The sequence below is a fragment of the Diceros bicornis genome, chromosome 9, assembly GCF_020826845.1.
Source record: "Diceros bicornis minor isolate mBicDic1 chromosome 9, mDicBic1.mat.cur, whole genome shotgun sequence".
Taxonomy (NCBI): domain Eukaryota; kingdom Metazoa; phylum Chordata; class Mammalia; order Perissodactyla; family Rhinocerotidae; genus Diceros; species Diceros bicornis.
Window position 1 is genome coordinate 52,707,884 of NC_080748.1, and position 72,089 is coordinate 52,779,972.

General features: G+C 36.4%; 1 long non-coding RNA gene across 1 annotated transcript; it reads right to left on the bottom strand.

Moving 5' to 3' along the window:
- Window positions 1-886: 886 nt before the first annotated feature.
- LOC131410264 (uncharacterized) lies at window positions 887-56,050 on the bottom strand. The gene is made up of 5 exons (XR_009221203.1): window positions 55,877-56,050; window positions 55,295-55,403; window positions 7,523-7,629; window positions 2,766-2,840; window positions 887-1,961 (listed from the first exon to the last, which is right to left on the bottom strand). It is a non-coding gene; the product is annotated as an uncharacterized LOC131410264 (long non-coding RNA).
- Between the last annotated feature and the right edge of the window lie 16,039 nt (window positions 56,051-72,089).

A 72,089-nucleotide genomic window follows, 5' to 3' on the forward strand; every position in this document is an offset into this window, starting at 1 on the left:
TCTTTTTCCTCTCTCTGTTCCCTTCTCTCCTCACTTTTCTCTCATTTTCCTTCTGTCACCTCTCTCAAGTACACACACAGATCCCTATGTTCTTAGCTTTCTTAATCTAGTCTATCTCTTTATCAAAAATTAAAATTTCCATGGTATCTTCCCTTCACCTAAAATAAATGATAATATGTAATGCTTTCTCATGTACTGAATTTTGTCAAATCATTGGGTAACATTTTGATTGTAAATACCCCTTACTTTGGGTCAGTGTGAGAACCCTGCATCCATCATCTTTCTTCCAAGAGAGTGAATTTGCTCTTTTAGTACACATCCCACCTTCATTTAATCATGTCTTAAAATCTGTATTTTGAAAACGGGAAACATAAGTGGTACCATCTCCGTAGTTGGGGAGAAAACGGAAAGATCCAAATTTCTCTCACACTTTAATGTGGGTGAGCCATGATCTACTTGTTAAAATTCTTGGATTGCTAATAAAAGTCATAATATACCAAATGGTGGTAATTTGGATGAAACAAGCATATCAATCATTGAGGAATGGGCTCATGGCTCTTTATCTGGGCAGAATCATTAAGTAGAATTTATGATATATAATGTATACTATTAAGCAGCTTCCATTAAACTTGCCTGCCAAACTCATTCGACATAGAGGGACATTTCTAAAAGCAAGATGTATGCAAGAGCGCCACCTATAGAAAAACTTCCACATTTATTTTACAATGCTAAAAAGCCAGATAATTACCAGATTTTGAAGCAGAAAATTTAAAGAAAAAAAATATATTGAGGAAATGAGATGTTTAGTTTAATTTTCCAAAAGGAAACTGTATAAAATTTATTTGAATAAAAAATATGAATATTCTAAGACACAAATTTTGCTTATTAAGGAAAAAGTACTCTGATTTTGCAGATAACAAACTCGAGAAACGGCTTTTCTTCTGATTTAAATAACAATTCAAACAAAACCACTACATTTTTTACTACACTTTAAACATTCTTCTATTTTGTTTTTTGTAACTGTACTTTCAGCAATCTGCTTTTTTGAAATCTGAAAACAATAGCCATTTAAAGTACAAATAAATAAACTTCTTTCTGGTGTTTAATTTTTTAGAAAACACATTGCCCAAATACTTTACTTCAGCAAAAATATAAGGTAGATGAAGAATGCTACGGAAATGGTGACTGGTGCTGTGGTCTGAAATGTCCTTTAGGAGTTGATATCCACAGAAATTTAGTCTTAAATACTTGTTACTTTGACCTAGAAGCTAATTATGAGGGAGTCGAGCCAAAAAGTGAGATGAATAAAAAGAAATTTCATTGGTATTACAGAGAGAGTTGCCAGAAACAGCTTACAAATCATGAATCTATACAGAGATGAAAAGTTGGGTCTAAATTATTATTCGACTGGGTCCTTAAATCAATGAAGAGCAAAAAATGATTACAGAGGACCTTTAATTTTCAACTATAAAAAGTCAACATGGTGGCTTGTTGAACAGTGTTTTACTGCAGGCCGTTAAGAAAGCCTTTGCTTTTTCATTTCCAAAAAGAGTATGTTTTTTTAAAAAACCTAAGTTACAATCAATCATTGCTGCGGATCCCACAGGAAGCTGCTCAGCTCTCTGACCAAGCGCGGTTCAGCAGGAAACAAACCAAGAGAGGATGAAGAGCTGAAGGTTCCCCTCATTATCTCACACTCCGGCCCTTTTGCGGTTCCTAGGCCCATTGTTCATTTTGGTGAGGCTGGATTTTAAGTAGATTCAGTGCTCATCAAGCAGGGTGCCAAATAGCACTACACACCGATGTCCTCTGTTTGCAGGGCACGAGGAGCTGGGACAGCAGCAGCTTTCCCACAATGCACTGCGGCGGTGCTTCATCTCGGCCCTGGGAGGCCCGCTTCTCAGGATGAGAGGATAATTCACTCGCTATAGCCCATTCAATCTTCAGCCTCTCGGCTGACGCTGCCAACAGAAGTGCCAATTAATGCCAATTACAATGGTGACTTTTCTGATATGGGCACCTACTCATATAGGCCATCAAACAGCCATCATATGTTAATGACTGTCAGTCATTACCAATATGGGCGAAGTTTGAACTAGTGACCTAGAGGAGAACTGCTCTTTATCCTACTTCCAACTCCCTGAACCGTCCAATTCCCCTCCCCCTTTCTTGGCCAATGTTCTTAATTATAGTTTTGTACCTGCATAATGAATGCGCTACATTTTGACAGTGACAATTGCTGAAACCATGACAGCAGAAGTGCAGCTACTGTCTGCCATTTAGCAGTCCCTGTCACAGCCTTCAGGCCAGCGAGGTCCAGCTCAAACCTTCAGGGGGCACTGCGATTTCCTTTGTCATTCAATCGAGTGTATTTTTTATTTGTCTTGACTACTCCTTAGAAATAAGGAGAGCATTTTTATGCACATAAATGTGTCACGGACTTCTATGCAGATATGCTACGATTTGGCTTTTCTTATCTGCTCATTATTTCATATAGCCTTATGAGACAGAAACTCCCCATACAGTTAAATATGCTGCAAATTAATCTGGAAATGCACTGCTCAGTCTCAAAAAGAGAAAGCAAGTTAAACACAGCAAACATTCTAAATGATAGAAAAGTGTCAAGTTCCTTTTGTGAAACACATATCTTAATCTTTCTTTTCTTGAGTATCATTTAAACCCCAATTTGGGGTGCAACCCCTAACTGGCCAGTTGCTGTCTGCTGTTTTTGACTGGGAGCTGTTTTTGGAGACTCTGAGACTCACCTCACTTAACTCCCAGAACGCACTTCAGCCTGCAGCAGTTTCAAGTTTGGATTATTCCTAGATTTTGGAAAAAAACTTTAGGAGAAAGAAATTGTTACTAAGCCCTTCACTTTACCTTACAAGGAGGCTGAATAAAAGCCCAGCAATTGGCCCACATTCCTCATACATCAAAAGAACAAAAGAAGTAACCAAATGGTAGAACGTGTCACACTTCCAACTCCTTACTCTTTCACTGAAAGTGGCACCAAAAGACAATTTTTGAAAAGATATTTCAGAATTTCACTTAAGTCCTCTACATCCATGATATATTTCAAAAAAATGATAATTCCTTTAACAATGTTTAATTTCAACACATCAATTTAGAAATCAAGGTTAAGCAACCTGTCCTATTCACCTAGTGAGAGGGTGGCAAAATTAGGATTAAAACTCAAGCCCAAGGTTCTTTTCACTCTTTTTTGAGACCATTTATGTTTGCAATCCCAACAACCTCCTCTAGGTTCTCCCCATGCACAATTCCATGCAATTGGCAACCTGCACAGGAAATATGATTGGCACCATTTTGCAGATAAGGAAAGGAAGCTCTAGGGGGATGAGGCAAACTACCCAAGACACCACAGTGTACAAGTGGCAGCACCAGGATTGGAACCCAGATACCACTGACTCCAAAGAACATGATTATTCAACTATATCACATGACCTTAGTCCTATGGAGATTTATTTGAGAAGTAGGTCAGCGTTCCTCAGGCCAATTCAGTTTGCTCTGCAAAATCCTCAAGCAGTCTATGGGCCTTTGAGATTTCAAGTCACTCCGAGTTACCATAGAGTAAAGCAGGACAGGCAGCATCCTATACTAAACAAAGGGGGCAGAAAACACCCTGGTTTCCATTCTTGCCCGGTGATGCTGATATCATAAGGAAAAGAGACTGAAAGGTAAGAAATGCAGGACATGGTTTTTCTTTAACTTTCCAAGAATGTGAACCCTGAAGGGCACCATCTAATAAGACTTTAAATACAACAGAGTGATTTTATTACTATTATTACTGACCATTCACTTAAGTCTTTTGAGAGTTTATATACATTATATACTAATTAATCCTCACAATGGGTATTATTATCCCCTTTAATGGATGAATAAACTGAGTCTCAACAAAGTTTAGCAAGTTGCCCAAATGTACCAAGTTCCAGCCGGGATCTGAACCAGGACTCTCAAACTCCAAAGCCAGAAGCTCTCTCTCACTGTACTGCTCCTCAATAAGATCTTTGGTCTCATAGCCATCTGCATTTATTTGTATTTGGAAGGGAAAAGAGTCCCAGGAAGGTATTTCTAAATAGACTAAGGAGGGTATTTCTAAATAGACTAAGACTGTCCTTGCTTCAAGGATTTAACAGGTAGAAGTGTGTGTAGAAAAACATTTTTTAAAGTATCAACCTCAGGAGAAAATATCAAAAACGTTAAGATGACCTTTATCTTGGTAGTGTGTTTTAAATGACAGAGACTTTTCCAACGTTGAGAGGAGATTAGGAAAAAAATAAGAGCAGTGTACAGAGTAAACAGACTATAGAAGTCTAGAAAAAAAATAACTAAATGCAATCTCTCTCTAGCTTCACACTGCCTTTCAAAATAGTAGCTATATGAGCTTGCCTGCAATACAGAGGAAACTCCCTCAAAGACACACCAGTCACTGGTTTTTGAAAAACACATGTTGAGCTGTCCCTCCTACCATGCTGGACAGGCTCAGACACAGTATTTCCTTTACATGAAACATATTAAGACTCAGGAATCCCTCCAAGTATTACATAAAAAATATATAAAATATTAGAAATAATCCTGGGGATGAATTTTTCCTTAAGACTAAAATTCTAACCACTGATGTGATGGATCTTCAAAGGGCACAGCACCATAGCACTATAGGCCATTCTGGACCAAACACAAGCAAATTAGCCTGGATGATAAGCAATTTTAAGGTCACAGTAAGAAAACATCTAGGATCCAGGGATAATAAATATTACAGGGGTTGAAATGCAAAGTCACGCAAGATTAAAGGAAATAATAAAATGTTTGTGACTTCAGGAAATCTGACTTTGAGGAAATGTGTCACACCCTGAGGAATTCACTAATAGAAAATCCCCTACTGAAAAGTAGGCATTGTTTGTTGGTACAGCTGAAAGGAGATAGCTTCTGATTCTGTGGAGGACTTACGTGGGCCACAGTGTCAAGCATTTCTGACAAGTGTTCTGCAGAAACAACTGAGGACATCTTTAAAAAGGACAAAAATTTCGATGTTCCACTCTTGAGGCCAGACAGGAAAATAAATATATACAACAAAGAAAAACTTAAGGATGGGAATTTTTTTTAAAAAAAGGAACATGAAAAGATGAGAACATCAAGAACAACAAAAAAAGATGAAATAAGGTATTAAACAAACTAGTCTAAATTTAGGACAAAGATTAAAAAGTAAAGATTGAGCTATGTTCCTGAGTCCTCTATAATCTCACTCGCGGAATCTAGTAATCACTCATCTTTTAAGACCTTGCAGTTCTTCCCAGGCTTCCAAATCTTAGCTGACAGCATTTTTCTCCTTTACCTACATTTTTCTTTCTAAATTTAACCGTAGTTTCCTTTCTCTGACTACATTTGGGATGCCACTATTTCAACTTTTAAACAGTTTGTATGCAAGATGTTGTTTTATGTAAAGAAGGAAAAAGATTGACAAATCTAAACCAAACAGGGAAGAATGATAAATATTTTGCTTCACTATCGCAGCTCTCTCCATATGCCTCAAATAAAACATTTCCAATCAAGCTCCACTTCTACAGAAAGCTTACCAACAAAATAGGTCTTTATTAGTATGTAACATGTGTAAATGTAATTAGCTTGTTTTAAAGAAACAATTGAAATATGATGTTTATGGAAAGGAACTAGAATTTTTTTTTTTTCCCAAATGAAATCTGAAACTGCACAAGCTATTGACAGACTGATGGCTGGGTCGGTTCCCAGAAGCTGGTTAGGGAAGTCAGTATGAAGGTCACTAATTTCATTCTGTTTTATTTCAACAGGACCTTGAAACAAAGAACACAGCCTTAAATAGACGGTGAGGAGGGATGGGTGATTAAATGTGCTTTACTATCAGTTCTCTGTGATTTTTAAAAATAGGGAGATAGTATTTTACCAGAATATATGTTCTAAATTTTATCATAAAAGTAAAATGACTGAGAACAGCGTAAGAAATAATATTTGTAGCAGCGATTGATTTTAATTTTTCCAATGTTCCTTGCATTTTCCTTTCTATATCCCAAAATTATTAAAATTTGAAGCAAATTAGCTAATGCTTTTTTTTAAGTGGATTGTCTGGGTTGTGTGGAGGGTATTCTTTGGGAGGTTTCTGGACTCTCTCCACTTATTTTAATAGTCTCCATGAAGAATTCAGATACAGTCTTTTGTTAACTTCATTTTTCTCATTAATTAACAATGGAATCACACTAAGGCAATCCATTTCCCTACAACGGGCACTCATAAATTATTCTTTTAATAAATTTAACTTGTTTAGAGAAGGGGAAGTATATTGTACTTGATGTAAGTAACAGCTAAAAATATTTGTTTTGCTTTTATCTTTTATTCAAGTAAACAACTCTGAGTAAACTCACACAAGGCCTGAACTGTGTGGTATGCATGAAATTACAGTAGCACAGTAGCATTATAGTTTGAAGATTCCCTTAAAAATCTAAATACAAAATCCTAGATAGTATAATTCTCCTAAAAAAATATTTGCTTCATTTGAACTGAGAATTTATTTTAAAATATACATTATGCTGTCTACACACACACACACACACACACACACACACACAGAAGGACTGAGGGGATAAATCTAGGAAATGCACAAAAGGAAATTAACTGAAAAAAAAGATTAGTTTTTAAAAAGCAAGAGAAATCCTAAAATTTTCTACTGAATAGACACAAATCCAACAAATAAATCAAGAATGAGGCAAAAATATCAAACGGCCCCCAAAGCCCCATTAGTCTCAAGTTGACGTGGGTTTTCTGTTACTTGAGTCAGCACCAGACATGGGCAGTGTCAGGACAACACCCACCCCCAGTGATATAATGATTAGGCCCAACCTTTCAAGACAATATGGCCAAGTTAGGCTCTAGAAATATGTTCCACTCAGAGGCCGGCCCAGTGGCACAAGTGGTTAAGTGCTCGCACTCCGCTGCAGCGGCTCGGGGTTCATGGGTTCGGATCCCGGACACGCACCGACGCACTGCTTTTCAAGCCATGCTGTGGCGGCGTCCCATATGAAGTAGAGGAAGATGGGCATGGATGTTAGCCCAGGGCCAGTCTTCCTCAGCAAAAAAAAAGAGGAGGATTAGCAGATGTTAGCTCAGGGCCGATCTTTCTCACACAAAAATAAATAAATAAATAAATAAATAAATAAATAAATAAATAAATAGAAATATGGTCCATTGAGAGTCTATCTGCCCCAGGATAGAAAAAAGAGTGTATACGTTTCCCCTTTGGCTACAGAAACTCTTCTCCATTAAACAACTCCTTCCAAAACTACTAGTCAGACAGAGGACAGCCTTACCTGGTGCTATGGACTGAATGTTTGTGTCCCCTCAAAATACATATGTTGAAACCCTAATCCCCAATGTGATGGCATTTGGAGATGGGGCCTTTGGGAGGTAATTTCCTCATGAGAGTGGAGCCCTCATGATGGGATTAATGCCCCTAGAAGAAGAGACAGAGAGAGCTTACTCTTTCTCTCTCTCTGCCATGTGAGGACACATGGCAAGCCAGGAAGACAGTCCTCACCAGAAGTTGATCACGTTGACACCCTGATCTCAGACTTCCAGCCTTCAGATCTGTAAGAAATGAATGTTGTTTAAGCCATTGAGTCCACGGTATTCTTGATACAGCAGCCTGAACTGACTAAGACACCTGGTTGACACATCAGTGATGGGCTAACTTCTTACATCTCTACAGAATCCCCTCTACCAATGCTTTTTCAAACACTGGCTGAAACCTCCCTCCTACGGCTGCCAGACCTGTGGTACTTCTGGTGTTCGTGGGACTGAAGGCTGAGAATCTTGATTTGCCCTTCCCCTCACTAGGTTCAAGGCTGGGCTTGTTCCAAGCTGTCCCAAGACTATAACTTTGCATGGTGGTATGTTGCAGCAATTCCTCTGAAACAACACTACCTTCCTGCTGTGTAGCCAGCAGACCTGAAGGGTTCCTGATATAACCCTTGCCATGTGAAAGGGGTAAATACATCTTTGTAGTGTTTGCTTTTTATGCTGATTCCAGTGAAATCTCACACTTTCTCAGCTCCCTCTTTGTTCCCTCTATCCTGATTCACCTCAAGAAGCCAGAATCCTTACCAGCCCAGCCTTCTTTTTGCCCAGCGGAGAGGGTCACTGCCTCAAAGGCAGTGACAGGGAAAACAGCTCAGCAGGACCTGCACGTGAAAACTCCACCCTCTTACTTCTTCTGGATCCTAAATTCTTCAAATATGATATTTCCCAACCCACTTTAAATAAGGATAAGCCCTTCTTTGTGCTATCAGTGAAGTGCCAGTTCCCATAGGCTTTCTCCTCCAGACCCCCAAACTTTCCTCACTCCTGAGATACATTTTCATACGATCCCCAGAGCACCCAGTCACCAGCTCCCCTGATCATCTGATACAAGAAGGTAGACACACACTGGAGAGTTCATAGACTTCATGTCTTTGGGGTACACAAAATAATTTCTCTTCTTGTTTCCCTCCAATACCAACTTAGTTATCAGATTGCACATTTTTACATAGAAATTTAATCAATTAATTATCCAAAATGTCCTTACTTACAAAAATGTCCCTGAATGGGGGAAAAAATTCTTTAAAAATTTTAAAGGATTCTAGTCCTAAACTGTTTATAACCTATTAGAAAACTTACACACACACAGAACAGTAACTACGCTAGTGACTAGATCTATAATCAGTGTTAATAATCTCTTAAACTTTTTATTTGTTGCACATTAACTTCACAAAAGAATAGTATAGCGGAACTGCATTTCATGAACTTCACATATGAGGCATTAGCTTATGTATCTTGCTTTTCAGAGTTTCTGATTAAATGTTTTAATTTAAATGGAAAATAATATTTAATGTAATATCTAGCCTAAAGTGTCCCTGAAGCTTCAATTGCAAACAATCATAATAAAGAATGTTCTTGTTTAATCTACAAAATAAGTACATTTGATTTTAATTACTTGGATAATGACTAAGCAAGTACATCAGGCACATCCCTTCCAAGAGATAATGAAAGACACAGAGGAGCAAACAATATTCCTGCGAACAGACCATCACATTCTGACTCTAAGGATGACTCCACTAATGAAAATCTGTCTTTGCAAATGACTCATCTTCTGAAGACAGCTCTGAAGATGTTGGAAATCAGAATGATGCATGTGAAAATGAAATTAATCAATACGAAGATGGGGAACAGCAGTCTATCACAGAACGGCTGTTTGATAATAATGAAATTGAGGAAAGTCAGTGGTAGAGAAACAAATGAAAGCACAGGAAATGTCAATGATAATAATGAATAAGTAACTAATTCTTGAAATTCAAGAGGAAGAGTTAGCAAACAAAGACAAATTATCATCCAGAAAAATGGCAAAGCTATGAAACTACGATTACTTTTAAGTTTACTTCAAATTTATAAAGATATGAAAACACTAATATGGTAGGAAATGTAAAGGAGAGGGAGGTCTGAAATTTTCAGAACTCCACGTCAATAGTAAAGCTACAAGTTTTACTGCCCAGTTTGACTGAAGCAATCAAGCATGAGAGGGTAGTAGCGGGAGGTAAGACTAGACAGTTCTACTGGACTTCCAGGAGGCATTTTGGAAATGTCTTGGAAATGAATCTTCTTCTTTAATTGACCTTGCCTGCTTTTTAATCACATTGTTCGAAGTCCACAGTCCTAGCCTAGTCAATTTTGTCTGTCACAACAATATGACAGCTTTCACTCTCTGTTCAACCACTCTAAGTTCAATTGTTAAAGTGTAGATTTTTTGTCTCAATTTCATGCTGTTTATCAACTCCATTTCCTTCATAAATGCTGTTATTTGTAGGACCAATGGTGAGGTCACACATCCATGGAATGGCACCTAGAGGAATTGTGGTTCCCCTGAGCATCTAAACGGCAAATGCCTTCTGCTCTGTTTTGAATGCTGTCTAGAAGATTCTTTGCTACCGTGCAAATAACTTGTTCTCTACACCATAAGGATTCCCTTTTTTCGCTCCCAAACTCCCCACTCCAAAAGAATCAATTGAAACCGAGGCTGATTTTAGCCTAGTAAGCTATTATTTGACGCAGTCAAGTCCTCTAAGTATTAAGTACACTTGCAAATAGTTCATATTTGCTAATCCTTTTCTGATTTCCCATAAACCTTAGGTTTCTCTTTGTTTATTTGTTCTGGATTTTTTTTTACAAACTCAACACATTACATTTGGACATTTCTTCTTGCCTTATAACTTGCCAGCAATGGGTTTTCTTCAGCCTAGACCTTAACCTAAATCCCAGCATTTAATAAGCATATCAAGTGTTAAAAAGTTAAGGAAATTACTTTGAATATCAATCCTGAAATTTACATACAATTTGTATGTATGGCTCAGAAAAAAGTTTTGTTCTATTTCTATGTAATTCAACAAATCAGCAAAACAAAAAGGATACTGGATTATTAGAAGAAAAAAATATTATTGCCTCATCTAAATCAGGATGCTTTCCTGACATGTAGTGGACACTTTATACATGAAGTAAATAAATAAATAAGTTAATAAATAAATTAATACGGCCCGGTGACATAGCGGCTAAGTGCGCATGCTCCACTTCGGCGGCCCAGGGTTTGCAGGTTCCAATCCCCAGCCAGCACCGGTGCACCGCTTATCAAGCCATGCTGTGGCGGCATCCCATATAAAGTAGAGGAAGATGGACACAGATGTTAGCCCAGGGCCAATCTTCCTCAGCAAAAAGAGGAGCATTGGCGACGGATGTTAGCTCAGGGCTGATCTTCCTCACAAAAAAATTAAAAAAATAATAATAATAAATGCAGGAATCATTATGTCATTTGCCTATGTCTATTATGTCATAGAAAAGACAAGAGATGATAGAATTTTAAGGATAAAATGCTAAACAATATTAAATGATATGAAGCGGTGAGAAATGATGAGAACAAAGAAAAAGCCATTGGATTTGGAGGTCATTAGTGATTGTTAGTGATCTTCGTGTAAGTAAAGATGGCTTACGTTTTTGATTTTGCCCCCCTAAATTTCAGGGAGAATTAAAGACTGATGGGTCTGTTAACCTGAAAAGCATTAGAGAAATATCAAATCTAACCCTTTGTGCTATAAAGGAGAAAATAGCAGCAGAACAAAGCACATACATTGAAAATTCTCAATTTTTGGATCAGAGTAAATCCAATTGAGGGATAAAGGGGATGAGGTTATGTTATGGACACATAGTCCTTAGTAACACAGTGTTCTGTGCATCTAGGGAGCTGACATTGCAATGAAATAAATTAACCAACAGTATTTCCTGTAAAACATGGCAGATTTAACACATATGTCAATTTCAACTCCTTCCCAAACCACTGCAAAAATGACAGTATAAGAATTTTTTAAGGTATAAAAATATAAGGTAAAAGAAAATGGGAAAGGAGAAAAACTAGACAAAGGATGCCTACAAATTTGGGAATAATAGAAAATTAATTGAGACAATGAGATTTTATTATATACTCATCATTTTGGCAAAAATTAAAAGTCTGATAATACTTAGTATTAGCAAGGATGTGAAGAAATGAGAATTCTCATATTCTGCTGATGAAGGTGAAAATGGTCCAACCACTGTGAAGAGCAATATCTACTAAAGTTGAGAGTATTCATACCAAAAAAACAACCTGGAAATGGTATATACATCCTTAAGAAATTCTCACACGCATGCAGAAGGAGACATACATGAAGATTTCCATTGCACAAAATATGACATAGCAAAACTAAAAGTATATATGTCAGGAATTGGCAAGTGGAAGGGAAACTAAGAGAATGTTAATATATTACAAAGTAGGATTAAGGAATAATTATGGTGGATGGAACAGTAAGTGAAAGCATAAGTATATTTCTTTTTTTTTGTGTGAGGAAGATCAGCCCTGAGCTAACACCCATGATGATCCTCCTCTTTTTGCTGAGGAAGATCAGCTCTGAGCTAACATCCATTGCCAATCCTCCTCCTTTTTTTTTTTTCCCCAAAGCCCCAGTAGATAGTTGTATGTCATAGTTGCACAACCTTCTAGTTGCTGTATGTGGGACGTGGCCTCAGCATGGCCGGAGAAGCGGTGCATCGGTGCGCGCCTGGGATCCGAACCCGGGCCGCCAGCAGCAGAGCGTGCGCACTTAACCGCTAAGCCAGGGGGCCAGCCCCATAAGTATATTTCTTTAAGTTACAAAAGTAACAATAAAAGAACCAAAAAATAACATAACCAAAAGTAAAAATATAACTACTTTGAGAGAAATATGAGAGGAATTGGAAAGTGGAGGAGCTACATATCCATATGTCATGGAGAAATTTAGTTGATGTATTTTTAAATTATGCAATAATAAATAGCAATTTACATATATTATTTTAGATGTAGAAGTTACCACTAGAAGTAATTTTTGAAAAATTTAAAATAAGTCCCATTTTGGAAAAAGGAATTGAGATGGAAAGGGGGGAATAGGGTAGAGAATTATTGTACCATGTACAAATATTACTGTAATTCAATTTTTAAAAATACATTGGACAGGTCATTTAAAATAAGAACTGAAACATTACAATTGGATTTGGCATTTAGATCATTTGTGAAATCTTCTAGATCATTTCTGGGAGGTTGTAAGATCATAAACCAGGTAACAGTGTATCAAAGAGTGAATGAGGAAGTAGGGACAGAGAGTAAGCGTGGGCCATTCTTTCAAAACTTTGGAGGTAAGGCAGAGGAGAGAGCTGAAACTGTGTCTAGTCAAGCGAGGACTTTTTTCGAACAGGCAAGCAGGGTGTATATAGGCTGATGGGAAGAGGTCAACAGAGAGAGAAGTGTCAATGATACAAGGGAGTGGTGGAACAATTGATGGAACACCAACCCCTGGGACAGGTACTTCGTAGTTAAGATGAATAAGACCCTCCTTGCCTTTGGGAAACCCATGGCCTGAGAGTGGAGACAGATAAGACAATTCTGTACAAAGTATTACAAGAGCATGGAGTGGGTTAGGACAGTCAAGAAGAGTTTTAATATCTTCACAAAGGAAGTTTAACCAGTCTAGAAAAAGTGAATGAAAATTCCAGACAAAGAAAATAGCAAGCTATACACTTAAAAATGGTTAAGATTGTAAATTTTATATTATGTGTATTTTATCACAATAAAAAAAGAAATAAAATAGCAAGTGAAGGGCCCAATGGTATGAAACAATAATACTTGGGAATGTATTTAATAGAAAATAATCTATGCGGGTAAATGCTGAAAAATGGGCCAGATAAAAGATCTTGTATACTGTTCTAAAGAGTTCAAAATTGATCTTTCATTCATTTATTCTTGAAACGTTTTGAGAAGGGATAATTTCACTTTCCATTTTATTTGGCTTTGTATTATTTTAATGCTTACATTGATCATGAAGTATTTATGTAATAAAATAGTAAAAAGAAAAAATAAATTAAATTAAATTAAAAGCATTTATTGAATACGTACCATTTGCCAGGCATTGGGTAAAAATATAAACAAAATAAAATCTGTACCTTCTGGAAATAAACAACACACAAGAAAGATAGGCAGGAGCAAATGATTTGCCTTGACCAATGAAATGTAAGTGGAAGCGACATATAACATGTGTCCACACAGAAACAGCTAATTGCTGGTGTTTTGTTGTCCAGCCTACTCTTTCCCTGCCATAGAAATCATGGGAGAATATTTAAATAGAGAAAAGTCATAACATCAAAGCATTCTGGAATGTTAGGCCAACTCTTGTAGGACAACACACTTTGTATAAGTGAGAAAGAAACTAGAATCATGCGCCACATAAGAACATGTCGGTCAACGATGGAGCACGTATATGACCGTGGTCCCAAAAGATTAGTACCGTATAGCCTAGATGTGTAGTAGGCTATACCATCTAGGTTTGTGTAAGTACACTCTTACATTTGCACAACAAAGAAATCACCTAACAACGCATTTCTCAGAATGTACCCCTGTTGTTAAGTGACACATGACTGTATGGTAGATCAAACCATGGAGATTTAGGGTTTGTTATTGCAGCATAACATAATTTATCCTGACTGATACAATGGGACAGCATCCAAGTCTCAGAAGGAATTGCCCAGTAATGTTGACATCAAGCTTGTTAAATGCTTCATTGGTTTTCACCAGTCAGATGGTACCCTGCATTTTTGGCAAACAAAAATTGGAAACCAGTATTTTTTTCCACACATAAGCCTTCACTCAATTCGTATAGAAACCTACATTTTTTCAGACATAGAAACGTACAGATATTGCCAGGGAACACTCACCTTAACGCCACCACAATCCTTAAACTTCCGTCTAACCTTATTCCTCCCCATCACAAACCCTGTGCTCCAGGAAACTAAACAAGCAGATTTTTCCTCATGCAATTTCCTGCCTCTCTTGTCTGGTGTGTCTCTTACCCACCATCTTCTAACATCCAAATCCAGTAAACCACTTTTTCAGAAAGTATTTTGTTGCTTCTTTACGTATATATACACACACATACAATCACACACCTATAATACACACAAAGTAATTCTTTCCACTAGTGAAAGGATGAGAAAGGAACTAAATTCTATTGAAGATCTTACTCTGCACCTGGCACTGTGTGCGATGCTTTGTCTGTGAACTCTAAAAGAGTATTTTATCTGCTTCTCTCTTGTGATATTTAAAATTCTATACCTTATTATGTTATATATATAAATATATATTACAAATATTTAAATATATATAAATATAAATACATATTTATGTATCTTTATTGCCTTTGAGAACAAAATCAATATCATTTACTGGGACCTGCCTGGGGTCTATCATTAGCAGACTTTTAATAAATACTTTTTTAATGAACGAACACTTCAAACCTCTTTTGAATGCCTTCAACATATATTTATATTTAAAATACTCATGAAGGGGAAAAAATGTGATTAGAAATTAACATTATCTTTTGCCTGTACTCTTATGCCTGATTTCCTGGCTTACAAACATTCCAATGCCAGGCTGCAAGGATGGATTTAAACCCTCGTTCTGCCGAAAGAGAGGTACAGGGAGCCGGGATCTGCTGAAGGGAACTTCTTTGTAAAGACATTTAAGGTTTTTATCTGTTACACATATCTAATGAACATGATTACTTAACTATCATAAAGTAAGACTCACTGTAACCACTGACCAATCAGAAGACATGGGTAAAATTGTGGGAGGAAGCCCAGAGAAACAGTAAAACAGCTTTAGGCTTCACAGGACACTAATTAATCATTTTGGCTAGAAAATCCCTCTCCCCATGGAGCTTAATGGCTTCCAAGGAAGGTTTGGATGAAACATTTCACCAGATGGATCCACTACCTACATTAAGACTCTGCCACCCACACCCTTATGTATTCATTTATTTCTCCATAAAATATTGATAGTGTGTTGAGGTAATAGAGTCTGTACTAACAATGGACTAAAGAAAGTGTTGTATGACAATTTACCTCCAATTTTTCATAGCTGAGCATAAACAAAATGGAGATGCATAATTTATATTATGTTATTCAAAACTTAGCATTTCAATTTTATTCTTTTTGACTAATGAACCAGGGTGGCAGGATGGCAGTGGCATACTAATCCTGCAAAAAAGTCAGAGCCTATTTTGCACTGAATTACCCACATTCAGAGAAATAAAATATCGATTGACCTCAAAAGCACATGACATTAAAAAAAACCTTTATAATACGCGTTCTCTTTAGCCGTTGCATTTAAATTGTAGGTTACATAACAAGTGTTGCCATTTTTTGAGAACCTACATAACAGATGTCATTATCCCATTGTACAGATGAGGAAAGTGAGCCTTAGAGAGGTTGAGTTACCCAAAGTTATTTGACTTGTAACAGGCAGAGCCAGTATTCAAACCTAAGTCTTCTATATCCAAAGCCCAGGCTCCTTCCAGAATTATACTTCATTATATATACAGTACTTCATCAGAGTTTTTATTAAAAAGTAACATACATATATAAATATGTAAGAAACAAGTTGGACTTGTTAAAAAGACACATAGGAAAAAAGGATTTCAAGAACTTAAACTTTTGCTAAGAACAGACTATGATAAAAGAACTCAGGCACAAAATATTAGTTTTGTTTTTACCTAAAAATTAATAATGATCAGCTTTATTTGCAAGCCATAATAGCAAAGGTTAAAATAAATGTTGATAAATTAAGACTATTAACACAGACTGGTAATAGTCTAAATAGCAATTTAGTGACATTGCCATCTTACACGTTAATGAAATGAAAATTTGAATTGATTGTATAAGGGAAGAATCTCTTGTTTATTCTAATCTTAATACTATGGTTGATAATTTCACCAGCAGTCCTGATGAAAATATACCTGATACAACAACGCCACAGGAAACTAATGATCATAATGAATCTACTTGTCGCTGAAGTACGAAGAGAGAGACTCATAAATCTCTTAAAAATTACTAAAAGCAAACAAGTGATCAGGCAAACAAATTATTATTTTATCATTGTTTCTGTGTTTTCTACTTTATAGTTATTGTCTTACTTCCTGGGGAAAATGGTCAAAATACATTTTAAATATTTGCATTTTTTTGTAACCTTTACTATCTTTACTCCACAGAAGCTTCTGAAGACTGAATTTCAGCAACCTTTATTTAATTATCATTATGAGATGGGTACTTAATCATTCCTTTTATTCTTCATCAAAAAGTAATCAGTAGTCAACTGACAAATAATATTAGTATTCACCTCTTAACACAACGTTTTGCCTATTTTTAGGACTTTACAACTTCATGGTAAATAATTAGTCAAACCCAAAGTATGCATAAATAGCCATGTTTTTAAAAATCTTTTGTTCCAAAATTGTGTCTAAAAATCACAACATATATTTTATGACTTATTTTATTACTATAAGTTGGTATTCCATACATGAAATGAAAAGTTCAATAAATTACCCAGAGAGTTTGAAGAATACAGACTAAAGAAAATAAAGCAAAAAAACTTTACTCAAAGATAGTTGCAGTCATTTAGATAACTGCCTCCATTGTAAACTTTTCACTTTTATTAATGGACAGTCCAAATATGACCAATTTGTCATGAGCAGAAACTAAGTCCATGCATGTTGCATTCAGATAAATAGGAGGAGGGGGTCATCCACCTACTTTTAAATGAAAATCAGAATATTTTCGATTATTTGATTACAATATTTACTTTTTTAATAGAATTTAACATTTCCGAAATCTTAGACACTATCATATTTATGATCACTACATGATAAAAGGCATTGCAATATGCACAAGTCTTCTCTAGTTAGTCTGACCTTGGTCTGGAATGAACTAGATTCTTAGGCAGTGTTGTAAAAGAATAATATGACAGCAGTCATAAGCACAGATTTGGGGTGGAAGATATATACCTTTACTAATAAAAAATAGCAGTTCAAAGTTTGAGTTCTGGTGTCAAATAACCCCAGCTTTGAATTCTAGCCATGCCAGGTATTAGCTACGTGATACTGATTAAGTCCCTTAACCTCTTTGTGCCACGGCTTCCTGGTCTGTACAATGGGAATAATAAGAGCACAGCCTCGGAGCTGTATTGTGAAGATTAAAGGAGTTAAGGCAGGTAAGTGGTTAGTGTGGGATCTGGTACACATGAGGCACCCAATACATAATAGTATTGTTGTTGTTCTTGTTCCTAAACACACAATCTTGTGTGTGCACGCACTGAGGGTTCCAAATGAATTAGAGCTCGTGCACATTTCCCTAGTCGTAGTCATCCCCACCTTAGTCCATTAACTGAACTATTTTAGTGTACTTCTAACTGGTTCTCCAGACTCCAGTCTTGTTCAGCTCTAGTCTATTCCACGTTGGCATTTAAGAGTTCATGATCTGGAGTCTCAGTTTCCTCCTCTCAAAAAACGGATTATAAATCTAGTCACTCACAAGATTATAGGAAAGATGTAATGGGTAGATTGTGAAAGAATCTTAAAAACATAAAACTCTCAAATATTACTTACCGTTAGGAGAAATTCTGATCTTAGCCAGGAGTGACTTATTTATTCAACATAAATGTATCAATGTTTATTAGGTATGTGCAAAATAGTACACAAAGTGCTAGTGACAAAAGTATCAATGAAACACGGTCCCGAGCCCTGAAAGAGCACAAAATCAAGGCAGTGGAAACCCTTCAACGTGACTGTCTCACCCAGGTACTGGCTTTCCCTGCCCTGAGAGCTGTTCTCATTCACAGGGTGGGCCTGTACAGACAGACACGGATTATGTGACTCTATTCCCCTGGACACAGAGATTGGGCAGGGATAGACAACCAAACAAGATCAAACCCCCAGATGCGCTTCTCCAGAGAATTTGAAACAGAGATTCAGAGACAGCCAGTTAGTCTCCATAGGTGATTAGAACTGCAACTCACGTAAATTTTGAGTTGCCACGTGTCTCAGTGGGGCCAGGGGGGCAGAGAAGCTGGTCTGTAGAATAAGAAGAATGAATCTGACAAGGAAAATGATGTCTGGATTTCTAATGACTTTTTATTACTTACTTCAAGTCCCTGCCTGAGCTTGGGTGCATTTCCAACCCCTGGGGTCCCTGATTCCCTTCCCTCTCCACCCCAGTAGACTTAAAATTGTACCTTTTCTCTTGACACTACCCTCTGGGGTTTCCATTACTTCCAACCAAAAGAACATTTTAAAAATATAATATTCATATATTTAATACCAGTATAATACGATGACTACTATAACAAAGGCACTTAGAACAAGCTTTGGAAGCTGAGAAGTGGCTGCAAATAACTGACTTTGAGATTGCTTTACAGAGGAGATGACATTTGGGTTTGTACCTATTGCTGTATCTTCTAGGTTACCTGGTCTTCCCAATGAAAGAGGATTTGTCCAGCACCCATGCTCCACTTATGCCCTACTCTAATGAAAAGGATTAGTTCCAAGCCAGCCCAGCGTGCCCTATCACACTCTATTCAACTGGACCGTACCAGCTTGAACTCCAACATGCAACACTGTCGTTTTAAGCAGGGGAACTATGCCACCAGTTCTGTGTTTCAGTTACTTGCCCAAGATCATACAGTCTTTAAGAGGTTTTGAACACAAGTATTTTGATTCAAAATACTATGCTTTTCCCACAGTTCTGGGGTGTGCAGAGCTCTTGAGAGGAAGTCAGGTGGCAATGGGGACACAGATTGAGAAATTTTGCAGAGCCCTATTGCCTACAGGTTCAAGTCTAAACTCCTTGGCATGGCATTCAAAACCCTCCACAATCTGGTTCCAATTGGTCATTCCTATCCACCTTCCCACATATCACCATATCAGACTTTGAACAACCCCTAAACACATCACGTATTTCCATACTTCTCCTCATTTACTCTGCTGGACATGGCCTTCAACCCATTTCTGTCATCCATCAAGCCTTCTCCATCTACACACAGGCAGATTTCATCGCCTCCTACTCTGCTTGACTTAGCACTTCCGTCATCATTCTAAACTAGTAGTGAAATAGCCAGAAATTCTCATTCCTCAAGAGATTGTGTGTGTTTGCCAAAATAGCATTTCTACAGAATCACAGTTAGACACACCTATTCAGAAACGGGTAAGAGCAGAGACAGGCCTAGAGAGAAAGTGGATATGATCTGAAGTGAGGCTAAAGACCATGCCAGCAGCAAAATATTTTTCCCACTCAAGTCCCACAGAGCCTGAAATCACCATTAGGTGATTAGGGATCTATTTCTTTGAGTCTAGCATTACTTGGTCTTTCATTAGAATGAAAATGTTTAAGTAACCTAGGTGTAAATTAATTTGGGATACATTTCCTCTGCGACAAGAGGAACTAAGCCATGAAAGAAGCAGGTGCATGAGAAATGAGGTATAGAAAAAAGAGGAAAGGTCAGAGGAAGGGGACATCCAGATAGCAAAATATCAACTTGGCAGGCCTTAAGAATCGTGCATTTAATTGATTAGAAAAGCAGCAAGTGACATCACTATCACCGATATCACAGGACTCCGTTTCATTCTCTCAAAGAATTCGCTGCCACTGAAGGTTAAAATGTTATTTCAATTGATTTTTAATACACGACAACTTACATTTCCTTTCGCCATCTTGCTGTTGCGATTGAGGAGGCACCGACTAAAGCATTAATAGATGAGAAAGTTCAATACACTCACTTGGTAAAAAATGATTTGATAATGTGGTAGAAGTCAATTCAGGTTGTGGTCAGTTGGTGCAAGAGATACTAAATACCCATAACTTAATTTCCATTGGTACAAACTGGCTAACGTTCTTTGTTGTAGCAGCAACATGAAAAGTAGTGAAGCTTGTGAGATTAAGGGGAGAAAGTAGCTCAATTCCATTTTTGCTTTGCCACTAAACCTGGAATGTAATATCAGCCACATTGTGTAACCTGCCTGTGGGTTTCTTCATCTGCAAAATTAGGATGATAATGCTGCTCTTCCTCAAATAACAGATATTGAGCCATAACTATTTCAGTGCATTCAAAATAGAAAGTGACCAATTTTATGATAAACAAAGTGAATAAAATACATGCTTGATCACAAAATGGTCTCATGATGAAAATTATTTTCTAAAAAAAATGTATAATCATCTTTAATTTCCTAAACATTTAAGAGAGCATATCAAAAACAATTTCAAAAGCAAACACACTTCATGACCTCAGATATAAAATAACGGTTTGTTTTCATTTTACCCTTTCATTCAGAATCCACGTTGCAGACTATGGTTGTAACAGTTGCAACTAATAGTCTACTGGTAGTAATTTTTTTTATGAATGTAAAATTCTGGTCTCATTACAGCAACAACAACAGTAGTAATGACATCAGGAAATAAAACAAGCACTTTCCTTGAATGATCTCATTTAATTCTCACAGTTAATTTTACAGGTAAGGAAACTGGGAGTCAGAGTTTAAATGACTTGGTTTAAACACAGCCAGTAGAATGGCAAAACTCCAAGTATGTTCTGCTTTACCACATTGTTTCTGGCATTGGTGGGCTTTCCTTTTGATCTAGGGTTATTAAGGAACACACATCTTGCTATGGTCTGAATGTTTGTGTCCCCCAAAATTCATATGTTGAAAACCTAATGCCCGATGTGATGGGATTAGTAGATGGGGCCTTTGGAAGGTGCTTAAGCCATAACGTGGAGCCCTCATCAATGGGATTAGTACCTTATAAAAGTCGCTCCAGAGAGATCACTAGCCCCTTCCACCATGTGAGGATACAGCAAGAAGGCGCCAGCTATAAACCAGAAAGGAGGCCTTCGCGATAACGTGATGCTGCTGGTGCCCTGATCTTGGACTTCCTAGCCTCCAGAACTGTAAGAAATAAATTAGTGTTGTTTATAACCTACTTTGTGTATTCTGTTACAGCAGCCCAAATGGACTAAGATACATCCCAACTAGACTTCTTGCAGAGAGTTCTAAGAAGCAGGCATCACATCGTATCCACATCAACCTGCATTGCAGGCCCAGTTTTGTTATGTTTAATTCCCGAGCTGACCAGTGACTCAGATTATGAGCATTGTAGTTCTTACTTTTCAGGCACTATTGTTTGGTATCTATTTCAGGCCTTTGTGTTATAAAAGGACACTGACTGCTGGCTGTGTGTAAACGGGACTCAGACACGATTACAGGTATAAATTTCAAACAGAATTCTATGCGAAACACACTTTTGAAAATATGCACGTATTAACCATCTGTACAGAATTACAGCCTTCTTCTCTTTTACTATGTTGTCTATTATAATTGACCAGCTATATTGCAACAGTGTGTAAATACTGGAACATTCTAAGAACAATTTCCTTTTCCTGTTAGGTCCTTCTAATTTTTTGTTTCTGCCAGCACACTCGGTGTCAGTTAACAGCTATACTCTACATAATTCTAAAATATTGAACTGTATGCTAAATAAGTAAAATATTTTAAGATAATGTCCTGAGGGAATAGTATTTCATATTATAACTCAATATGCCCTAAGGTAATTATTCAGATATCAATATGCAAAAGAGCAGTATGTTGTAGTACCCTATATTTCTTTTTATTTGGCTTCTTTGTAGCAAGCAATAAATTTTAAAGTGCAAAAAAAAAAATTAAAGGAAAAGTTTGCCGTTGATTTTCTTAACAAGATTGTTTGCCTAGCGAGAGAGAAATTTCACTTGGTCCTTTCCTAATTATTCATGTAAATTAAATTCTACAAGTGAAGAAAAATTCATAAAAGTCATACTTACTCATCTGAGAGGGAGATATGGCATATGAATGGGGCCCATAACCTCGGAAGGTGAAATGTAGAAAATATCACAAGCAACTCCCACATTAAGTGAAGTGAACCAAAAAAAAAGGGAGATTCTTCGTGTGAAGGAGACTTCAAGGATATCCTCCTTAATCGCCTCTTAATAGTCTCAAATCTCCGACACAGGAAACAAATCAAGAATTCAGAGAACATGGAATTATTAATCACTCATATTTGATACCAAATGTAAGCACTACTAGACACATTTTAAATTTTATATTTTATGTTAAATATAATATTTTAAATATAATATTTTTAAAGGCACAGAATGTAATTTACATTTTTAAGACATCAATGTGTGGCATGTCCGAGGAAAAGTTAATTGTACATATCTTTGTATTTTTCTGAAACCCACTCTTTTTTTTCCTCCTAAACCTAATATACGTCAGGATGAAATTTAACAATAAATGACTACAGACTTGTATGCTGACTAACATTGAATAGTCACAGTGAACTCAAATCATTCAGCAAATATTTATGGAATGCCTCTTGTGTGTAAGGCATCGTGCTAAACAATACAATAGCATTTCTCAGTTCAGATAGAAACAGTTTAATCCATCCTTTCACAAAAAACTTAATCATTAAATGGAAAGTATGTCCACGAATAATGGGAAAGTCTTAGTTTACATCTCCAGAACTTAAGAGCTCTAAAAGATTGTCTTAAAATATACAGTGAGAGGGCCGGCCCAGTGGTGTAGCAGGTAAGTTCCAGCGTTCTGCTTTGGTGGCCCGGGGTTTGCCAGTTGGGATCCTGGGCGCGGAGGTACACACCACTCATCAAGCCATGGTGAGGCACCGTCCCATATAGAAGAGCTACAACTCTACAACTGTGATACACAACTATGTGCTGGGGCTTTGGGGAGAAAAAAAAGGAAGATTGGCAACAGCTGTTAGCTCAGGGCCAATCTTCCTTAAAAAAAAAAGTGTTAAAAAAAAATATATGTATATATACAGTGAGAAAGGAAGTACCATGAGTAGAACAATCTGACCCTGAGTTTGGGTCAGGCACATCTAGTAAAGATTAAAAAGAAAAGACACAAGCAAACAAGGACAAAAAGTAATTGCTAAGGAGGCTATGGAAACCTGTAGGGTCAAAACACTGAGAGATGAGACTGAGTGAAGGGAAAAGTCGTGATGCACAAATAAATAACAAGAGACATCAAGAAAGCCAGCAGCTAAGGGAGGCCCACTGAATCTGACTAGGATAGTGCTAGTGCTTTAAGAATAGATCGTCCAGGAAGATATTCAAATGTCCAATACGCATGTGAAAAGACACTCAACATGACTAATCATTAGGGAAATGCAAATCAAAACCATAATGAGATACCACTTCCCATCCATGAGGATGGCTATTATCTAAATAAATAAATAAATAAATAGTAAGTCTTGGAGAGGATGTAGAGAAACTGAACCCCTGTGCATTGCTGATAGGAATGTAAAATGGTGCAGCCACTGTGGAAAAGAGTTTGGCAGTTGGCAGTTCCTCAAAAAGTTAAACATACAATTACCATATGATTCAGCAATTCCACTACAGAGTATATACCCAAAAGAATTGAAAGCAGAGATTTGGACAAGTGTTTGTACACCAATGTTCACAGCAACGCTATTCACAATAGTCAAAAGGTGGAAACAACACAAATATCCATCTACAGATGAATCGATAAAATCTTATATATACATACAATGGGATATTACTCAGTCTTAGAAAGGAATAAAATTCTGAAACATGCTACAGCGTGGATGAACACTGAAGGCATTATGCTACGTGAAATAAGCCAGACACAAAAGGACAAATACTATTGTATGACTCCACTTACATGAGGTACCTAGAATAGGCAAATGCACAGAGACAGAAAATAGAATAGAAGTTGCGAGCGGTTGGGGGGATGGGAGGAAGGCAGAATAGGGAGCTACTGTTTAATAGGTACAGAGTTCTGTTTGGGATGATAAAAAAGTCCTGGAGATAGATGGTGTTAATGGTTGCACAACATAGTGAATATATTTAATGTCAATAAGTAGATTGAATTGTATACTTTTAAATGGTTAAAATGGTAAATTTTGTTATACATATTCTACTACATTAAAAAAGTGGGCAAGAGGGGCTGGTCTGGTGGCATAGTGGTTAAGTTCACGTGCTCTGCTTTGGCAGCTCTGGGTTCACGGGTTCGGATCCCGGGCTTGGACCTATGCACCACTCATTAAGCCATGCTGTGGCAGCGTCCCATATATAAACTAGGGGAAGATGGGCACGGATGTTGGCTCAGGGCCAATCTTCCTCAGCAAAAAGAGGAAGATTGGCAATGGATGTTAGCTCATGGCCAATCTCCCTCAACCAAAAAAACAAAAAAATGTGGGCAAGAGAACAAATCAGCAGAACTGTGAGAGAAGAAACCAGACTACATGGATTATGGAGGAAGTGTCTGGAGATGAAATGGGGCTCACACATGACCTTCACTGGGGAGGTTGGTATACCCGCCAAACATGATGGTGAAAGTACAAACGTCCTCAAACAGAGCAAACAATAAATAGTATTCTTTGTAAATAGGAAGTGAGCCTATCAGCTGAGTCACTCTGTTTCAATCCTTTCAAAGCATGGACTCTGCTAGGACCTGGAGACACAGACAATAACTTGTGGTCTCTGCATTTATTTTATTATTTTTTTTTTCTGTTTCATTGTGGTCACATTGGTTTATAACATTGTATAAATTTCAGGTGTACATCATTATACTTCTGTTTATTCATAGATTTCATTATGTTCACCACTCAAATACTGATTACAATCCATCACCACACACACGTGCTTAATCATCCCTTTTGCCCTCCTCCCTCCCCGCTTCCCCTCTGGTAACCACCAATCCAATCTCTGACTATGTGCATTTGTTTGTTGTTGTTTTTATCTTCTACTTATGAGTGAGATCATACGGTATTTGAACTTCTCCCCCTGACTTATTTCACTTTGCATAATACCCTCAAGGTCCATCCATGTTGTCACAAATGGCTGGATTTCATCATTTCTTATGGCTGAGTAGTATTCCATTGTGTATATATAGCACATCTTCTTTATCCATTCATCCCTTGATGGGCACTTAGGTTGCTTCCAAGTCTTGGCTATTGTGAATAACGCTGCAATGAACACAGGTGCATGTATCTTTACGCATTGGTGTTTTCATGTTCTTTGGAGAAATATCCAGCAGTGGAATAGCTGGATTGTAAGGTAGTTCTATCCTTAATTTTTTGAGGAATTTCCATACTGTTTTCCATAGTGGCTGCACCAGTTTGCACTCCGACCAGCAATATGAGAGTTCCCTTCTCACCACATCCTCTTCAACACTTGTTGTTCCCTGTGTTGTTAATTATAGCCATTCTGATGGGCGTGAGATGATATCTCCTTGTAGTTTTGATTTGCATTTCCCTGATAGTTAATGATGTTGAACATCTTTTCATGTGCCTGTTGGCCATCTGTGTATCTTATTTGGAGAATTGTCTGTTCAGGTCTTTTGTGTGGTCTCTGCATTTAAAGGTTCACAGTCTGTTTGAGAATCCTGAATCTGGGGCCAATTTTAGTTATTCCTCAATTCAATTAGCATTTAATGAGCACCTACTATACACCAAGCCCAGAGCTAGTCACTAGAGTTGCTGGAGGTTACATATAGAGCAGGCAGCCATCAACAAGACGAGACTTCTGGAGGATAGTAAGACCCCCATCTCCTTACCCAACTCTCACCAAAAGATACTCGACACAGCTCCAAGGCCATTAAGCCTTTTTCCCACACTCACAATAAAATTCAAAAATCACATTTGACTCAGAGAAGCAGTACACTCACTCAAATTCCTCCTGAGTTACAAAAGTCAGATATCAGGCTTCCCGAAAAAAAGTTCATGAAGATTCTACTTTTCACTTTTACATAAGCCTGGTAAAATGATTCAGCAATGCTTAAAGAATCCAAAATCCAAATTGCTGTGAAATTAATTGTGCTAAATATTTTCTACATAATACCTCCTTTCATCCCCACAACGATCCTATAAGGTGGATTATGTCAAATTTTCAAAATATCAAATTCAGCCCAATAATAAATAGCAACAGATACTAAAACATGTCTGTTTTTCTTTGAAGAGGCTTCAGCAATTTCATAGGTCAGAAGGGAACCATAATCTCAGTTCTATAGTTTTAATGTCTCAACAGTTCCTTTTGTACTCTACTATCTACTCATTTTCAAAAATCAATCGATTTTTTTAAAAAACCTTTTTTCGGGTAAAAATATGTGAGAATTATAACTTTTTTTACTTTTTTGTTTTGCACCTCATGTTTGTATTATTCCTTATGATTCTAGTGGTAGACACTGCCTCTTAAAATTCCTTTATTCATTGACTAATTTGTTTCTGAACAATTATTACTTACACACAGAGGTATCATTTCTTGAGCATCTCCTATATGCCAAGCACCGTACTTGATGCTTGGTAAGAAGAAATCGGGGCAGAGGGAGGAGAGAGAAACAAATGGAAACAAAAAGAAAAGAAAAAGTCTCCATCTTTTTTTTTCCCCCTCAAGGAACACACAACCTAGTAGGAGAGAGAGGTGTATACAACTATTTATAATACCACATGAGATGAGCTGTGATACCAATGTGTAAGGGACTGTGGGAGCCCAGAGAAAAAAAATAATCATCTCTATGGGTGAGGCATTGTGCTAGATATTGGGGGCTTCCAGGATATAAAAGGATATGTCCCTGCCTTCCAAAAGCTTATAATTCTGTAATCAAATTAAATATATACACAAATAACTATACACCAAGGTGGTAGTTATAAGTGCCATTAGATCGATACAAAAATATAAGTTCCTAAGATTGCTCTCACATCTGGCTAGGAAAGATAATAGCGCTGCCCTTTACGAAATATTTTCCAAGAGTCAAGCACCTTGAGGAAGTCTTCATATACAGAATTTTCAAACTTGCAGGTTGAGAATTGTAGCAGACAGATTCTAATGTGACCCCCAATTGTCCCCACCTCCTGGTATTCACATTCTTATGTGATTCTCCTCCCCTCAGGTGTGGACATGGTGTAAAGAAGAGAACACTATGAATAGTGTGTGTCCATATATATACATATGCATACACACACATGGTAAAGAAACAGAGAACCCTGGGAAGATGTAAGATCAAGATAGCTTTATTGGACATTGTGGTTGACTCCTCAACATCCTTTCTAACCCAGGTGATTAGTCTAGACCATCTAGATTAATGAATTCCCTCTGGAAACTGATATTAGTCCAGGGCGTACACATTTCCCATCTTGGACCAATCATATTGAAAGGAAGAATTTGTATTCCTGAATAGAGTGAGGTTTTCTAGATATGCCCAAAGCAACATATAGCAACAATTACCATTAGCAGCCAACTTGCAATCATGAGTGAAGCCGGTATGAAAACAAAGCCCACTCAAGCAGGAGGGAGAAGATAAGAGTTCACCAAAAAAAGCAAAGTCACAGTTCTGACATGCTCTATCAAGACTTCATCTTCTTTTGGGCTTCGTATTATATAAAATAATAAAATAATGTATTTTCTTGTTGTTTAAACCATTTTCCTGAAGACAAAATCTTTCTGACCAATACAATCTTTCTCATAACACAATTAAGAGAATTCAAATATTGCAGGCAAGGCAAAGGTGAGAAAATAAAATAGGCTTTGACCAGTTGGGTAGACTATATTCTAGTTCATAATTATTCACCACACCCCTTATTACCTGAAAGAGGATTATATATTCCTGCCCCTTGGCATGTGACTTGCCCATGCCTCCTGTAACAGGAGTATATATCCTCCCTTGGATATGAGTGAACAATGGAATGTGAGTATATAGGACCTATGCTACATCTGAGCAGATACTTTAAGAGGTATCACAAATTTCCATGCGTTTCCTTATCTTTTCCATCTGCCATATTTCAAATTGGGGCTGCCCCTTCACCTGGGTTATGACAAGTAGAGAGAGCTCAAGAGATCTGAGAAGAGAGAGCCATAAGAGCAGCAGTCAACCCACAGCTAACATTATGTTATATGAGTGAAAAATAAATAGTTGTTATTTTAACTGACTGACACTTTGGGGTTATTTGTTACTGCAGCAAGGCTGCCTGATGCACCAATAGAAGACCTATGAAAATCTTCAAGAAAGCAGTTTGTCTAGATTGGTTATGCCAAAAGGCAAATTCCAAGGGATTAAGAAATGAAGGAAGGAAGGGCAGTTCCTCTTCCACTTAGGATGTAGAAAGCCTTAGAGCATGTCACTACCCGAACAATGAGAAAATTCGGGCTAATAGACATAAGTCATAATTATGGGGGGTTCCATCAGGAGTCACGGGGCAACCAAGTAAACTAAATTTCTAAGGTTGACAAGCCCCTCCAGTAAGAGACGTGACACACAAAGATTTTCGCATTTGGCAGAGCGTGGAAGGAAGGGATGTGGCCATAGAAGTGGGTGAGAACTGGGTAGGAGAGAGTAGGAAAGGTGGAGTACTGAGCTTACCCAATTAACGATAGTGAGGCAGAAGCAAAGCCTAAGATTGGGAAAGCAATCGAAGAGAGCACCTCACTGCTCTACCAAGTTCAGGTTCCTGGTCTAAACAACTTATAGTCAAGGTTATTGAGAGAACTAAAAAAAGGGATTTCCCAGCCATTGACAGTGAACTTTGAATAGTCAGAGAGAATGAAAAAGAGAATGTTCAAAGAAAAGAGACTGGGGGTAAGTCGGGATGAGTTACAGTTACCAAAAATCAGAGGTAAATTCTGCAAATTCCAGGCCAAAAAACTTGACAACAAATCTAGGCAAGAATCCATAGTAAGTGACTAACGGGACATTTGAGAGCCCCTAGAGACAATGTGAGACAATAAGACATTTCATTTCTTTCCTGAGTAAGATATATTTAGTAGGTCCACAATCCATTGGCATGGTATATTTGAACTTTAACATGGTATGTGACAAAGTCCTTCGTTATTCATGTATACATGATGGAGATATATAAGCTAGAATAAGTAGAGAATAAGAACTTCAAGAAACAGTGACTCCAGAAATTTGAGAGAAAGAGTAATCCCTATTATAAGAGATTCTAGGTAAATTACTTTATATGAGAAAAGGCTACTCAGGGTGGGAAATTAGTGCAATCTAATTTTAATCTAATAATAACATTCTAATCTTAATCTAAGCTTATTGAAATAAGCTTAATAATAATAGTAATGATTTACTCAGCACTTACTACATGCCAAGTATGGTGCTAAGCACTTTTCTTAAATTAACTTTTTTAGTCTTTATCACAAATCTTTTTAGGTAGCTATTATTTTCCCCTTTTACAAACAAGGTAACTGAGACTCAGAGAGGTTAAGTAACTTGGCCAAAGTAAAACAGCTAGCAGGTGAAAGAATGGAGATTAGAAGTTGGGTCTGAGTCTAAGGGTTGTGGTCTTAAATACTATGCTGTACTTGGGATAATGCTGAGCATTTATTCAAAATAAGACAGGGTAGCACCAGGCAATGTGAAGAGACAGAAGTAGACCTGATCTGAATAGGAAGAAGCTTGGAGAAGAAGGCAGCAGTAGAAAGCCAGTTGTGTAGCAGACAGAAGGGATGATGGGAAGAATGAAAGGAGCAAGAGAGCCAGAGACAAGTTGGAGGGACTTGTTGGTTGTGGAGACGGAGAGAGAACAGGCTGGCTTGAATTGTGGTTAATAAAACAGACTAGAGTGGCAGTGGGACTTCATTGCCTTCCAAATAAGACAGAAACTGCACCTCCATGCACCGTGCTCAGTCCAGTTGGCACCTTTAATATTGCTGATGGGAAATAAACAAACTGGCTGATAGAGACTCTTACAGTGCTGATATAATAGATATTTCTGCAGCCCTCTCCTTTAATTACTCTTAAGAACTTTATTACTCTTAATGACTTCCTAATTAAAATGTTTTTTCTTCCTCACATATCTCAAATTTTCTTCATTGATCAAACAAGGCAAAACGTCATATCAAGTTGAATATTTTTTGAATGTGTACTTCATTAATCTTATTTCTTTCATCTATACCAATACCAAATTTAAATAATGGCAGCTGACTTATATAAACTTTTAAACAGTAAAAGATGCTGCTATTGTATGTTGTTGTCAAATATCCAAGTGAACTAAGCATAGTAATTGTTCCCAACTTAATGTATAGCAATATCTGCTATTTAACCTGGAATTTGGGGAAGCAATTAAAAGTTTATGAGAGTAAATAAGAAAAGGTTCAAAAGCAACAGAAATTTTTAAGTTCCTGTGGAAAATACACACAGATATTAATACAGCCAAATAATCCAAAGGTGGCACTATAAACGGGGAGCTAATATTATAATGCTTGTACCCATTATAATGCGTGTGCCCTTGACAAATTTGGGCTTCAAACAGTGCAAAGGAAATGCTGTTTTTATCTAAACCTATGAAAACAGTTGGTCACCTGCTGTGTGCAAGGAGAGGCTAAAGTTTCCTGTCATTTATAAGCAGTCTCCCGCCTTAAATATAAAATCCTTGGCTTACACAGTGAATCATTATAAATCTCTCACAAGCTTTTAAACCAATCAGTCAAGCTTAGAATGCAGTGATTTGGAGAATCATAGCTCTGAGGCTTTGGGGCCTCACTGTGCAAGGGTAATAAATGTAAATGATTTTGTAACTTGTAGAAACATAGGTTAGTTCGCTCTTCACCTCCCAAGGAGCAACTGGGTTTGACTAAGAAGGTTTACCGTGATCCTAGGGAAAAAAAACATCTATGATGTCATTTTCTTTCCTGAATCCTGGGCGAAAGAATAACACAAAAAGCAGTTAATCTGTTAAGCACACAAAACCTACTATATAGAAAACTGCAGCTCAGAAATCTGAGATTCCTTATGTGATTCATACCATACTCAGTGAGAAAAGAGACTTTCGAAAGGGAAGTTCTCTAAGTGATGTCACTTACCCAGTTTTCCCCATTCTGGGCAAGAGAATTTTAATTACAACAATCAGAAAATATTCATTGGGTATTATTGCCATTCTCAAAACAAAAAAACTTTTTGCAGTTTTCATGAAGTAAAGTCCAAAATTTGAAAATAAATTCTATGCAGTTTGAATGACTTTGTTTTTCAATCTAACACAATTTCATGAAGATAGCAAAAGGATTTACTAAGAATACTAACCTTTTAAAATGAGACGTATACATTATCATACAGTTAATTAAAGTTTAATTACATACAACAAAATTACAGATGATGTAAAGTGAGGTTCTAATTGTACTTATAATTTCTCCTTACTAGAGACCTGGTAAAATCTCTTAACCCAAAATGGATAATAAAATACACCTGCTTTAGGTCTGATCTGGATTTGTCATCTTGCGCTATTTCAGTTCTATTGATGGTCTTTGTGTCGGTGCTGTATTTGTCACGATAGTGTCATCTGTAAGGTCATGTCGTCACAGTGTGAGAATATTTACTGTTTAATCTTTGTTTCCTTGCTCAATGTTCAGGTTTTAAATAAGCAAATTCCTCAAACAGGCTTTGCCAAATTCCTTCTACTTATCACCTTGGTTTTCTCGAGCCTATCTGAGCCCTGGTGTCCCCATCGATGCTTTCTGCATTCTTCACCTTAATGCAAAGATGAAGCAAAAAAGGTAGTTTTCATATCCTTTTAGCAGGATTCCTGAAGAAAGGTGAAATTGCAAAAGGAAAAAAAAAAAGTCTAGATACCCCACAATGGGGAGAAATTCAGATTGTGTGAAACATTCTAATATGAAATATCTTCCCACCACCCCACACTCCCTCCTCAGCCCCTGCTCCCTCTGAGGGATGCTTCTATTTAGCCATTTTGTGCCCAATATTACATAAGTGAAATTTACAAATGCCAAAGGATAAAAATTGTATATTTCTTTATTTAAGCACTGATTTATATTTTAATCACGGGAGGCCAGATTTCCCTTTTTACAAACATATCCTCTTATAATTTTAGATTATGATATTAAACAGAAATCATATCATTCATGCACATCTATGAACCAAAGATAATTTTGACGCTTTAATTATTGAAGACTCTTTCTGCACCCCTGCTTTTACCCTTATTAATCCCCTTGTCTATATTGCATTTTCCACTCTCTGCTACATCTATTTAAATCTTTTAATATCCAGCTAACATTTCAGTTCCTTCACGTAATCATTCATAATTATTCCAGTTGTTATTTATATACCTCTTCTCTTTTATTCAAAAATACTATACTAAACCACACAATTGACACATAGAAAAACATTGCTTATTTGCTAATTTTGTACATATGTTAATATTAACACTCCAATTAGACTGTATCTCTCTTATACTTGTTTATTCACCACCAGATTGTGACACCTATGAGAGTGATCAACAAATAAAGACAGATTGGTTGATTGATGGATTAAAACACAAAAAATAGGTTGAACACAAAGAAGGAAGAGGAAATGCATTATGAAATGCTGATAAAAAATTAAAATATTTTAGATAAATACACGAGTGGAATTATGATCCAAATTTATTTTAAAAATCAACTTTATTAGAATGCTAAAATGAGGGAGCTCAAAACTTGGAGAGGTACATTTACTACAAACAGAAATAAGTTCTCCTCTCAGCAAGCACTGAACTGTGAAATCCTAAACCAAGAGGGGAAAAGAAAATGAAAACAAATGAGGTTCATCAGGAGTTTGGATAATTTAATTCATGCAGGAACTATAAATAGTTAATATTTACGCAATTCTTATCACATGCCAGACACTGGGTCAAGCAGATTATTATTTCATTTGATGCTCGTGAAAAGGTAGATCTATTATCACCCCTATTTTATAGAAGATGAAGTTGACATAGAAAAGAGGTTTCGGAATTTGTTCAAGGTAGCCAAAAATGTATTGAATTCCTATTTTTACAACGGCACTAGGCTGCAGACACAGAAAAATACAATAGTGTGAGCAGCGCAATGTGAGTAGTGACCTGGGAGCAGCCAGGAAGCTCAAGTACAAGGATCTCATGATGATGTACACATGCATGTATGTTTGTATACAAAGGAGTGTTTCATCATGAAGGCAAGGCCTTTGAAAAGTTTTTGTTCAGCGATGTTTATACGGGTTTGGAAGCTAAGATAAATGAAACAATGAGAAAATAAAAACTGGATAATCATATATCCCAAATTATTGAGAGAAAAAATTCAAGAGAGTTGTAAGAGTGGAATATGATCAGTCTGGGAGGAGAATTTTTGGAGAAGATAAGTTCTGAATCAGCTGAAAAGGGCCTTTTAGGACAGCATACGAACGAAATTTAAAGATAGACGTGTGTGGTTGGGGTGTGTGAACATACACCCTTCTCTCCAAAAATTTTTTCTGATTTGCTTTTAAAACCATATTGAAACTTAACATGTTCAAGGCACAGAACTTAGGTTGTCACCGAAGTAAATCTTCATTTCCGTAGAAAAATCAGTACCACCTATATCAAAACAGATTTTTTTTCTTTTAAAATTTATAATAATGGTTGCTTGAAAGTGATTACTAATAGAATACAATTAATCAAAAATGAACAGAAATCAACTGAAAATTGCTTCAAAAACAACTTAGTAGAAGCAAAGAAATTTAAGAATAAGCTAGACTATTTTGAATAGTTTTACTAGTTCGATCTCATTTCCCTTTTTTTCTCCAACATGAAATACAAAATACGGTATTGTATATTGGTAGAAAAGTATTTATTGGTGTGTGAATTGTCGTGAATTTCATTGTTTATTGGAACCTTTAAACTTTGAAAGATGTTTTCTTAAATTATATAAATTTATATAAAATATTGTGATAATAGTAAAATTAATAACATCAGGTACTAAAAAGTCTATCAACTCTGCTTTCCAAATATATATCAAGAAAAAATGAGCTCACATAAGATCTTGTGAAAGGTTCTTGTTGAATATAAGCAAAAAAAATGTTGACACTATGGTAAAATAATAGAATGAGCTTGTAAGAGTTTATGAAATGACTTTTCTTGGAAATCTTCCCCTAAAATCATTTATTTTTCAATTTTTTAAAAATTGAATAATTACTTTTCTGAAAGTAAAAGGTCTGACCAAATGATTGTTCCAAGATCCCTCAGAAGCGATTCTAGCATTGTCTTCTTTCATTGTCTTCTTTTTTGTTTTTACTTGTGCGTGTATACGTGTGTGTGCGTAAAGATACGGACCAAATGAATCCTAGTATTTTTCAATGCTTATATTATTACTAAAAGTTATATATGTTCTAAATTTCCCACTAAAGTTTTATTTCTATGAATTGAGCTTTAAATCTCTTGGTCAAGTTTCCAACTGTGATTATGTACAATGATCCAATTACATAGTTTATGAGTTAATTTATTAATATTAATTATTGTTCATGTAAAGCTAGAAAACAGGATCTTGAAAAAACTAAGTTTAAATATAATATCACAGAGCCAATATTTCAACAGTAACATGAATCAGGTAATAAATAGCTCCCTTTGATCAGTGTTTTTAAAGTCTCTTGAACCATGCTTTGATTAGTTCTATTTAATATTTAACATCTGGTTAGTCAATTTCAATCTGCAGGAAACACTGCTGGAAAAATTCTATGCTGACTAAATACATTTATAATACTACAAAGCTGACATGTAATTGATTTTAGTTCCCATAAAAGGATTATGTTAACTTTCCTTAATCTATATATTTGTATTTTGTACAGTCTAGTGAATTCACACCAGAGATGCTAAATTTTTATTTCTTATCAATATTTTATGTCAAGTTGATAGGATTATATTTTAGTCTAAGTACCACTGTCCAATTTTTCCCTTGTAAAGAAAATAACATACTAAAAACTATGACTGCACGGTTGTAGCACTAACACACTAGAGCCTGACGGGCTGGCTGCAGCACTTCTAGTCATTGAAAGGCATACAGCAGCGACGCATTTGCTGTAGGCTAAAAGGCCTCAGCGAGAGTTTTAGATTTAAAAAAAAAATGTAAAAGTTTTTATTTCCCACTGATCTGGCCTTGCCTTTTTTTTTTTAAGTCTTGTCTAATTTAGGAAATTGCAGATTTTCTCATCATTAAATAAATTGTGGCAATGTTTGCAAAATATTCTGGTTATTAGTCATTTAATGTTATTTCATATTACTGCATATTAAATACGTAAGTATGCCAAATTTATAATAACCATTTCCAAGTAGGTTATGAATTTTACAAGAAGTAAATTTTTGTTTTATTTTTATAACACTGTCTCCACTGACAGAAAAGTTAATTTTTTTGGATAAATAAAACTTACTTTTTCTATTAGGTTTCAAATACTTAATATGTTGAAATTGGTGACTTTTCTTTCAATTTCAGGATTCAGATTCTTCTTTGTGTGTGTTGGGGTGGTGGTATAATCACAAAGCGATATAAAAATTACGAAAACAAGGTCCAAATTTCGACTCTTACTAATCTTCTCTATAGATCCTCTACCATTATAATTCTAACAAGTTAGAAAGGCACTACATTATGGAAAGAAGAAATATTTAAAGCAATACTAAAAGACTAATAAAACTTTTCTTTTTAAAGAAAAAGTCACCAAAGACTGTAATCTCTGGCAGTAAATACTCTAAAGGAAATAAAGATCTTTCTGCAATTACAGTGGTTGGCTATCCCAAATCTACCCAAGTTTTCCATAATCTCCAATAAACCATGCCTTCCACAGACTCTTAGATACTCATAGTGCTTGGACAAGTACTGAGCACATACTTGATAAATAAATACTAATAAATTAATATTGCACTTGATAGATAATTATTAATGCATAGAGTGCAATGAAAACTTATATATAGCCAGTAATTCTTTTTTAAAATGCACATAGTAAGAGCTAATATAAGAGAATTAACAAGTATTGGTTGTCTAAGTTCAGCACTTGCTTTCTTCTAATATAATTATATTATGTTGATAAAATAAAACTGGTTATGTTGCTGAAATAAAACTAGTTTTTGTTGTAAGGACTTTGGCTTTTGCTCTGAGTGAAATGGGAAGCATTGGAGAGTTTTGAGCCAAGTAATGAGATAATCTGATAAGTAAATGTTTCTCACTGTGGCTACTGTGTTGAGACTAGACTGAAGGAGGCAAAAAGTGGAAGTACAGAGACCAGTTAGGAGGCTAACGCAAGAATCTGGGCAAAAGATAAGGATGACTTGGATCAGGGATGGAGTGAAGGGAACTAAAAAGTGGTTGGATTCTGCACATGTATTTTGAAGGTACCACTAAAACACTTGCTCACAGAGAAGATGTAGTCTAAAAGAGAGAAAGGAGTTGAGAATGACTCTGAGGACCTTGATCTGAGCACTTGAGAAGGTTGAGTTTGAAACACTTGTTAGATACCAAGTAGAGACTGAGAAGGCAGTTGGACATATGGCTCTGGAGTCCAGAGAGCCACTAACAACTGTGAGGATTATTGGACATGAAAGGTCTGTGAAGTCTCACTCTTCTCACATTTTTTTTTGCCTGGGGCAAAGGTCATTTAATACAGCCAGAAAGCTTACAATTGGTTAAAATTTGGAGATTTGAAAGCATACTATATTTGCCTTAAACTATAATGACTTTGTCAATTCAAGTCATAGTTCAACTGTCACCTACTGTGTTGGGGCTCAGATTGGAACCTCAAGAGAGGAGAGCAAAAGAGAGCAGGCATTTTTATACAGTTATATTCTTTCTAATATCTTGTGGGATTTTCTGAAAGTGTATAAAATGGCAAATACATTTGTCATAATTCTATTCCATTTTAACAATATTTATTGAGCATTTGTGATGGGATGGTTGCCAAGGGACTTACAAATTAAATAGAAATCCCATAAATTTTGCAAAAATATAAAATATTATGGCTCTCAAGATACCTATAGTCTAAAGGGGAAATACACACAAAATAGGAGATATGCTCCAAAGGCAGTGGTTCTTAAATTTTAATGTGCATAAGAATCTCTGCACTCAACCCCAGGGATTCTTTTGGTAAACCTGGAGAGGGGCCTAGTATTTTAACAAAATTCCATGTTGTTCTATCGAAGATAGTCTGTGGCTCTAAATAATGATACTAACTTTCAAATGCACTTGATGAAAATTATCCTTATTTATGTATTTATAACATTGTATGTCTAACCCAGATATAAGGTAGGGCCAATCTGTCCCTTGAGACCTAGATAAGATTGGCTAAAATTCCAAAACCTGGCCCTACGGAAGTGTGAAACCCTCTTAAAGATTTCTGCATATTCTGGGAAGTAACTTTTCAGTCTCATGCACAATTCTGCCCCTAAGATACCTTGTTCTATACATACTGTTTCTGTTCTGCACAGTTTTGTTTTGTTTTGGTTTGTTTTTTTTGTTGAGGACGATTTTCCCTGAGCTAACATCTGTTGTCAATCTTCCTCTTCTTTTGCTTGAGGAAGATTCACCCTGAGCTAACATCTGTGCCGATCTTCCTCTATTTTGTATGTGGGTCACCACCACAGCATGGCTGCCAACAGGTGGTGTAGGTCTGCACCCAGGAACCGAACCTGGGCTGCAAAGCAGAGCACATTGAACTTAACTACTAGGCCATGGGGCCGGTCCCTTTTCTGCACAGTTTTTACAAAGATGTGAACCTTTCTCCACCACCATCCTGTTCTATACACACACACACACACATGCACACACACACATAGCATTAATAAATAGAAGACATTTTACTAAAGTTTTGAGAGGAACAGTTGAGACAAAGAAGAGGAGCCATTGTAAAATAGTATTAACTTCAAATTCAGCATTAGGCATCACACGCCCCACTCTCATTCACAGGTGGGAAATTTTACTGACTCTAAGCTTTGCTAGAATTATGTGATGCAATATATTTAAAGCAGAAATGAGTGGTATTTAAAAGTAGTGTTGGAGACATTGAAATATCAGATCATTCTCTAGAATTATCTCTTATTAAGTTAATAGAAACAGGAGCTACTGTGATTTCTTGGTCTTGAAAAATAAATGACATTTTAGGACCATTCTATTCCTGAGCTTCTATGATTCTATGGGTAGTTATTACTGTTTGCTTAGCACTTTTCTCTAAGGCTCCCTAAAACAATGTATTTACATATGATATCCGCTCAGCTCAAAACTTGCAGGAGTAAGCAGTTCATTTAAAATTTTGGGACCTAAGAGACTAAACAGGAAGTCAGAGGAGCCGTATGCTATGGAACTGCTAAATCAACAAAGGATAATTTCAGAAGCTTGTTGGAGAACTCCGTACATACAATACCCATTTCAGCCTAATTTACAGCACCCAGGGCAAGGGAGAAAAGGCCTCCAGACTCCTCTCTTTGGTATAGATAATGCCTCACCCTGATTCAGAAAGCAATATAAAGTTATACCGTACATAAAAATATAAACACACCAACTACATAATCAAATTCAGTTATACATTAGTGATCTATCTACACAATGTGCTGATGTGTTATTATTCGTGAAGTGATTAGACAGATCAGAAGAAAGAGGGAATCATTGAAAAGGGCTCCACAGACAAGCAGAGACTTGAAGCAGAGAAAGGATGGGCATATGCTTTTAAAGAGAAATGAAGGAGCTAAGAGTAGAAGCTGATGATACATTGGTGAAGAATGACAGGGATATTTACCTGATTGAAGCAGCATGCCCACCTGTGTGTTACTGACAATTAGGTTAGAAAGTTTGGGTGGATGCGAGGGCTCATGAGCGATGTTAGAGGTTTAATTTCAAGCTCATGATTAGGAACTAGAAGATGATCATTTAGGGGCTTGGGGGGATTCTATTTGAACTGAGAAAGGAATAACTTAATTTAAAAAGAAAGTTAAACTGTGCTGTAAAGGCAGACTATTGACAGATGCAAGTGCCTCAATAAGTTTGATGAATAAAAAATAAATACAAGAGTATTGCAATTGTCCATATAATAATAATAGCTAAAGTTTGTCAAGAGCTTACTATGTGCCTGGCACAGTTAGAAGCAGCTTTACATGTGTTAACTTACTTATTTCCCTCTACAACCTGTTTGGATAGGTGTCATTATTATACCCATTTTACAGATGAGGAAATGGAGGCACAAGGTGGTTCCATAATATGCCCAAGTTTGCATAGTATATAAAGGAACTGGAGTTTGAACTCGAGCACTCTGGCTCCTGAATCTGATCTCTTAGCCACTGTAAGAGGTACCTAGGGATATAATGAGAAAGAAAAGAGAGCTAATACATTACCAAGAAAGAGCTGTAAGGATTTAGGAGTCAAAAGAGGGAAAAGAACTGAAGATGACTCTAGAGTTTCCAATGCAAGGAGCAGGAAGTATTGATAGTGTGTTTGATAACTATTTAAGTTTTAAAAGTGTATTAGTGACACAATAAGAGAAAGAAGTGATGATGCATTTGCCAATCAACAAATGAACATCATTTCTTTTAATGTTAGGAATTTTCCACATAGAGAAAAAAATAGATTAGAAGTTGATTGTGGCTCTCAGTAGCTATATTTAAAGTATGGCAGCTATTTTTCATGTGAGATAATACTCTGTATTTATGTAGCACCTCTCTTCTAAGGAGCTCAAAGCATTTTACCACAATGCATTACCTTATTCATCCTCATAACATCCCCTTTTAAGAAAGGAAGTGTCAAATATAATGACCACAGTTTTACAGATGAGAACACTAAGACAAATGGAGCTAGTGTCTTGCCAAGATCATAGAAAAACCCTGTAGCAAACCTAGGGGTAGAACTTGTGCTTTTTAAATTCAAAATCCTTTCCAATCTCTTCTCAATGATATGTCTCAAATTTGTCTTATCTTTTGGCATTACCTTACCTATAAATTAGCATGTTTAGAATCACGTTATAATCTAGTTACTATCTGGGAAGTGTGCATCATGAATTTGATAATTTCTAATTGAATAAATCTATAAAACGGTAAAAATCAATGCTTCATTCTTTTAAATAACCAAAACTCTCCTCCTCAGTTAGGCTTTACTATGCCTTGTTTTTAACCCTAAAGAAGTTTTGATATGTGTATAAACCTTGAGAGTTATGAGTAAATGCTGTCTTTTACTTGGAGAAACTTTAGTATATGGAAACCCAAATTGTCAATAAATGATAGAGAAAAATAAGATAATACACATGTGCAGGCACACACACAGGTGGTGGTAATATAGCAAGAAATCAAGTGGTCTCTTTAAAGAAAATTAAGTATTTCCTCCTGATAATAAGAGGACAAACAATAACACCCTTAAATCTTGAGAAATATTTTAAAACTCAAAAAGTATGTTATTACTCACTTCTATATTAATTAGGATTTCTATCTCATTTTTATTTCACTTCATTACAAATACAATGCAAAATTAGTTGATAATCATATACTTAGATGTTCAGGTCTTAAAAAGAGGGAGAGAAGATAACAAAAGCATTGACAAATTTTTTAAAAAGAGCTAGTATAATATATTCACTTTCAGAGTCCTTAACAAAATCCGTATGTACACTAGTGGGTGGTGAACACAGTCTGTGGTACAAGTTGCACCATATTCACCAAGCCAATCTAAGATCAAAGGCTTAATCACGGGCTGACACAATTTAAGGCAGGTATGCATTTTACTTTTCCTTCTTAAATTGCACGTGGTCTGCTCTTAAAACGTGTAAGGCCTTCTAGAAATTCTACTACAGGTTGGCAGGATAATCTAGTTCAAAAAGGAACTAGAACAGCTTTTTCAATGACAATCCATGAAAAGAACCAAGATGACGAAAAACAAATGATATACAACAATGTGCCAAAAAGTGTATCAAGTCGGATTTATCATTATCCCCAAAGTCAAGGAATTATTTGGGAGCTAAGTTGTATTTCATGTTTATACCATTTTCTATAACAGGTATAAGGCCTTATAAGGAAATATCTAATATTTTTCTGTGCTGTGCGATTGCCATTAATAACTACTATTAACATTCATGGACAATGGTCAACCATTTCCTAAATAAAAATTAAAATTCTGAGTAATCAATGTGAGTTTTCTGAATGACTTGAATTATTATTACACGTTTTATGTTTTATAAAATGCCAAATCTAATAGTCTCAAAATTGGCCCTAACAAAAGAGTGGTTCTTTGAATAACACAACGGACACAATGTAAGTTCACTTATTGATTCAACAAATATTTCTTGAACATTTGCTGTGTGTCAAACATAGTTGAGAGCAACGGGGATAAAGCAATAAGCAGAAACAAAGCACTACTTTCTTGGTGCTCACGCTCCAAAGTGAGAAGATAGAAAATAATTCATAATTAACTAAATAAATGTAATATGCAATGTGTCTGGTGGTGATAATGGCTGAAAAGAAAAGCAAACTAATAAGCAGTCAGAGTGTAGCAGAGGACGAAATGTATACTAGAATATTATATCTTTGTGTTGCTTGACTTAAGCCAAATCTGGAAACTGCCTAAGGAAACCTAGAAAAAAAATGTGTATTATATCTTGCCCTATCAGAAAGTTCAGAAAAATCCAATATAGTTGGAAAAAAACACATCTGTTTTGCCATGTTGTTAGTTTCTGGGATTTATTCCACATGAAGATGATGAGCATTCTGTCTTTTCATTCATTCCATAAAAATTTATTAAGAACCTACTATATATAAGGCCATATGTTCAGGAGTGTGGGTGGTGAATAAGATCCAGATTTTGTCCTCAAAGAAATGTACTGTCATGGGAAAATGAGACACAAAACTAATCTGAGCCATAGAGGTGACATAAATGCCAGCAAAAATGCAAAAAGTAGAATAATTAATCACATATAAATCTTCAAGAGAAGCTTCATAGAGAAAGTGGCATCTGAGTGGAGCTACAGAAGAAAAGGATTTAGGCAAAAAGAACTGCATGAGCAGACGCAAGTGTGAGAAGGGCCGTGTAGTCTCTGTGGGATCTGAAGCACAGAAAGTAGCTGGAGATGGGGCTGCAAAAGTAAATTGAGGACAGATCCTGGAAGGACTTGAATGAATAGGTTTAAACTTTATCCTGTAGGTAATTGTGATTCACCAAATATTTTTGAGCCAATGAAAGACACTATCAGATTTGGTTGGAAAGATGTCTCTGGCAGCAAGGAAGAGGAAAAATAGAAAATGGAAAAGAATGAAGTTAGAGAGTGTTATCTCTTACATTAGTCTCTTAGGAAGGGAAAGGGTGTAAACTAAGTCAGCAGAAATAGGAATTAAAGGATAGAATGGCTGAGAGAGAACTTTTTATTTGGCAACCAATTGGTGGAGCACGGAGCGATGGAAAAGTCTTTTTATATACATAAACAAATCTTCCAAATCAGAAGTAGGATAAGTATCTCAAATTTTTTCTGGAATCAATTCAAATGTAAACACCCTGCTTACAAAGTAAATATAGATTTCTACTTAATAAAGTATATGTTGAGGTCATAATGGGTGTTCAACACTGCTAGGGTCTGTTTGGAATGAAAATAGAAAACGTTAAGACAACTATTATGCCCCAAATAAAAGATAATAAACTGCTGAAGTCAGTATATAATACAGAGTTTAATTACGTGGTACTATCTAAAAATGTTATTGGGGCCTTAGCAATTAACATGAGCTCTTGAGTAATTGGTAGACACTATGTTAACCAATCTTAGAATTGGTATCTTTGACGTGTTTGTTCATGGAAAAGAATAGAGAGTCAAATGACTTGATCAGTTTTTCCACTTGCCAGAATACAACTATGCACAATCAAGAATCATTTCCTGTCTAGTTTCAAATCTTCAGAAAGAATAGGTACTTTTAACTTCCTATTAGAAGAGTTTTCCAAAAACTAATGATTTTCAATGTCAAAGAGTTATTCTACTTAAATTACTCCTGGTTAACTTACTCTTTTATATCATTTTAAATAATTCTACTCCCACCTTTTTAACTTTCAAATATTTGTAGAATCTTATAACATACCCTGTAGTTATTACTTGCCTAGCTATATATTTGTCTACTTAAATCTTTTCTTATAAATTAATCCTTTCCTTCTCTTAATCATTGCAATTGCTTTCTTCTGGCCTAGCTCCAATTTTTCTTCAAATTATTATCTAACAGAATTCCAGGCTTAAATTTTATGTGGATATTACCTTTTTATTTATTTATCATACTGCCTGTGTGTGATTTGTTGTAAACCATCACCCCATAGACACCTGGCTAGGCACAAATATACTTAACGCCTGAAAGATAATCACAAGTCTCCCAAATTTGATAAAGAAAAAGTGTCCATTTTCATACATCATTTGTCTACTATTACAATAACATAAAGTAATCCACATCAGCACTAGTAAAGTAAGTAAGTTAGTTGAATTTGGTTTTGGGATTTTTTTTACTTCAATTTTTATTTTAGCATCATATGTTGCTTGCTGAGTCTTGGTAAAAATTGGTTAAATTGGAATATTTTATTTCCCAACGTATGTACCACCTAGTGCAAATGCATATATTCTCAAAATTATTTTGTATTTTTCTCCTTTTATATTATACTCTGTCTAAATTAATATGCGGGCTAAGGAAATTTAATTAGAAGAAATGATTATCTTAGTTTAAACAACAAAAGGAAGCTGTAAATTTTATCTTAAAATTTGCCTTATATTTTTGTTATGCTGCTTATTGTGATTTTTTAAATAATATTTATCCAAATTTCAAAAAAATCTAAATCTACTGATTCAGATAAGCACAGAATTCCCGATGATAAATAAAGAGATAGAAAGTGATCTAACATTCTATTTCTGGATTTATACACTTTAAAAATATGTGTTCCCTATGCCAGGAAAACAACCCATCCTTCACTCATGTCCCAACCACATCTCAACAACACAACTCATGAAACTATATTCTCCTTTTGCATCTAAAATCATGTGATAGAGAGATCTCTTTTTGCCTTTTCTTCTGTCCCCTTCATAATCTCTTGAATCAATTATTTATCAATACTGAAAATAGTGTCTTCCTAATTAGAGTCTGAGCTCCTTTCAGGCAAAAATCATATTTTAGTTTCCCTAACACTTAGCAGAGTATCTGGTATATACTAGTTATTCAATAAACATTCAATAAATTCATGAAGCATGAATTAGTGAATAAATCAGGATTGCTTCTCCAGCGCTGGCAATCTATGCAAAGAAGGTGACAGTATTTTCAGAAGGAACGTTTAAAAAAAAAGTGGGTTTTTATTCAGAGAGTAAAATTATCATGTTGTTTTCTTCATTATTTTGCCTTTCCATTTTCTCTGATTCCTAGGAATTGGATATGTTCCAATGTACATTTCTAAAATTGTTGGCCATTTGATAGTAGTAAATCTCAGACATTAGAAAGCAATTGGTGAAATTTAAATAAACTCTGTAAATTGGATAATAGTACTGTGTTAACTGTTAATTTCCTTATTGTGTACTGTGATTATGAAAGATAATGTTCCTGTTTTTAGGAGGCACATACTGAACTATTTAGAGAAAAGAGACATTATGCCTGCAACTTATTCTCAAATGGTTGAGGAAAAAATCTATATATAGACAGAGAGAGACAGAGAGACACAGAAAGAGAGAGCCAGAGAAGAGAGAGAATGATTAAGCAAATGTAGCAAAATGTTAACATTTGGAGAATCAGAGTGAAAGGTATATGAGAATTCTTTGTACCAATTTATGCAACTTTTCTGTAAATCTGAAATTATTTATTATTATTTCAAAGTAAAGAATTTTTTTAAATAGCAGTGTTAAAAAAATGATTAAAGAAGAACTCAGGTGATACAAACAAACTTTAACATTTGATGAAGCAGTCTCCATTCAGAGAAATGCAAGATGGGGCGGGAAGCAGGAAGCTTTTATAGGATAAAGAATAAAGAACAACGAAGGGAAAAATAGAAAATATCTGATTGGGTGGGGCCACCAATTCACCCTTGATTGGAGTAAGAAGGAACAAGGAGATAAGTAGAGAGCCCAGAGTTGGCTTGGTTCTTGGGGATTAGCTGCCTGGATATGCTGCGTCTCTGGTCAAGCAGAGCATTTACAGGAACACGAAAGTTATCTAAGTTTCGGTTTGCTGACGTGGCACCCCAGGCATGAGTGGCTCCCTCTTTGGCCTAGATATTTATTTCAACAGTAGTCTTTATTTGATTGGTAATGTATCATTTATAAAGTTTTTTCACATACTACAATATCTCACTGAATCATTCTCATGGTTTTTTCTTCTTTTACCTCTAAAAAAGGAAACTCAGAGAGTGTCTACATAAAAGCGTCAGAAATGGGATTCAAAGGTTTCCAACTTGAAGCAAAGAGTTATTTCTTCTACAGACCATTCTGCTTCTCTATAATTAAAAAATTACTCCAATCAATTGCCTTGAGTCATTTTAAGTGTTTTGTGTCATTAAGGAACATTTTTGTTAATTGTTCAAATAAATAAATTTAGCTTTGTTTCTCCACATCCAAAAGCATCAGACCCATCAAAAGCCTATTGATCCTACCAGTGCTGCATTGGGCCCATCTGATCTCCCCTCACACTCATCCACAGCCCCTCATGGACTGGGATAACAAGTATGTGACGATAGCAAAAATACTCAGATTTTCCATGAAATCTGATCAAAAAGGGATTGGAGCAGTGAGGGAGGGGGAGTGAAATATATTAAATTGAAGATATAGAACACTTCTGGTTTCTGAAGTGGCCCTGAACACATCTACCTAAGTGCCTTGGAAGAATTGGGGCTGTCTCAGGGGTGATGTCTTCCAGGCCGCTCGATACCCTTTAACTATGAACTCTAGTGGCCTGAAAAAGTAACCACAGCTCCACACATGTCTCCCTCGGATTCATTTACATGCTGGAAGATTCATTACACACATATGAATACTTTTACTTAGACTTATTGATTTCCATATGCCATGCTTTAGTTTCAAGAATTATTTTCATCTCCTTGATTCAAAATTCTTTCTTGAATGTTTTAAACACTTCCCAGTCATCCCAAATATTTTTTTACCTTTTGTTCAATACACACTGATTTCAATAATCTCAACTATTTCAGGATTGTACACACTTCAAAGGCAGAATAGGTGGTCTAAATGTGTAACCACGGGCTCTCCAGGATGAGTTCAATTGACAGCATCTTATCCACAGAGTAATTAAGAGTATTTTTTCAGGAACTGAGACCCCTTGTCCAGGTAAGGCCGGTTGAAACCACCAACCCCTCAACTGGGCCTGCACAAATGCTCGATAAGTGACTTTTTTGACATCAAGAGGCTAAAAACTCCACCCTCAGATCATGGTAATGCTGCTATTGTGTGAACATGCGTCCTATGAAGAGGCACGAAGCTTGACTACACTTGCGCAGATCATCAATTAACTCACTTCTCCTTACCTTCAATCATATATCATCACACTTCAGACCGCCCTGCCCTTCATCCCATAAATTGTGCCCCAAGCCCTGGATCAGGGAGACAGATCAGAGAGTGTATGCCCCTGTCTCCTTACAGATCAATCTCGCAAAATAAAACCACATTTCTTCTGCCAAAAACTGATGCCGTAATAATTGGCTTTTTTTGTGTGCATCAGGTAGGAGAACACCATTTGTGAGATAACAAATGAAGTAAATTATATTATGAAGAAAACTATTTTTCCTCCATTTTGGGACTACTCACCTAAATAGTTAAAGCTCTTTCCTTTTCTCCTTGGAAAGAGTGACCCTGACCTGACAACAAAACCCTAGGTGGGATATTTAAATCTTAAGTGAGTGGTCAGTTAAGTGCCTGCAGAGGTAAAAGGACAGATAGCATATTTGGTATGCTAATGGAACCTATTTACTTCAAGGAAAGTGACAAAAACATCAATCAAATCAGAAGAGGCTATTAAGGATTGTTAACTCCCTTTCAGATGAGCAATGATTTCCACTGGGATTTAAATAAATATTCATGAAAAGCACCGATGACAGAAATTTCACCAAAAAATCACACCACGGTAAGGTTTCTACATAGCTTATGACAAAACTTACTTGGATCCCAATTTCACAGGAGCTTTGACTATTTGGGGTACACTCCCACTTTTAAAATATCAACAATAATTGGCATTCTTTTTCCATTTAAAACCCAAAGCACATTTATTTAAAATTAAGCCCTTGAGGTATCTCTAATTCTCAAAAGATTATATATCTTCCCCAACCATAAAAACTACACCATTGCTAATGCATTAGTATTACTCAGAATGTACTTCAATTAAAAAAATTGGAGAAGTTAAAAAAATATTTAAGGAAGCAGAATAAAATCATAATTTAAAATTATATGGAAATTATGTAAAGAGCATTTTTTTTTTTATTGAACAAATCAGGCATCAGGCAGCTTTTCCATGTTTGCCGCCACCTGGTGACAGCTCTGTGCAAGTTTACTATAAACACCCCAAAATAAAACCCCCCTAGTAAAATCTAGGTCAATTCAATTCAATTCATTAAATATTTGTTGACCTACTATTATATTTTTAGGACTGGTTTAGATTATGTTAGGAACACAGATTACAGCACGAGGACTCTATCTTAAATATGCTTACAATTGAGATGGAAAAGCAAACAAGTAAAAGAAGCAATTCTTATGGCTCTTATCAAAAAGACAAAAGGTGGGTGTTGATAGGATGTAGAGAAAAAGGAACCTCTGTACACTGTTGGTAGGAACGTAAATTTTATAGCCATTATGGAAAACAATACAGAAGTTCCTCAAAAAATTAACAATAGAACTACCTTATGGTCTAGCAATCTCACTTCTAGGTATATGTCCAAAGGAAATAAAATCAGTATCTCAAAAAGATATCTTCACTCCCCTGTTAATTAGCCAAGACACTGAAACAACCTAAATGTCCAACAACAGATAAATGGATAAAGAATATGTGGTGTGTGTATATAGATATAGATATATATAGAACATTAGATAGAATATTATTCAGCCTTAAAAAAAAGAAGAAAATCTTGCCATTTGTGACAACGTGGATGAACTTGGAGGACATTACGCTAAGTGAAACAAGCCAGACACAGAAAGACAACTACCGTATGATCTCATGTACATGTGAAATCTAAAATAGTCAAACTCATAGAAGCAGAGAGTAGAATGGTGGTTGCCAGAGGCTGAGGGGAGGGGGAACAAGGAGATGTTGGTCAAAAAGTACAAACTTTCAGTTATGAAAGATGAACAAGTTCTGGAGATTAATGTGACTATAATTAACAATATTGTATTGTATACTTGAAATTTACAAGAGTAGATCTTAAGCATTCTCACCACAAAAAGAAAAGTAAAAGGTAATTATGTGAGGCGATGGAAACGTTAATTACCTTGATTGGGGCGATTATATCTCAATGTATGTGAATATCAAAACATCAAGTCATATACCTTAACTATACACAATCTTTATTTGTCAATAATACCTCAATACAACCAGGGGAAAAAAGAAGCAATTCTTAAACAATATAGAACAGCATTAAGTAAATACTAAACATAAAAGAAAAAAAAAGAAACCAAATGTAGGCCTGGATTTTCAAACTCCTAGATAAAGTGAGACTTGAGATAGAATTTAGAAAAATTGGAAGAGGCTAGATTATAAAGGTAATTGAAAATCAAGAGGACATTAGACTTGGTGCATGAGATATTGGGAAGCCTGGAAATGTCTTAATCACAGTATTAACATAATAAAAGTGGGATTTTAGTAAGACTAGTCCAAGAAAGGTCTACATGTGGACAAGGTCACAGAGATGACCATTTCAGAGGTAGTAATCTATCTACAAGTTGATGAAAACCTAGGTGGGTCAATAGTAGTAGAATGGAGAGGAAATTACCAAAATAGAATATTTCAAAGGAAAATTTGAAAGAATTTGGTGACTGGTATTTGAAAGGAAGAGAGGAGTCATGACTTTGAGCCTGGTTGACACCATTAGCAAAAGGAAGGAATGAAAGAAATCAATTATATGGAAGGAACAGAAATTACATCTTGGAGACGCTGATTTTGAGATGACAGTGAGGCATGCAGCTAGAAATTCCAAATTGAAATCCTGAGGTTTACCTTTCAGAAGTTAGTTATTAACTAATAACAGCATTAAATAGTACTTCTCCATTTTTAGTTCTCTACCAAAAAGTTTTACCTCGTAGAAATCCTCATGAAAATTAGTATTGATAACATTCATATTCAACTAATTGAGTCCCTTCTAACTGCCACTCACTAGGTAGACACTTTCACATACATTATCACATTTAATTCTCACAGCAACTGCGTGAAGTTGTTTATCTAGAAATTCTAATTAATTATATTGTAATGAAAATGCAACTGCCAAATATTAATCAAGTATTCATTGAATTAATTAGACATATATTGTTTGATTTCTAATCCTATACTGCTCCACTGCCCAGATTCTAATTTTCCTTTTAATAGACATTAATAGCACAAAGTAACAAAAAGAGTAGTTCAATGTCAAATAATGCACATGAATAAAATGCCTTAGTGAAAACAGAAACATATTGGGAAATGGAAGATCCAAGTTACAATCTAAGCTCAACCTTAGGCAAATCACTAAATTTTCTTGAGGCTTAGTTACTTCATCTGTCACATGAAATTAATGATTTTCATTCGGTCGGTGTTTTGGGGTTGTTGTATGGGTCAAACAAGGTATTGGTGAGAAAGCTGTTTACTAAACAAAAGTTTAGGAGAGGGGGAAAGAGGATATTTTTCTTTGGGTCCCTCTTCTTTCATTTTCAAAGTCTTTCCTTGAAAAGGCTTTGTGGATAAAGAGAGGTGGCAAGAGAAGGAACTCTCAGTTTCCATCACCTCTGTTCCTCATCCATGTCCAACATCCATCCCCTTTCCTCCTGTGTGCCTAAGTCTATTCCCTGATACACCCGTGCAACTTGTTATTAGTGATTGTTTATGTGGCTTCACTCAATCATTGTTATAACTCTTGGTTTTCACCTCTGATCGCTGACACTCATCAATGAATTGAGAAGAGACAGGCGAATGTAGATTAAGGGACACCTGGATATTAACTGCAAATGTGGGTTGAGTTTATCTGGAGGGTACACTTCTTTCAAAACAGAACCTTAAGAGAAAAGCTATTAAGTCTTTTAGAACAAAAACCCACAAAGAGCTTACCTAACAATTAATTTTAAATATATGTAATTATAAGCTAACCCAAGCATCCCTGCAATGTGAGTTTGATGCTAATGACCAGCCCTTCATTCCTGGGGAACAAGTGAAGCACTAACCAGTAGACGCTCACGTTGCATCTCTGTCCTTGGCCCTGGTCCTGTTTTTTCAAGTCCTGTCCTTACTTCTTTATCTGACACAATTCCCTTCTTCTCACGCTGGACAGCTCACTTCCATGTTGATGCTGACATGCTAACATAGGAGAGGTCTCAGTCTTTCTTTCTGCATATGCTCAACATTTAAGCATAATTTTTCCCTCTGAACCACACAGAGTTACTAATTATATGTCATTTGTTACTTCTGTTTTATTTCAATCTAATGAATCTGTGCAGTGCAAGAACTATGAAAGTTTCACCACCCCTTATGACTCCATTAGTATAAATGCACATAAATGCTCCCTAAAATACCTCTGACCCTGCTATTGCTGGGATGAGGAAGTTTTAGAGAATTCTATGGTGTTAGGCATGATGAGGAGTATCTCTTCAGAGGCTCTCATCTACCACTCAAGGTTTTCATCTAAGACTGCATGGATCTTCTCTATCTACAAGGGCCCGCCTACCCCCTCCAACTTTCTAAGAGCTTCTTACCACTGAATGTTGCCTCAGTCTGGCCTAGAGCCAGGGTGAGCTATCCTATTTAATTTGGATTGAACTATACAGAGGCTCTGTGTATTGGAACTGCAAAATAGACCTCTTATTTTCCTAAACTTTTGTGACTCCTTCCACTATCACTATAACAAATACCATTTATGGAGCCACCACCAATGGCACTGTGCTTAGACTTTACAAATATTAGATTGAGCCATAGAAAATTACCATTTTTATAGGTGAAATATAGGCAATTTCCTATGATCAATCTAATATTTTTCATTCAATACTCTCAACCACCATAAAAATTAGACATAATCATTCCCATTTTAGAACTGAGAAAACTGAAACTCAGATTGATAAGTAACTAGGCCACAGTCAGACACCTGGAGAAGTGGCAGAGCCTGGTTTTAAAATAACTACTAAAGTGCCATTGTCATATCTATGCTCATAGAGATAGATTTTGAGGGTAGAGGAGGGTATAGAGGAATTCGTGAGAGTAATTATAGGTAAAGAATACAGACTAAGATTCAATATGACGATGATAATATAGAGACAAAAATAATAAACTTTAAGAATTTTTTTTTGAATGACAATAATACAGTCTTCTTTCCCTCTAGCAAAGAGAGAATAGAAAGAAAAAGGCATAGATTACATTACAAAATTAGCTTGAAAACAAAGAAAAATATCCTGGTGATTCAATTTTTAAATATTGGAATGGCTTACTCATAAGAACAGTTAACTTGTCCTCTTTTTTCCTTAAAATGGGTAATATCAGAAACCCTAAATAAAAATAAATAGCCAAATGATCAAAAAATAATAATAGGCAGGGTTTTGAGTAGAACTCTTAGGTTAGGATAGCAGAACGGAAAAATGTAGAAAGCTCAGGAACCTGGTGGCATTGCTGGGGTGCCATCCAGACCCTGAGTTACCTATCCTCGACTGCCCCTAACACAGGACTCATAACTGAGTGATGCAACCTTGAAGCAAGGGTAGAGTGAAGGGATTGGATTATTTAATTCTATGTTATGGGAGAAAATAGAAATCAAACTGAAGGATATCAAGGTTAGAAAACGTGAAGGATTAATATCTAGTAAGATTGAATAAAAGTGTAATATCTTGGTAACGTATAAAATCAGTGAAATGCAGGGCCAGTCTTCGGTAAGACAAAAAGTGGAACATTTGACCCAGGCACTATGCTTGAAGGACACAGGAATCTCTCTCGAAGCTACTACTAATATGCTGAAGGCAGTTGTCATGATGTCAAGATAAACTGCACATGCACACATTCCTATCTAATGAGGTCAACTTTCATTCATTCACTGCACTTTCTCTTTTCTTCTTTTGAAAAGCATGTAGATAAATTAAAGATATTTTTTAAAGGGAAAAGTATCCATAAACATTCTAATCTGAACTGAGATAACTATTTTCCTATTTTAAACTGCCCTTCCAGAGTTTGTCTATGTAATTGTGACCACTGTAAACATAAAATTTGTATTCTACGTTTTCCTACTTACCATTATACCATAAGCATGTCTCCACATTTATAGTAATCACTTTAAATGCTGGCATCTGCAAAGGCATTCAACCTAGAGACTAGGATTTATTCTAAATACTCAACTGAACAATTGAAAGCATTTTTTTTTCTTTTTTTAAGCTCCAAATTCCAGTAAAAAGATCTGTGATGAGCATCTGTTGTTTTTGCCTGTCCATCATTCATTCCCTTCAGCAGAAGACTGTGGTACAAGAATCCTATTTCCTTTTGGAATACCAGCCTGTCCTTACCTTAGCCCATTTGGTTCAAGTAGGGCTGACCCCAAACTAGGAGTGGGGCAGTGACTAGATTGAATAATCAATATATTCCATCCTCTTGGACAAACTGATTGGGTGGAAAAAAGTCGTGTGACCCTACTCAGTACAGTGAGACACAATTATGAAAGAGAAGTTGTCTATCTGCTAGATTTGAAGCTGGTAGAGTGAAGGACTGGATTTACCCAGGGCCACCACAAGGCAAGAGCTTGTCAATGACTTTAATCAATAGAGAAGAGAGAAGTTCAGACAAGGGGTGCAGCAGAGAACAAGAGAAAAAGATCAAGCCCTAATTGACTTTTTTTGAGTCCCTGAATGCAGCTAGGTCGGACTTTTTAAATATTTGAGCTAATTAATCCTCTTTGATGTTTCAGCCAGTTTGAGTTAGACTTCTATTACTTGGAACTAAAATAGTCTTGAATGATTCTAAATCTAAGAAACCAAGCGTGACAACAATAAGAAAGAGGGTATCTATACTTAGAGCCTTGGATCTGGGGAATATGTAACAACATTCTCTGTTAACACATATATTTCACCCATAAATAAACTAAATATGATAAATGGGGTCTAAAAACTTGATATTTATAAAATGCAGGGTTGTGTTATTACAAGGTGAACCAAGTGATTGAAATAAACCTGCACAGCTAGCTGGATTATTCCAGGGTTGGGCTGCATAATTCAAATACAACATTGTTCCAGCTACCGTTTGCTGCTGTCTGGTCCATTCTGCCTTACACATTGATTCTACGTCCTCTGGCTGGTTGGTACTCCTACAACAGGTGGAGTGATTCAAGGACTCTGCTGCTTAGTAGGAAACTGCTTTGTTGATCTGATCCAAGGCGATTGGGCTAGAAGAATACTGGGGACCCAGTGACCTACCCTCTCAGGGACCTGCCTGAGAATTCTTTTCCCCCACTGAACCCCCCTTTCCCCTCCCTCATTCTCTCCCATAGAAGAAAAGATTTTTATTTGAGAACAGGGGCTAGACAGAGGAACATATCCAATTGGCTCTATTGCAGGGTTTTACTACTACAGATGGTCCCTGAATTACGATGGTTCAGCTTATGAGTTTCTGACTTTAGAATGATGCAAAAGCGATATGCATTCAGTAGAAATCATACTGCAAATTTTGAATTTTGATCTTTTCCTGGGCTAGCAACATTCAATATGATACTCTCTCATGATGCTGGGCAGTGAGCCGCACCTCCCAGTCAGCCACACAATCATATGGGTAAACAACCAATACACGTAACCATTCTGTACCCATATAACCATTCTGTTTTTCACTTTGGTACAGTATTCAATAATTTACCTGAGATAGTCAACACTTTATTATAGAATAAGTTTTTTGTTAAATGATTTTGCCCAACTGTAGGCTAATATAAGTGTTCTGAGCACATTTAAGGTAGGGCTAAGCTAAGCTATGATGTTTGGTAGGTTAGGTGTATTAAATGCATTTTCAACTTAGGATATTTTCAACTTACAATGGGTTTATTGGGATGTAACCCCATCATAAGTTGAGGAAGATCTGTATTGAATTTACAAGCTCTTACTCTATGACAGACACCATGTAAAACATATATTTCTATACATGTATATATAATCTGATTTAACCCTCAATCTGTACTCTATAAGGCAAGCCCTATTAGTGTGGCCATTTCATAGGTGAGGGAAAGATCCAATTTCCAATGGAAATGATCCCAGATGCTCCATTTTAAGCCCTTCATTTTACCCGTGAGGGCCATGAGCCGTGAGGGGACAGAGCTGGCCCAAGGACATCCAGCAAATCAACAAGGTCAGGGCTTGAACTCAGCTGCTCTGACTCTGGCCATCTTTTTCCCCCTTAGGCTCACTTTGCTCTTTGGCTTTCTGTCTCACAACATTTAAAACAGATGTAGAAATTGGGAAAAACTACTTTTTTACAATCACAAATAGCATGCCAAGCTTAAAAACCAATGAGCAGGGAATTGATAAAGTTTGGGGGACAGGCCACTGTGGCATCTGGTAAAGGACTGAAGAGAGAAGATGTAGATTGTGCCTCCCTAGGGAAGGAAAAAGAAAGGAACAGATGAAACTGAACTCACATCCTTATGTTTGTCATATTTACAATCTCCCCTTCCAGGTATAAAAATAACTTTGATGGGGAAAATATCCATGGGAAAAAAATTTAAGAATTGGTAAAAACAAAGAAATGATGAGAATAAATGTCAAGAGTTCATCTTTTTTCTGCTTATTAAACAACGTCCAGTAAGACAGTCAAGAGCAGGGAACTGCAAGCAGTGGATAAATGAGTGGGTAGAAATGAGGCATCATGAGATAAGGGTGAGGGAGAAAATCAAAATAATAGAAACTGTGGGTAATTTACTTACTGAATCAAGGCCAGTTTAATATCGCAAGTCGGTGAAGTTGGTACTTGAACTGAAGTCTATGGTGCCAGTGACCGGGGTCATTCCGTGTGCTCGCCCTCCACATCCCATCCTAAAGAAAAGCATGAAAAAAAAGAAATGGCCAATTTCTCACCTTTCTTAACGTATCATGCGGATCAGATCCAAGCACAAATCTCTCTTAAAGAGCTTGGATAAGCACCGCAGGGGGCCGAGTAGAACAGACACAAAGAACCCCAAGGTGGCTTATCCAACTAGCTAATTGTTAACTGGTAGGAGGTGGGTGATGGCAGGCAGTGGGAATGGGCCCGCCTTCTGCATGACTGAATTCAGCACATGGAACTCATGTTCATATTTACATTTATAACTTACAGAATTTCTATGTCCTTGACCCCAAGCTGATAAACAAAATTACAAAATTCATTTTAATTTCGCGGACTTGGCCAATCTCATCAGTCTCCCCATTAGGTTTTCATATTAAAAGAAAGAGAAGAAAACGAGAAAGCATATGTTTATAGCCAAGAATAAATATAACAATAATAAAGGAAATAAAAAGGGAAAACTGACCTTGGCACAGTTGCTTAAGTTTTTCCACCTTTCTCATATGGAGAGTTTCCAAGTTCTACCATTTCAAAGAAAACACCTCATCGAAGAACACGTAATTGCATGTTGTTTCCATTCTTTAAATGTGGGAAATGAAGCCTTTTCACATTCACATCATCAGCTGTGCCCCAGGAAACCTTCCATTCCTTCCAAATTAGTTTTTGTATCATTAAACCAATCAGCATTAGGCGCTTAGGATTATTTTCCAGAATAAACCCTGAGTCATTACCTACATCATGTATGTAATAAAGTCAAATAATGACATCATTTATATAGCACATGAGCACTGACCCTAAATGACCAGGACCTAAAAGAAATCAGGGCAGTCCTAATAAGAATCAGGCAAGATGCCTAATGAAAATCAAACAGCAAGCCTAATAAGAAACAATGTATTTTGCCTCTCCTTCAAATTCACTTTTGATTTGCTTTTCATGAGAATCCCTGTTTGAAGTGGAGCTCCCGCAGGCTACAATTCTCAGAGCTAACTGTGAGATGAGTAACTCCCAGGTGGTTCTCTGGGCCATTTGATCTGGGACAAGAACCACTTGCTCATGCAGTAAGTATTTGTTGGGCATTTAACATAACCATAGGCTTGGCTTCGACTTGGCTGTTTTGTACTTAACAAACGTTATTGAGTGCCCAGTACAAGCAGGGTCGGTGCTAGGCTCAGAAACCAAAACAATAAATAAGAAACGTCATAGACACCACTTAGAGTGTATTCATTACATGCCAGGCACAAATACACATGCATTATTTATTAATAATTTAATATCCCCAGCAGCCCTATGAGGAAGTGTATGTTTCAATCCATTTTAAAGTGTGGAAAATAAGGTTTACCCAGATTAAGAGATTTGCCCAAGGTAATACTGCTGGGGAGGGGCAGAGATGGTGGGAAAAATTCAATCTGCCCCTGGCTCAAGCAGTGCATTATATTCAGTTTGAACCATTTGAAATTGCTGGTATTGGACCTTTTCTTTTTTTTGACCTACAAAATGACAAGTAGATTTTTCCTGAGAAGAGCTCAGAGTATGGTAGGGAAGACAGAAAAGTAAACAAAGCTCCACAATAAAAGACAATGTGCAGGATGACGGTCATCCACATCCCCATGTGAGTATGCCCAGCCCCCTCCCGACATTCCCAGCCCCCATCCTGTAGCCTTGTCTGTCAGCCCAAATCTCTTCACTTTCTGTCCCCACCTAAAATCCAGCCACAGGTACAATAAGAGAGCACATAATGTGCTCATCTGTGTCCTTCTCAATCATATCCTGACTGAGACCCCAACCACCCTTGTCATAATTCTCATAGGCTTGAGATGGAAAAGCAAAAAAAGTTTTGCCCTGCCACAGAAGGAGAAGCAAATAGCCTGGACAGAGAGGACATCATATGTGTCAAAGGAGACCAAGGCCAACACATGTAGGATGTCAAACAGAACTTTTGCAAGATTGTTTTACACAGATTATTTACAAACTTGATTATATGATTCATGTTTTAGAAAGCACCTTGCAAATCTCAAAGAATGGATATAATCTGAACATCCATACGCTTTGAAAATACACAAATTATTTTTTAAAAGATGTAAGCTTTCTGTCTTCTGTTGTACACATTGCATGAACCCTAAATGCTCAAAGCATTTCACCTCTACTCTTTGCAGTCCATATTTCCTGCTGTAATTCAACATGCTTGAACCTTGAGGGAAGACGGAAACTGGAAACTGATTTTTCTCTGGGTATGATTCCCTACATGCATTCAATATGAGAAAATTGATGGAATTGGTTGACTAACATAATTTTTACAGAGAATTAATCTTTTGTGTCCAAGACTATCAGCCTCCTGAAAGCAAGGACTACATCTTTAATTTTGAATTTTTCACATGTTAAATAGCACACTACGGAAAAGTAGTTGCTTGGGTGCTTTGTTTAGGTCTCTGATAGTATTTGTAACTCCTCGAGGGATAAACCAAGTAAGAAATTGTGTTTGTAGCCTTGATATTTGTAATCAAAAAAGGGCTGAGTTGCAAGAAACAATGTTTTATCAGTCAACCATTAAAAATATTCCACATAATATTAGGCCTATGCAGAGCCAAAACTGACCAACATGAAATACTTCATCTCCTTGGACAACACATCCCGTAAATTATGAAAAGAAAATGGTATTTTATGAGAGCCAGGCAACCTCATTTTCTAGGCAGCACATTTCATTCATATTGCGATTATTAATAGGTCACTTACAGGATTCATGACTGGTGCCACTGCGGGAAGGTACCCATACATGGACAGTCACCGTGGCGAAAAGTAGTATATCTCAGTTCTTTCCAGAGCAGTAACTTTATCAATACTATCACAGGTGTCCTTTGAACTGCACTCAAACATTTTGTAGTTGGGTTTTAGGTTGTTTTCACCAGAGTTCCTATAAGATATTTTTTTAATTTCTAAACTTTCAAAATCTCCTTTTCACTAATGAATTTTGCCTACTAAAGTTAGCATCTCCTCCATTGGACTAGTGCATGTAAAAGTGCCTGGCTGTACTTTTGTAATCTCAAATCAGCTAGTCTCTTGCATGAGCAAATATATTCAATATTTTTTAAATTAGAAGTTGAAAAATACAAGGGATGAGATGTCACAATACAGGAAACTAAGACAGATAATTAAGGATTAAAATCTAAACCGTTGCCTATCACCCAAGGTAGAGCAAGAAGCATGGATGGCTTCCATCTCCTTAGAGAAATACAGATGCAGTGTTCCCGACGAGGCACTCTGTAGTTTTCATTATAAAGTTAATATTTATCTTATAGCGTTGAGTTTATCTTACCAACATATCTCATTCAGAAAAAGAGGAATTTCTTGATTTATCACATTAAAGTAAATATTGCTATGAGATACGTGTTAAATTTTTAATAAAAACCACCCTATCTTTGTTGAATCAAAGAGAGCTGCTTCAGCTGAGATACAAACAAAACCAAATAAAAATATGTAATTCCAAATACTGAGCATCACTGCACACGTTGACCAGCCTGCCCATGACAATTGCAGTTTTTATGTGGCTGAGCATTTCAGAGCTTCAACTAAGTTTATTATAAGTCATAATCTTAGAGCTAAAATGGGCAATTACCTGTAATGCTGACCCACAAGATAGCATTTCAGAACTGCATACTCCTTGTACCTGAACTATGCCCCCAAAAAGGCACAAAAGTGAAATTCAATTCAATTAGATTTACAAACATCATCCTTTGCCTTGTGTGGATATATTTTTAGTATGGAAGATTTATTAGCATGGTGTGTTTTTCTTTGTACAGGATACAGTTAGATGTAAAACCTAGTTTGTTCTCACTCATCCCATAGTCTTTAAGTTAGCAGTAAAAATCCTATTATTGAGGAGCAAAAACAACCTGATACAGTGATCCTGATTCTCCCCCTCGGGTAGAGAAGAATGAGAAGTCAGCAAGCCCGAGAAAGATGCTCCTCATCTTTATGAAGTGAATCTCCAGCAGCCTGCAGTGAGTTCACACGGAATCTCTTTCCCATCCTAGAATAACCTGGGTAGAGGGGAGAACACAAAATGGATGCAGAAAAGAGGACTGCCTCAAACCTTCAGGCTCAGAAGGAAGGAATAAAGTTAAGTCCTCAAAACATAGTACGTAAATTAAATATGTACATTCAGGACCATATACCACCTGGGCGTGGCCTCCTTTGTGCTCTCCCTGTAATAGAAAAGCACCATGGACTAAAGACCACAGACTCAGCAGCCAGACTCTCATGCATTTGAAACCCAGCTCTGCCACTTACTAGCTGTGTGGCCTTGGGGAAGTTATATAACCTCTCTGTGTCTAGATATCCTCGTCCATAAAATAGAGATAATAATCATAACTATCTGCTAGGGTTGATAAGAGCATTAAATGAGTTAATATTTGTTTAGTTCTTGGAAAGAGTCTGGCACATAGTAAATGGCACTGTATAAGTATTTGTTAAATAAAGTAAAATGTTGGCTCTACCAGCTTCCTTGATTTATATGATCAAAGAACTAGAGATAAATTCAAACCCTACCTCTTGCTCCATCTCCATGCTATTTCCCTCTCCCTCTGCCCAACTCATTAGCCTCTTAATCATAATCAGACATACTTTTTCTCTTAATAACAAGAAAAGCTACCATTTAGTAAACACTCCATATATGCTAGGTTAATTATCTCATTCAGTCCTCAGAAAAACCAGTGAAATTAGTGTTATCATTATCCCCATCTAACAGATGAAGAAGTTATTATCCCCATGTAACAGATGAAGTTAAGTAAATTGTCTAAGATAACAGTTAGTACAAAGCAGAATCAGGATTAGAACCCAGACAGTGTTGAGGTTTGCTTCATAGAAAGAAAATATATACTACAAAAAATTTCCTATTGAACTGACCTCTTATAAAACGAATCCTCATTCAAAAATCCCTCCCACCCCAGTCAAGCTCACTCTATACCAGCTGATACTCACACAATCTACAAATCCATGAGAATGAGTGATCGTTGTTTTAAGTCACGGAGTTTTGGGGTGGCTTCTTTTACAGTATGTTTATAGCAAAAGCTCACTGATACAAGATTTTCATATGCTTCTGATAAATAGAAACAAAACCAAATTTGAAAATGCTTTAAAACTATGAAACAAAGATATGTTGAAAGCCTGTAAATTTTCTTTGACTACACACACACACATACATACATACACAGACACACACACTGATTTTAGGCTGATTGTTTAAACGCAACATAAATAAAGCTTCTCCTAGAAAAACAATCCTTTTTTCCTTAACCCTAATATCTATCCCCGAAATTCAGCTTTTGAACAGCAAAAGGAAATGGCAAATCTTACCAAAAAACTTGAGGATTCCATGAAGTCAAATAAAGCGCTGTCATAAGATTATTCATAGCACAAAGTTAATAACCAAAAGAATCAGAAAGAGTTAAACCAGTCAGCAATCAAAGAAGAGAAATATCAAGTTTGATGACACAATAAGTGTTTGCAAAGAGATTAAGTATCAAAGAATTAAGGGATGCCCTCACAAAAATTGATAGTCTTTGAATAATTTTACAAAAATGATTTCTTTTATGATTGTACTATGCAAGATAGCAACAATTTTTCCAAGAGACAGAGCTGAACTAGCAAAACACAAGCTGGATTCTGCCCAAAAGAAAAAGAAAAAACTTGATTCATTTTTTTTGGTACATAGTTGAAAATAAAGTCTAAAGTTGGTTAAATATACAAGCAATTGAACATGTTTTATAATCCTTAATTTTATTTTTCAAGATCAGGTCCACTCAAGCCATTTTTTCCTGATCACATTTTGGCCAGCATTTTTAAATGGATTCACTCAAAGAAGGCTTTTTTCTCCAGGACTAATTATCCTCAGATAACAAGGTAAGGAGGTCTTCCTCTCTCATATTTCTCTATCAAAGAATTTCCAAAAACTAAACCCATCTAAGTCATAAAAGGATTATAACAAGAGTAATTCTGCTATCTGGTGGCTAAACACATAAACAACAAGAGCAAGTGATGGGACTGTAAGTACTAAAGAATGGGTCTAAGTTTTTATTACATTTTCAAAAAAATAGCAGATTGCCTAATCTCAACTAAAAACAAACTACTTAAATTTTGCCAAAGAATCATTAACATTAGGGATAAAGAAAAGAAAAAGAATAGAATATCATTGAATACTATGTGCTAAGTACTATTAGAGACATTGCACTCAATTTCAGAGAAAATTTGGGTCACTAAGATCTTCCTTCACCAATAAAGAACAACCCTCCAAAGCAATTCAATTGCCACAAAGATAGATAAACTGGTCAATTTGCCATTGTGATATAAATACCTTCTTTGACTTAGAATCATACAAAATGAATTTTAGAAGGAAGAGATCTTAAACATCATCCAGCCTGACATCCTCATCTTACAGATGAGAAGACAGAATCCAGGAGATTAAGTGACTTGTTTAAGACCATACAACTGGTTAGAGGCAATGCAGGATCTAGAATCCAAGTCTCTTGACTTGAGAGCCAATGGTATTCTTCCTTTTCTCTTCACTGACAAATAGTAGCAGAGTTACCAAAGAGAGTTTCAACCAAAGCCTACCTTCCCCACATGTTTTCCTCATTGAGCCTATTTCTCCCAATTGAAAAGGGGTGGAGCAGGGTGTATCAACTGTGAGTTTAGTATCGTTTTCCATACTTACACACAACAGTCTTCAACCCTCAAAGCAGGGCTGCAGGGGCTCGTTTGTGTGACTTCCAGCCAAGGCATCCTGTGAATTTCATCTCCCATTCACCCCCAGGGCCAGGCACCCTAGCACAGAACACAGCCTTCACAACACTTCTCACAGTGTGGTCCCCAGACCAGCAGCATCAGCATCAACTAAGAACTTGTTAGAAATGAGCATTCTTGGGTCCTATCCCTGACCTACTGGATCAGAAGCTCTGAGACTAGGGCCCAAGACAATCTGTGTTTAACAAGCCCTTTAGGTGATGCCGTGGCACACTAAAGTTTGAGCACCACTGGTCTACACAAGCAATCAAACAGCTACCTTAATAGAGTGTGAGGGGGTTCCACCTGAGAGGTGGTTCTTTATCACATGTAGAAGTGCCGGTTCACTTGGTGAACGCGTTTTCTTACCTAAATTCTGAAGCACTGGCACAAAACGTTCCTGACAGCAATTGTTTCACTTTGCTAGTAGGAGCCTATTCCTACCTTTATTCAAGATTTGAGGGTTTTGTTTGGTTTGGCTTTATCCCTCGAAGATAATGAATGTTCCTATCAATGCAGTAATGATCAAGAGACGGGAGGAGACATCTCAAGAGCACGGGCAATAGGACAACAGACATCTCCCTTACCTTCTCTTCCTCTTCCGTTTTCAATTCCTCCTCCTGTAGCTCCGTCTCAGCTTGCTCAGCTACAACCATCCCTTCAACCACTACTGGCCCTTGCCTCGATTAAACACTGCTTATATGGTCCCTGACACCTCAGCTCCCATAACCGCCACGTAGGCCCCTTTTCCCTCCACTCTTTACCTGCCACGACTTCCACTTTGCCTGCTGATTTCACTGCTCAGTCCCTTAGCTTCAGAAGAGCAAATAATCTCAGTACCTACAAGAGACTTACAGTCTAGTTAGGTCCATCAAACACAGAAAAGAAAAAACTTGGGTCTGAGAAAGTTAAATAAATTATTCACTACTATACAACTCTTTTAATTAAATAAATAAGATTATATTTTTTACTATGCTTTAGCTTTCTTGCTGGAGTCCCGCATTTTAGTGCCTCAAAATCAAATTAAAGCTGGTTTTGTCATTGTATAGTTATTCTTCCTATCTTAAGTTCATCGAAAAATTTCCGAAGCCTGCCTTTTATATTTTCAACCAGGCTTTGTTGAGAATACTCAGAGCCCTAAAGTGCACCTAAGACCTTCCTTGAGGTTGTCATCAAGACATTCGTTCTGACGGTTCAATCTGAATAACAGTATTATCATTCACTCTGTATTTTAATAACTTCACAAAGATATTTCCTCTTTCAGCACCTAGTAAGTACCACGGACTATTCTAGGTGCTGAGGATACAGCACTGAGAGAATAGGGTTGGAGGGAGAGGAGAACCTTTCCTCATGGAGCTTACATTCTAGAGGAATGCACAAAATAAGTAATAAAATAGTGTGTTTGATGACAGTAAGTGCTAAGGAGAAAAACAAAGCAGGAGTGGAGAATACAAAATGTTAACAAAAGTTACAATTTTAATAGAGTGATCAATAAAGTTTCATTAAGAAGGGAACATTTGAATATCTTGGGAGATTCTCTTATGTGTTTTGCTGAAACAACATTTGTTTGACATGACTAACTCTTAGACAGTCCTGCTGATTTCTAAGAATTACCAAAAACTATGTATTTTTAGATTACTCAAAAACCATGTTTAACCATATATTCTGGATTTTTCTAGGAGTTAACATCAATCTTGTAAGTTGTATTTTCCTGAATTTGCCCTCTGTTTTCCCAGAATCAGTCATTTCAGATACCAGTAAAAAAATAACAAATACTGGTATATATAAAAATTGATAGAAAATGCAATGCCACATCTGCAGAACTATTTGTTTTCCAACACAGAGAAATTCCGTGGAAGTTATTATTTAGAAAACATGTTTTTCCTTCTGTGCCCTTATCTACTGAAAGAAAAATATCAGTGTTTATTATTATTATTGTTATTATTATTATAGCCTGCTTCACAGTCTTCTGAGAACTCTACGACAAACTGTGAAATGGCCACACGCATAGAAGAGAAAAATTGTGGGAGCAAAAACAGGATGAACCTTTAAAACATCTTTTTGCAGAGAACTGTATTCACTTTCTTGTCCCAGACTGAACTAATAAAGACATAATTTATTTATCCAAAATACCTTAGGTCAGATCCAGAGTCTGCATTGTCTTTTTATGCCACTTTACGTCTGGTTCACAGAGGAACGAGTTCCAGTCATTTGGCCCAGGTTATATACCAAGAGTTTGTGTGTTTGTCTCTTTTAAAACTGGAGAACTTAATGGTTTCCCTTTCTTACTGTACTCACCAGAATCTGGTGTCTCTTTCTTAACTTCTCCATCCAGTTCTGTAGAAAACAATTAAAATCTTCAACTGCTTTTGGTCATTTTAGTTCTTCCAAATTTGGAAGTTACACAAATTGCTTCATGTCCAATATAATTAGTCACAGTAAAATGTCCCAGAAAATCGGACATCATTGTTAGGGGAAAGAAAAGGAGGAATATTGTGGGAATACTGGGTAAAACAAAACAAAACTAAAGCAAAAACAAACAAAACAACCTTATATGGACTAAATCATATCTTAGAATCAGACTTCCCAGGGTCGTGCACAAAATCTGATGATTTATTCAGCTCTGCTTGGAGAAAACATCTTGTGATGAGTCAAGAAATTGAACCATAATCTCTTCCAAGTAAACTATATTTAAAGAATCCACAGGCTGCTGGTTAAGCTTCAAACTATACTGGTCTTTGTGTAATAGAAAATCTTATTTTTTGCTTTCTTTCTTTTCAGCAGTTTTTCAAAATGATTGCTTCTGATTCTTAATGGCTTTACTACACCAAATTAGAACGTACCTTCTAGAATTTGTTTTCTCCATCCCTGAATTCTCTCCTTTATTTTTTCCTGGGCTTTAGCATCAGTCCTGGATTCAAATCCTGTCTCTTTTAATTAGGTGCTGAGTGCTGTGTGTGACTTGGGCCAGTTGTTTACCTTTCTGAAATTCATTTTAGGCTCAAATGGCAGCAAACAGTTCAAAAACTCTTCAAATGGTTATTTTGAGAATTAGATAAATAATAAATATGACACTACTGCCAGTAATGGTTAAATCAACGTTAGTTTCATTTCTCCCTCACCAGAAATTGTCCTTGTTTGCTTAAAACAATATTTCTTATTACAAAATTTTTATAGGGTAATTGTCAAAAATCTAGACAGTACAGATAACTAAAATGAAGAAAATTTAAATTACTCATATTCCTCATAACCAAAGATAATCAGGTTAACAGTTTGTATATATCTTTCCAATTTTTTCTTCTACAGGGAAATAGAATGCTTACTTTTTAAAATTATATCATTAACTTTAATTAAAGTGTAACATACATTAAAAAGTGCATAAATCAATGAATCACCGCAAAGCGAACACACCTGATATCACTTCTTTTTGATGTGCTTTTGGACTTAATGCATCAGGACCATGGCAGTGTTGGAGCCAGGCTCTGCCACCAGATTACCTGAGGTTGAACCCTGCTCTGCAATTTCCTAGTGATGTGACCTGGAATAAGTTATGTGACCTTTCTAGGTCTCGGTTATCTCATCTGTTCAATGGTAACAGTTTCCCCAATTATGAAGAAGAAATGAGTACATGTAAATAACTTTCTTAGAATAATGTGAGACATATGGCACCCAATAAGGTAAGCTATTGTTATTATTTACAATATCTGGAATATCTTTTCTCTCACAATAATTATACCACCTCTTGTGTGCTTGCAAGTCATTTTTTTCTGAGGAATTTGGTTAGCTCCCTTCAAGTCTTCTCTGATTTCCTCATATGCAACTAGCTAAAAGGAAAGTATGCAATCACCGTTCTCACAATAAAGTCACATGTTTCCATTTGAGATCAGACTCCCTCAGCCAGTACCAGCACTACAAAGTGCCCCCAAATACTCCCTAACCTACCTTTCCAAACGTAAATCCTTCGCTTCCTTCTGTAAACACTCCTATCAGGCTACTTACTCTCCTCTGAACACGTCTTGTTCTTTCTACCCCTGGCTTTGGGCCTACATTTCCCCGCCTTCTTGAAATGCCTTTTTCTATCATGCTTTCAAAATCTCCCATGCTCTTCTAGGTAGAGCCCTCTCTCACCTCTGGACTCAGGATCGCCCTCACTTGGCAGTCATCGTAACCTGCCTTAATCATAGTCACACAGTTCACATGTGTATACGGCACTTCACAGCCTACAAAACACTTTCACATAGTGTCTCTTCTGATCCGCACAGCAATCTGATGAAATAATAAAGCTGTGATTATTATCCCCACTTTACCGTGAAGGAAGTTAACTCTTCATCCTGAAAACATATCCGGTCCCTGCCTAGAATGAAAACTCCTCCAGACCAAAGACGTTACACTTCTCTTAGTTTTCTTGCCCATGGGACATATTTACTCTGGAATCAATCTACTGACCAAATCATTGTTATCAATAAAAATAGCAAACACTTTTGAGTGCCTTGTACATATCTCTGGGCTAAACACATATGCTTATCATTTATTTATTTTCACAGTATATTGAATGTCTGCTATGTACCAGCACCATGCTCCATCTCAAGACCCCTTACTAGGCGCCTTTTTGTTTCCATGTCTATATTAAGGTTATGTAAAAGAGCACCGGATTACATGCCGAAAGACCTAGAGGCAGGCCCTGCCTCCTCTAACAGACATGTAGAGTTATCTTGTGCATTTCTGGAGTTCAGTTTCCTCTTCTCCAATAAGAAGATAATCATCTCTGATCTCACCATCTCACAAGATTTTTATGAAGATCGAATAAGATGTGCAAGTGCTTGGAGGCTTTATGAAAATATAAAAGTGTCACTGTCATGAAGTTATAAGAGATAGTTCTTGCCCTTGCAGTCCACACAATCCAGTTGAGAAAACAAGAAATGTACATAAGAAAACAAGTTACAATATAAACTGACATGTGGTAAGTGGTGGAAGATGCAAATGTCTGATAAACTAAAGAGAACATGAGAAGGTAAATTATGCTTTTAAATTCAGAAGAATAACACATTACTCCAAATCTTTGTTTGTACCCTCCTTTACTAATGTTTAACTTGTGAAAATATTAATTCTTCTTGTGGGAATTAACTTTCAACCCCCAAAATTGGATTACCTGTTTGGGTTTTTAAAATATTTTTAATGCCCTGTATTACTGTGGCAATACTTACCCAAGTCCGTTTCATCTTCTACACCTATTCCAATAGAATTGCAAGAGTTATTGCCCCCCGATTTCTGCGGTAGAAAGAATAGGAGAAAATGTAAGGAAGCTGCTCTTTGATCTCCGTGCACATCAATTACAGGTAATAAATCTCCCTGCAGTTGGAGCTAAGACAGGATCTCAAAAGCACATGGACTTTTCCTATTAGAAAATATAAACCAAATAGTGACTATTTGTTGTTTAGATTTATTTTGTGAGTAATGTAACTGAAAAAACAGCCCAACATTGAAGGATGTATCATTTTTAATCTCAGCACTTTTAGCTACTGCCAACACCAGATAGAGTATCTTGTTGCAATAATTCAAGGATTTCTCTATTAGTTTCTCTAAGCTCTTAAAGCAAATGAAGCTCTTATGATATAAAACACCTTCTTTCTCTATTTTTTTTTCTCAGCTCTCAAGCCTAAATGCATTTCAGGGTAGAATTTTAAATGAACTAGATAAATGAAATTCTATCTAACTGTATTAATTTTTGACACTCTTTTTATGATTCTTTTAAAAAGAACATAGAAAGAAATTGCAGCTCCGGCTGCTGTACAGTCATGATGAATAGCATGCTACAAATAATATTTTTTTTCAAAGTTTTGAAAGAACGATTTAGATGTTTAATCTCTTAGGTGGGTTTACAAACACCCCACATTGATAATTGACCAAAGAGCTATGAATGAGGTTTCTTAAACAAAGAATAAGCTCTCGTATATTAAAGGAAGCATTTTCATACTTTTCTCTCTCTACTGTTTAACCTTTTGTTCCCGTCAGAAATATCTACACGTAGTTCTTCTCTCTGACCTTGAGGGACTGTGTAGCTTTATTGAGGCTTCCTTTTAGAACACAGATGACCTTCAGCTGATGTCATTGAGCTCTGACCTGCCTCAGTGATCTGCTCACACAAATACATATGCTGAACAGTGCTGGTGTGTGCAGTAGGGGTAAGTGAATTATTTACAAAAATTTGAGTTGACACCTTTTATCAAATGTGGAAAGATGAAGACAAAACAGCTGCTATTGCTGTCGTAAGCAATCTGCTGGTGATTGAATAAAAGTGTCAAGAAAATGGCTGCTTCATGGCCTTTTGTTCTCCCTCATCCAGCTTGATGTTAGTTTGAGCTGTCAGTTAGGAATCACGGCAGTGTGATTTATCAATAGACTGAGTGACCTTCTGTTTGAGCTCGTGATAGAACTGGAAGACAGCGCCCTCTACTGCAAATACACAGCACTTCCTCTTAATGTGCCGTTAGTCGGAGCGAGTGGTTTGCATTTGCTAGAAGCAACTCACCCTTATGATAATTACAGCTTTTTAAATTTTGTCCTGTCTCAGTGGCTTCCACACATTTATTAAAAATTAGTAAAATCCAGAAAAAGAAAACTTCAAGCCTGTTTCTATACCTTCCAGCAAACTAATTTAGAAAATCAGTATTTCAGATAAAATGCTTCCTCCTTGCTAATTAAACTGCAGAATAAGGAAGCATTATCTTTGATAGCAAACGGAATCTTTAAACGGTGTTTGGATTATATTGATATTAATAACCCATCGCCTTAACAAATTATTTTATAGTCTCTATAAAAAGAAGAATTTAGACTTATTCTTCTGCCATGATATCATGGCTTCCTCAGGGAAAGATATTATTATCGATCAGAGCTTTGTGGATCCTTGAGTGATATGAAACCATAGTGGACCAGGACCTTACAAATGAATATTCCTACTGCCACTGTGTAGACATATGCATTTTTTCAAGTAGGGCTTTCTGACTTAAAGGCTATTTATTTGATCCAAAACCCAAATGAGATGAAAGTCAATTATGAGGAAAAGGATATTCTAGTAGTTATTGACAAGGAAATGTTGAATATATTTAAAAGAATTAAAATAGCATTATATGATGTCTGATACCACACAATCTTGTAATGTTCAGATCTAAGTTGCTACAACGTGCAGCAAATTTTTGTTCTTTTAGAAACTGTTAGATATGTGCTATTTCAAATAGATTTATTTTCTCTCTAAGATATTTCACAATAATTTTTCATTTTAACTTCTCATCTTGTATTTTTAAATCAGACATGAAAAATCATTATGCATTATTTTGTGGCCTGTGTCACAGACTTAACTACTTAAAGATGCTTTTCTAGGGCTATCTTTCCTCAGTCTGTCTTAAATACAGTTTTCATTGTACTGCAGATTAAGGAAGACCGGGTTAGGAATGTAAAGAGATGTGCTTCACTAATTCACAAAATTTCCACTTCATACTCTGTGCCTTTTCCTCCCCAGTTTAATTTAGACCATTAACTGGTTACGTCACTCCCACTTAATTCCACAGAAGCACCACAAACAGATCCAAACTTGGGGTTCAGACCTCAATTCCTTGCACGAGCTTTGACTTTTTTCTCTCTGTCCTGATATACATACACACCATGACTTGTTCATAAAAGATCTGCAGCAAAGTTGAATAATATGTAAATTTTATGTTGTAATGAATTAGGTCCTAAGATCTTTAAAGGTCAGACACCTGGTATAATACATCACATTCTTTAATATCAACTACAAAATAACTGTAATAAATTTTTCCAGCACCACATCCTCACACACTGTTACCCACAAGGAAGCACCAAAGGAAATGTGTCATTTGTCAAAACATGCAGAAAAACTGGCATGTGTACAAGTCACTTTAAAAGTAATGCTCAGGTTAGAAATAGCTTTCCAAGTGAATATTTTGTGGTTAAACAAAGAAAAACACAGTGCTTGACTGAAAGCATCTCCTGATATGTAAAAAAGAAGCAGAAAGAAACAACTAACATTCTAGGATATATGATAAAATCATTTTAATTAGTTACAGGATAATGTATAATTTATAGGCAAAGAGCCTTATTTGATTATCTTTAAGGAAATTCAACAGGCATGGAAATGTAAGCATGGATGAGTGAGTGGGCTATTATAAAAATGTATAGCTATCTGAGTTATAGAAATTTGATAGTTGCTATTAAAATAAAATTTTTTATTTCTTTTATAATGCTATTTGCAAGCTTCAATTACAAGTCTCTATTATAACAACATGTCTATTAGCAAGAGAAGAAAAAGAGATTTGCCTGTAAATAAAGCAGACTTTGGGGATTAAAAAAAAATGCAGACCCATGTAAATATCCGCTCTCATTCCCATCCACCCCATGTCCCTATTCTCCAATAGTGTATTTGGTTAACTTAAGATACAGTGAAATGATCATACAAGCAGAAATGTTCACCTTTGGAATTTCTATTGTGGATCCATAGGTCCCTGATATGTTATTTGTAATGCTGTTGAAGGTGTGCCCTTAAAATATATATTATAAGTGATTATTTTACGTATACTCCCTGGTTTGGCAAGGAATTTTCAGAAAGGGATTGAGACTGTATTTGAGAAATAATTGTATGGATTTGTCAATTTAAATAGTATTTGTGTTTTAAACTTGAATATGCTTAGAGAAAGACTGCGATCACCTAAACAACCAATTTTATTTTTTCCAACATATTCTATAATGGTTCTGTTAGCATGTACATATGGCATCAGTCAACAGTCACAAAGTGAAGTGGAAATTTTGTCCATATCATTAAGAGGCACCCCATGAGTAAAAAAAATTGAAGCCAGTGTAGTTTTAGTATTTGAAGGTTCTGGAAAATTGCCCAAATCCCACCCTTTTTAATACATATACATAAAGTTAACCAAAATATTTGTAGCCTTTATAGCCAGATCTAAAATGGACTTTGTAAGCTGGGGAGAATGAACTCTGCCCCCCACAGCAGCCAAACACCTGTGTTTTTGCTCCCAATGAATCCAGTGTAGACCTCATTAGACAGACCGAAGGGAGTAAGGAGATCTAAAATGAACCTTTCAGAGGTTAAATTAATTTGTTCAAAATAGGCAAAGGACATAGAGAAATGGTTTAAAGAAAAAAAATGTATAGTAATCAAAGGAAAGCAATTTAAAGTAAATTGACCAAAAATAAAACGTTTTAGACCATAACACACAATGCTCATGAAGATGTAGTAAGAAGAACACATTCATACTTTGCTGGTGGAAGTGTAAATTTCTTTAGTTTTCTGGAAAATAATTCCTAGAAAGTAGGAATCTGGTAAACAATTTGGCAGTATCACCCAATCATTCTTTCACTCAACAAATGGTTATTGAGTGTTAGTTTGTGCCTGACAGTGAACAAACAGACAAAAATCTCTGCTTTCACGGAGCTGATATTCTGGTGGGGGAGAGAGACAATAAGCAAGCAGATAATTAAATAGCAAGCATGTCAGATGTTGGTAAGTGTGATGGAGAAACTTTTAATTTGCAGGAAGGGAGCAGAGGTGTGTGGCTATTTTAAGTAGAATGGCCAAGGGTAGCTTCACTAAGAAGGTGGCATTTGAGCAAAGACCAGAAAGAAGCGAGGGTTATCAAAGAGAGGAGCCCTAGCCATGGTTGATCTCAGAATCCTACCTAGACCAAGCTCCATGCCATCAGACTGGTTTACTGTCAATTACAATGGTAGGGGAAAGCCTACTTCTCAGCATGCTATCTGCTGGGTGACCATGTGGCAGACCTGCTGCCTGAATATCCCCGTACTAGAGAAGCCAACCCCATCTCCACCAGTGATGCAGGCACCCTGCACCCAGGATGCCCGGACCCTGGGGAGCT